This window comes from Carassius auratus, chromosome 9 (genome assembly GCF_003368295.1).
Source record: "Carassius auratus strain Wakin chromosome 9, ASM336829v1, whole genome shotgun sequence".
Lineage (NCBI taxonomy): Eukaryota > Metazoa > Chordata > Actinopteri > Cypriniformes > Cyprinidae > Carassius > Carassius auratus.
In genome coordinates this window covers 16,818,940-16,872,958 of record NC_039251.1, presented here as the reverse complement: position 1 = coordinate 16,872,958, position 54,019 = coordinate 16,818,940, and the positions used below count along the sequence as shown (strand labels likewise).

Here is a 54,019-nt window from a genome sequence, read left to right as displayed (position 1 = left end):
GAAACCCAGCCGACTGGAGCAGCCCGAGAACGATTGAAGATTAGAGGCTTTATTCATGATTCCTGGTAAGTACACTTAATTATACTTAAGAAATATAACCCTTTATATTTATTTAAGTTAATCTATAAGCGATTTCATGTCACAATAGCCTCCTATCCTGACATTTAGTGGCCTTGGTAACTTCTGTGCAGTAAACTGGGAATTGCTATCATAGCATAGTTGCGCCAAATGTTCGATTTTTGGAAGTACAATGTTCTTATTGAGAGCATTTAAAAGTAGTGTTTACCTAATGCGAACGATTGTCATAGTAACTAACGTTACTATCTATCTAAATAACTGACGAACAGCAACATTTGAAATTTCATTCGTTTATATGTGTTCAACTATCCCATATTGACTCAACGCCTTACTATAATAAATGAAAGACATCTTTATATGCCCGACTGGACAAGTTCGTCTGATTAAAAAAATAATAAAAAAAAATAAAAAGACTGAGGAAGCATCGAAACGCGAGACTGATTCTGATTATATTAACGTTTCATTCAACATCAAAAAAGCTTAACAGCACACATAAACTCACAGAAAACACATGAGGGAAGTTAAATGTTCAACTGTTGAGTTTATTTATAACATATAAGAAGCATCACAAGTGAGCTGTTTTGCTGAGTATCACGATTGCAAATACATAGTTCAATAAACAATTAGTTCACAACTTACTTACTTTTTTAGACACAATATTAACTGTTGTTGTATTTCACCGACGAATATAGTTCCAAACAAAGACCAAAGCAAAACTATTTTGCTCATTCTCAAATCAAAACTCTCCAAACTTGAGCTAAATGATTCATCTTTTTGAACGGATCAATGAATGACTCAGTTGATTCCCTCATTAAGTTATTTACTGCCACCTAATGGCGGATTAGTTTCAGGTTTAATAAGCAGCATTGCATTTTTCCAACATTTATTAATTGTATTTTCAAATTTCATATAATTTTGCACTGTTAATTATTTAATTTGATTGGTGGTACAGTCCTACAATGTAATATTACAATTTATAATTATAAATTATATAATTTATAATAGTTTGTTTATTCTAATATATATGCCTTTTGGGGTGTTAATTGTGCTCTCATTTACAATACATAATGCTTTAAAGAAATCACAAGATTATTTTCTTTATGTCTTTTAGGTGCAAAGAATATCAGATGATGTGGAGAAATGTTCGATGCTTCAAGACTCTGAAGCTGATTTTATTAGGTAATATATTAATTATTTAAATAATTTGATAAACTTGTAATTTAGATTACATACTGCATTGTAGGTTACATTATTGCTTATATTTATTAATTTAAGGTCCACCCAGTGGCTTTTGACTATTTGAGGGTCAGATGGTTGTGAATTCATACCTCAACATTGTGCGTCCCGGGAGCAGGCATCTTTTGCACACATTAATTTTTTCAAAGGTAAGAAGTTTTACTTAAGTAATTTCATTCGCGAAAAACGTTACTTATTCAAAATGAAATGTAGTCATTCATCACTGTTAACTGTTAATGTCGTTCCAAACCCGTAAAAGCTATGTTCATCTTCAGAACACAATTTTAGATATGTCAGATGAGAACCGGGAGGCTTGCGTCTGTCCCACTGACTGCCAAACAATTAACAATGTCTAAGCCCAGAAAAGTATGAAAAGGATTGTCAGAATAGTCCATCTGCCATCAGTGGTTCAACTGTAATTTCACGAAGCTACAAGAATAATTTTTTTATGCAAAGAAAACAAAAAGAACAACTTTATTCAACAGAGACGTTATTTTTGATTATGTCAGCCGCACCACACGGATACGCTGTTTTCGTTCAGATCAAAGCGTAAATAAACATAGAAAGCGTGTCCATGTGACCCAGCTGACACAGAACAGGCTATGTAGTGTGTGTCCAACAGATACTCTTCAAAAATGGCACTACACTGACGCAGAGAAGACTAATTGTTGAATAAATCCTTATTTTTGTTTTCTTTGCATACAAAAAGTATTGTCGTCGCTTCATAACGTTACTGTTGAACCACTGATGGACTATTCTGATAATGTCTTTCATACTTTTCTGGGCCTTGACAGTGGTATTTACTGGAGAGTCTATGGGACGGCCACAATCTTCCCAGTTGCATTCTGAAAATCTTAAATTGTGTTCCGAAGACGAACGATGCTTTTATGGGTTTGGAACGACATGGACGTAAGTGATTAATGGCAAGATTTTCATTTTGGGGTGGAGTAACCTTTTAAGTACTGGTAAATGCTGATTGTATTGTATAAGTGGCATTTTGACATTTATTTTATTGAGCTAGTTTCATTTGATACATAACTTTATCCTGATGCTTTTGCTTGTTTTTATGTGCAGATGTTTTCTTGGAATCACAACACTCACTGGATACAAGACGGACACATAGAGGCAAAACAAGTGGAAAAGTCTCAGAAGAGGGACAACCCTCATGCGTGTGCTCATCTCAGAAAGTTGATGGACTTTCAGTATGTATTTATTAAATTGTCTTTTGCAGGAATATTCTTAATTTAATAGAACATAAGCTCAAACAACAGAATTTGTGATTTAATGTTGATTCCAGCATTTTATTTGAATCCTTTTCTTTAAAACATTTTTATTTTTATTTTCAAATGTTTAAAAAAATTATACAAATTCTGTTGATTGACCTTCATTTTTATAGAAAGTTAAACAAAAAAAGAAAGTTTTTTTAAACAGTTATTTGTGATGCTATGCTATTTTTATGATTAGATTTAACTGTTGAAAGACTGAAAATTTTATTTTACCAGTAAAAGCCTTGCAATGTCTTTCTGCCAGTTTTAATAAATACTTATTTGCAACATCATTGACTTGGTTTTCATTCATTTGTAAATGTATTAAGATAGAGCTCATGATAATGCATTTATATCAGTATTTTATAGTTTACTGTTAAAATTATTCTTTAAAGCAGTTTCATTGTTAAATTATTACAACATCATATTGTATTTAGGGGTATTTACATGATTTTATTGGCAACTTTTGTTGCCAGCTAAATACTGTAATTTAATGAAATTACAAAAAAATGCTGTAAAATATATTTACAGGATTTTATTGGCAACTTTTTTGCCAGGTAAATACTGTACTTTAGTGAATTTACAAAATATTGCTGTAAAATAAACTACTTGTAAAATTCAATGTTACTGTAAAAAATACTACAAACTACTGTATTTCACATACAGCAATTAACTGTTATTTGCTTTGCAGTAATATCCTGTAATCCATTTTACAGCAATTAACATCATTTTTACAGGATTTTATTGGCAACTTTTTTGCCAGTAAAATCCTGTAAATTCTACAGTACATTTTTTACAGTGTAAATATGTTCGCGTGAATCATTCTTCATCCAGCTTCACCTATAGAAAAAGTGAGTATAAGGTTTTTTTAATAAATCTTTGCAAATCACCTTTTTTAATAATGTTTCACAAGTAAACTCTGAGAGCGGCTGGGAAGAGATGGGCGGGGTTAGCAGAACTCTTTAACATTTAAAGAAAAATGCTACAAAACGGCTTGCTCTGAAACAGTGTTTTTAACACTACCATTGAGACTTTTTTATCAAACTATGTTACAGACTTTTCATTAAGACCCTAAAGAATCACATCAACTTGTGGAAAATGAGCAACTGATGACCCCTTTAAGTGAAAGCAGCACAGTCATGGAAAACATCTCTTGCTCTGTTGACTGTCTAATTGCATATGTCACCTAATGTGTGAGTGAGTAAAACTCTGGTATATGTACAAACAAAATACTTTGATTGGTTTTAAATCTGACATTCTGAAATTAGATTTTAATTAAACATTGTACTGTGGTGGAGGGATTCATTGGAGATCCTGTACATGTCAAACAATACATTCTGATTAGATAAACCTTTCACCAATATTCATGTAAAAATGTACGGTTAGAAAACAATCAAAAATGTATATGCTAAAAAATAAATACAAATTTAATAAAATAGAGAAAGAAAGAAAGGGTCTAAGTACATACACTGGAAATGTAATCAGAGCATTACAATTGACTTGACTTGTACTGTTGCATTGAATAGGAATTCTGAGCTATTTACTCAAACAACAAGTTCGGTGCTAGTAGAATCATGTGGAAGAGAAACACAAGAGGGCAATAGTTTACCAGAAATCTTATCTTACATCGCCTTACTTTAAACCAGCTGTGTGGATTGTCAGAAGAAACACTTCTGATTTTCTCATTGTTTTTATTACTCTTTTTTTTTCATTCTTCTAGGACTGAAGTGTCTGCATGCGTTCTGGTTTTGCTCAGACTGATGGGATGGCATAGTATTTTGTTAAAGGTTAAAATCTGGATACCCAGACAAGATCAATCATTGTACATAGAGCTGACACTCTAAGCTGTCGAGGTCCTGTTTGGTGAGCAGAGCCTTGTCTAGTTATGTGGTTTGTAGTCACTATTTACTGTATACACCTCTATAGGCAATTTTTCAATTTAAATATTGTATTTTGAGAGATGCCTTGCTAAAATTAATAAGTAATAATTCAAAATATGTTTAAAAGAAATTGAATATAAAAGAGAATGAGTATTTCCTGAGAACAAGACAGCAGATCTTTGTTGTAGCACAACAATGTGGGTTTGGTAAATATGGAATCTATTCAGTATATTTTCCTGAATTTACCTGTCCATTCTGGTTGTGATAGGCAGTGGTTCATTTTACAGAGAACAAGTTGATTAAAAATTTTAGCAGAGCTTTGTTTCAAACTACCAGACAAATAAATGTACATAATTATTGGAAATATTATCCAGATAGATGGCGATGTGCCAAATTATGAAATCATGCACTCTTCGATTGCATATCCAGTCATTACTAGAGCTGCTCTTGAAAAACAGGTGTTTCTAATACAGAGAGATGTCTCCACGGTCTTCTACCCCGTTTACTTTCTGATGAGGAATCAGATATGATATTTCATAGTTGGAACCGAGCACATGATGGGAAGTGATCTGAGAAAAAAAGAAAAATAAAGAGGAACAGAGAGAAAGAGGGAAAAAAATTACTCACTTCTGAAGACATCCATGTAATAGATGCTGATTGTGCTTTTAAATCAATGACGTCTGTGCCGGGATAATGAGGACCAAAGCCCAGACATGAGAGAAGTGATCATAAATACATACTGTAAGCGTATTAAGAGCAGACATATTAAAACCAGAAATGTAAAAATGACCCACATCCAGTGTCTAACAGATTCCTCTCTTCACAATCCCTCTTGCCCTCATTCTCTCTTTAAACAGGTGGCATATTTATATGCATCACCACAGTGAAAAGGATGAATTTGATCCACATGGTCGTCTCTTTCTTCTTTATTTCAAAGAGAACAGCAGGATCAATCCTTTGTTTTTACACATTTATTTTTACACATATTGACTTTCAAATAACCATTTTTGCTTTCTTTTTATCTCAAGCCCATTATTATAACAGAGGGGAAAATAATAGGGCATGAGATAGATTGCATTTGATTAGTAAAACAGACTTGCTTAAGTTTTTGGACTTTAATTAAAAAATAATAATAATTGAACTATTCAAATACATACATAAATGTTTGTGAAGGTCAAATCTATGATCATTTCTTATTTGAGATCCATCATACTGTATACTGCATGATGTCATTTCAAAACAACAACCAAAAGCAACAAAACATGCTTGATTTTTTTTTTTTTTTTTTTTTTCAAGAAACATCCAGAGGGCTTATAATGTTTATTTAATGAGCTTTATGTGCTTGGCACTTGTATTTACAGTCTTAAAAGCCTAAAACATTATTGCTCATTACTCCCACACTATTCAAATTTAACATACACTGGCCATATAATTGCTTAGCATTTAAATATATTCATTTACAAACACTCCAAAGCAAATACCTTGTCTTCCTATGGTTTTTATCCACACAACAATTTAAAACCTATGTGCTTTGCGTGCATTCACTATTGCTCAAATGTTATGTTCCACTCAGGATATGGTTAAACCTTTTCCAAACCAATAGGCAAAGGTTTAGCACTTCAGTACAGATTGTCAGAACCATACAGAGACCCTGTTATTACAGGAGGATTTTACTTAGCCATCCTGAGACCCTTCACCTCTGAAAGAGTCAGTGAGCTGACAACATCCCATCACGACACCATGACAAGCATTATATATACTATCAACAATGAAAAAGTAATACTGTCAACACTTATTCGCTCACAGTTTTGAGGACAGTTTATTCATGTTCTGGCTGATGGCTCTTGTTCTTGTGGGATATTTAAGGGGCCATTATTGCTGTCATTATTGCACCAAATATGAATCCTCATCATAATCCATTTTCTAAAAATCAGAGCTCAGTTGATTTACTTCAGTTTTGCACATTGTTCACTTCAACTCCATTTTAGTCTGATGATTGATAAGGCATGTGTGTAATAAGTCCACACTGAACAGCTGGTGTCACCAACATCACAATGGCAAACTGCTCACGCCAATGTGTCAGACATTTTGAATAATAATACTCTGAAAACCCAGTAATGCTGAGCAAAAGACTGCAGCAGCTGTTCGTGCTTGGTGTTTTGATCTGTTTTTGGTTTATTTTCAATGGCTTCAAACCATGTGCATGGACATCTGTGAAGAGGAGCCATACTGGCGGCCATCACAGCTGCCAGCCCCCTGTTGGCTGCCGGCGGGGTTGCTGATCATGTGCATACTGTCCATGCCGCTGTTGGACAGGTACTGACGTTCGGCAAACGCTCCAGCGGAGGAAGAGGAGCACAGTAAGCCACCCTGAGGTTTCTCTGGGCTGGCCGCCAGGCGCGGTGAGGCCGGGAAGTTGTATCCATACAGGTTGTAGGGATTGTGAAGGGAAAAGGCATTATATGTGCTCTGCTGCACATGATGATGGCTCCCAGAGAACATGTGGGCGGAGGAGGGGGAGGACCCAGAGGAAGCCGATGACCCAGAGGCGGAGCTCGCCCCTGCCTGCATGACGTACTGCAGTTGGGACGCGGGAAAAGAGGCCAGCTGACTTCCATATGCATCCATCTTGCTTCCGCCGCTGCCGTTTCCAGCAGCCAATGAGGCGTGAGCCCCTCCCTGCATTCCTGCAGCAATGAGAGAGGAAGTCCTCTGAGGCAGGAAGGAATCGGAGGCCTGGGCAGAGGTTACAGCGCCTCCTGTGGTCTGGAGGCGACCGTAGGAGCCGTCGGCCAGTCCTCCGTAGCCCTGCAGGGCGGCCATGTTGCTCCTGGCACATGCAGGGTACTCAGACAAGCCCAGGTTACACAGCTGGCTCTCCCTGCAGCCCACATTGAAGGTGTTGGGCGCCAGATGGAAAGTAGGAGGGGAGCAGGAAGGGGAGAGGAGGTGCGTCGCACCGGAGGGAGATGGAGTGCCAGTGCTGGAAGTAGTGGGAGAGGTGCCAGTGCTCCCTCCTGAAAAACAGAGTCAGCAAACATTTAGAAACATCCAAACCCCAAAAGACACACTGTGGATACATGTTCCTACGCATGAAGAATAAGTGCACACACAAATGGAGAATGGTGAGACAGAGCCAGCTCTGAAAACATACACACTGTCCAACAATTACACCAAGAGCGTATCTCTTATTTCATCCTGTGGACCACGAGCAGTCACCATGGCTCCTTAGGGAGAGCACTTCATCTGGTTACAAGAGAGGCCTGTTCAAACTTGGCAAAAAGTGCCACCAATTAACCCATAATGGAGCGCTCATCTCCACAGTGCTATTCTACATTCTCCAAAAGTTGCTGAGCTTTCCTAAAGGGATTGACTAATGTCTTTCCAATCCTGTATGATTCTATTTCCTCTGTGAAACACAAAATAACATATTTTGAAATGTCAGTGGTTTTTGTACATACACAGAAAGTCAGTGGGGTCCAATTTTGGAACCCACTGTCTGTCACTGTATAGACAGAAACAGCTCTTCAAAATATATTTTTTGGAACAACATGAGGGTGAGTGAATGATGACAGAATTTTAAAGCGTTTTCTCTTAAGGTCTAAAACTATTGCTCTGTAATAAAAGGTTTAGAATTAAAATTATTAACAGTTGACCATTCTAAAAAACCACACTAACAGAACTGTAGTCCCCCCCCCCCCCCTATTTCTTAAACTTTTCAATCTGATATCCTGGGTAAGGAATTGAAATTTCAAGGATTCTCATTACATACTACCACTTTTTTTTTAGTAATTTAACAAAAATATTATATATATATATATATATATATATATATATATATATATATATATATATATATATATATATATATATATATATTATTTAGCAAGGATGCATTAAATTATTTTTAATCAAATTTATGTCTAATCAAAGAATTCTGAAAAAACTATAATGGTTTCCACAAAAATTATAATAAAAATATTTTTTTATTTTTATTTTGCTCAAATAAATGCTTCTTTAAAAAAATGGAGTATTGGAGTCCACATTTTTTAAAGTGTACATTTGTAAACCGCGGGTTAACGCTGTTCTTTGCAGATTTGCAGTGTCAGTATGATTTACTGGAACACATTATGCAGTCTGTTTAAAAATGTCTTGTCTCGCTCTTGCACAGTTTATATTCAAGTATGCTTTTCACAGTGTCAGTATATGAATAAAATGCTCTCTTCTTCACTCAAAAACATTTTCCGTCACTGACATTTTGACTTTTACTTCAACACAAAGTTCCTGTACCTATTTAAATAATGGCAATTACATTTTAAAACAGCTTTGTTTCACACTGTATGCATTTCCAAAATATGGGCTTACCTCTGTGTGAGACATTGGTTTGCATGGGTTTGAAAACACGTTTAAGGAGACAATAACCAGAGATAAAGCACAGTGTGAAAAGCCCATTACATGTCTTGTCAGCTACAACCATCTAAGGGATAATGTGACAAATGCTGAATGCAAATGTGGCTTGTGTTTCATAACAGGCAAGTCTGGTCAACAGAGCACTAGCCGTCTTCTCTCAGTATGACAGGCAGCATTTGGGCATATGTTCATAGAGGGAACAATTCACTGGCACATATGCACAGAAAATAAGTCAAACACTTGGAACTGAATGATAGCGGTGGGATATCTACCACATATTTCTTTATTAATGAGAAGTTGGCCAGCATTCAGTTTGTTGTTTTGAAAATCTAGTCTGCTCTGCGGCTCAGAATGGGAATTAAAGAAACTAAATAATTCAGAACTCTCTTGGCTGAGGCTTGGGCCAGCTCCATATGCATTCGATAATACAGCTGAGTTCTGGTTCGCTCAACGCGGTTCTGTTCTGTTGGCTGAGGGAAAGGAGACCTCACGGTGATGTCATGTTTTCCCCCTGTTGTCAGGCTGGGGTGAGAGCGGCTTCAGTGGTGCTTTGAGAACAACTAATTACTCCAATAGATCTGCATGTAGTTTTTGAGGGCAGTCAGTTTGGGCCTGCGAGGGCAGGGGCGGAGGGGGAGAACACAACGTTTTGTCAGCCGTGCGAGAACTTTAATTAACATTTAATCTGTTTCGTGAAGTTTTTGATGACAAACAGATGTCTACACAGACAAAATACCGTGCTCAGATTACTCTGACCTTATGACGGAGGGAAAAAGTAGTTACATCAACATTTGATAATCTGGGCCATAACATTAGCTATGAGTAAGAGACGGTTTTAGCAAAATTCACAAGAAGACTTTTCCTTTTGAATGACTCAATCTGTCATCATTTGTTCACCCTGATGCTGTTTCACAACAAATGCAAAGTACCATAAATGTACCATAAAAGTGGTCTATACATCTTGTGCGGTTCATGAAATCATATGATCACGTTGGTGGAAAAACAGACTGAAAAGTATTCATAATCTTTACCAGAAAATTGAATCAATGAGTTTAGTTTGAGAGCTAGATCTGTTTGATTAGTTAATGAATCAACGATTATTGAATAATTCATTGCATTTGCGAATAATTATTATATTTTGAATATTTGGATTTAAATGTATATTTCATTATTTAACTCATGATTTTTGGACTCTTTCTCACATAAAGCTATAATGTGGTTTAATTTTAGGGCTAACTGTTCCTTAAAGGGGTTGAAGAAGGGAAATAATATTTGATCTGTCTTACAGGCATACAGACAACCTCACTCTTGGACACAAAAACACAAGATTGTCCAACTTGTCCCACCCATTGCAGAGCTCCCTGCAGGCTTAGAGTCATTCATAAATCCACTGTGGTATGTGATTATTGTGGCCACACAGTAACTTTAAAAATGATTTATGAAGCAATATTTTGAAATCCAAAGCCTCCGTTCTCCAAGTTAAAAACATCTCTGCATACCTTGCTGTTTCTGCATGTTGGTGAAGTCTTCAAACGTCAGCGTCCTTACTGGAGGTCTCCAGAAAGCATACGTCTCCATTATTGCCTCCAACCCAGTCCTGCACGAGGGACAGTGACAGAGAAACCCGGGAAGAAGTGACGTGAGATGGCAGAGAAAACAGGTGAGCCAGTCAGATTATGCACATGAGGCAGCGGCAAAAAGGGAAAAAAAGAGGTGGGGAGTTTGAGGAAACTGGAGCCTGTAAAAAGGAGCAGGTTTTTACTGTGCACATAAATCTGGGTGATGTTTCATCTGTGCTCTGTACATGGCTCCCCTTCCTGTGTGATTTACTCCTCTTTGCATCGGCCCTCACCGCGCAGCTTAAGCGGCAGTAATTCTCAACTCCTTTCTGCTTGTTAGTGAGACGCTGTAATGACTCACTGATGCACTGGTCACCAAATGAAAGACTTGTATTTTCCTTTAATATAATACATCACTGATTGTGATTTACATTAAAATACTGATTTATAGCACAACTGATTCCACCGATCATCAAAAGCTAACATTACAACTTAATCTGCGGTGCGTAAACTGGGATGAGAAGGATCCAGTGCGTTAATGGAACTGTGGTTACTTTGTGACTGATCAACTGTTTTATAGTATGAAAAAGTCCTTTATTTGCATTAGTTTTATAAGGATATATGTGTGAGGCCAAGAGCATTTTCTATTTATATATCTTACTCCTGAATAATCTTTTCATCTCTATTTTTCTGCAATGAAAATCTAACACTAGTTCATAAATCAGGCGGTCTATTGTTTGTAAAATGAAAAAAGATGTCTCAAATATCTTTGGCGATAATACTCTCCATATGGAAGGCTGCTTTCATGTGCTGAGGGCCTGTCTCAGACTTTCTCGCAGTATATGGCCGTTCTGACTCGCATCTTATAGAGACGAATGAAGTGCACGGAAATACAGCGAGAGGGAAAGAAAGGTTTCCCTCAAGATTGAGGGAAAGGAGTTAGAAAAAGCGAGAAAAGGAAAGAGAGGCATTTTTCTTTCTGCTGCCCTCAATCAGGCTGCTTTATCGCAGATCGACTAGGCTTTCTTGGCAGCCGAACGAGGGGAGTGATTTTAATGTTGCGGGACGTGGGATTAGGAGGGATCTCCTGGGGTTCATATCCATTTGAAAGGCCACTGCCGAGATATGTGTGTATTTGTGCACACAGCATGGACAATACGGAGCAAGGGTAAGATTTCCTGAAAATCTACCTGTTTCTCCCTGAGTCCCGGAATCCTTTGGCAAATGGGTTGCGGTCGATCTTTAGACGGGTAATCTGTTACAAGAGAAGAAGTCCAAAACAGACTCATTTAATAATATTCTGACATATTCAGACACTTTCATCATATCACTTTAATATTAAACATAACAAAATGCCTTTTTGTGGGTATAATATATATATATATACACGTGTGTGTGTGTGTGTGTGCGTGTGTGTGTGTGTGTGTGTGTGTGCGTGTGTGTGTGTGTGTGTACATGATAATTTTGATCTATTTTTATATTTGGATTAGCTATTGCTCTTATAAAGTTCATCTTTAAAAATAACTAATGATGTATAATTTACACTGCAAAAGTGATTTTTGGCAAAAATCTAAATGACTTTCCATTTTTCATACTGAATGTTATACTTCTTTAATGTCTTAATTTGCTTGTATAATATAAAACAACTGATTTTAGTTTTTAGTGTTTGTCATTAAAATGTAGACAAAATGTAGTATAGAATTTTTATATCGACCATTTATCATTTATCAGCCATTACATTACAGAGAAGAAAAAAAAACGTCTGAAATTTTAGTGCATTCCTAGTTGTATATGAAAATATCATATTCAGACCCTTTCATGTATTCTGACTCATTAACACCTGAGCTATGTGCTGTACACTGACAGTCAGTAATGGACCTGTTGGTTCTGGTAGGCTGTGACCGTGGTGAAGACGGTCTCTGGGAAGCTGAACGTCTTTACTCCTTCCCCAGTAGGAACAGGTTTGGTTGGAGAGAGCTCGCTGCTGAAGTCTTTCCGGATCACATGGACACGGGGCTGATATTTGTGCATCGAGTGCAGGATGATCTAGAAATAAAGAAAGTCATATGATCAGCTACTCCACAGCAATCACAAGAGCACATTTCTGCAGCTGTATGGATGAAGTATCTGTGGAATAATGAGGCTGTGAATATCAAAGCCGCTAGGTCCAATACGAGAACATGCTGTATCACAGTGTGTACACATGTTGATGAGATATGAATCAGGCCGACTCGAGGGCGAGTATCTCACACCAATGTGTTGGCGTCAGAGCATAGAGGCTGTAGCCTTCCCTCCGGCCCTTGGTCTGTTTCTAATTACTCCCAGTGTCAGTGTGCGTCTCCTGGGTCCACCGCAACTGAGGAGGTCAGGCAAAAGAAGAGAGGCCTTTGCAAAACAGCTTGATGACAGTAAATTTAATATTCCAGCTCCTATCCAATCTAAATGCAGAGCCCAGGAGAGCCCAGTGCTGCCTAAGGCCACACAACACCAGCTCAATGCAGACCAACTGCAGAGAGGAAGTGTTCAAAGCCACACTGCTGTAATTCCACAGATCCGAGATACTAAGGATTCAGAACATTGTCTGGGGCCAAAAAGGAATTTGCAGGTGATATCTGAGCACAAAAAAGGAACGTTATGAGTGCAAAAGATACACTATAACACTGAAACACACAACTTACCAAAGCTGTTAATGTTAATATAAATTGAAGAAGTTACTTGATATATAATTTACATATATAATATATATTTAAAATGTGTTACTTCTGAAATGTATAGATGCATACATACAGTAGATATTATATATTTATGTATAAATAATTTGTGTGTGTTTGTATGTGTGTGTGTGTGTATGTATGTATGTATGTATGTATGTATGTATGTATGTATGTATGTATGTATGTATGTATGTATGTATGTATGTATGTATGTATGTATGTATATATATATATATATATATATATATATATATATATATATATATATAATATATATATATAACACATTTAAAATTCTAATATTGGAATAGAAGCATCCACATAATTATATACCAGTAATTTTTCAGTTGTCTTGATTCATTTGTCAATTGTTATGAAACTGCAATCGAAATGATTTCTTGTCAGAAGGAGGAACGAGAGGTTTGTATATTTCACGACGGCGAGGTCCCACACAGGACGTTCCAGGGTTAACTTCAATTCCGGCCCTCGCTCGCACTCCAGGCGAACAAAAAATAAAGTCTCTTTTTACGAGGCTGTGGTATAAGAAAAGTCCCCTCTCCTCTTCCTGAAAAAACACCAGCCTGCTGCAGTTGTAACACCCATATGTTATTACATTTGTCAGAATAGTCGAGTGATAGGATCAGTGACTCGAGTCAAAACAGCCCCATATGCAGAGGAGATGCCAGCAGAGCAGCAAAGTTCGCAGACGTGGCCTAAGGCAACTATTTTACCCACACCAACCTTGCATCTAAAATACTGATGCACTGTATCTTTCTGTAAAGAATACGCAGCCTGTCATGTGCAATTACTCTATACTCCCTGCCCTCAGTCCAACAGCACTATTCTTCTGGCCATAGACTATGTACAATTAAAAACGAATAGCCACATTAATCAAACAATATTATTGCTCTGTTTCTTACAAAAAAATACATTTAAAAACATTTGTTTAACTTAATTAAATTGAGTCAAACTTTTACATGCAGTAAACAATTAAGTTAGAATGTATTTGATTAGGTTTGTTATACATATGTAAAAATATTTAGTCAGAATTAAACATTATTCATGTTGCGTTAACTATTTTTAACCAGTTTACTTTTTTGTTGTTGAATATATACTATTAAATGTGAAGGAAGCTATGGGGACGGCATTCTTGCACACACAAAAAGTTTTCTCAAATCAGGATTTTTAACTCATACACTGTGACACTCAACAACCACATATTTAAAGCTAGCATTACATTATTTATAACTTAATAGGGCAACCAACACAACACCACCAATACTAATAACAGTTTAATCATGGAATTAATATTTGGTGAGAATTATTCATGCTACAGCGCTTGATGTGAATTCGAGATCACTTCTGGTTGTGGTCAATGAAAATTTATAATGTAGTCCTAACTGGGCTGAGTAATTTCCATTTTACATTTTAAAACTGATTACATTCAATTAAATGAAGAATTACGTTAGCTTAGAAACCCCAAGAAAAAAAAAACTACACTGCAAAACAATCACTTATCTGAATGCACATCTATCGTATGTTAACAGAAGGATTGAGTTTGAATAATATCTGCCAACTGGGTTTTGTGAGGTCTATATCAATACATGCATACTATCACTTATAATATATCAACTATATATCAACTTATTAATTTTATTTTTACATTTAAACACTGGTTTTTCATAAAGAACGAACAGTCAAGCTCAAAACATGAGAAAACATTGAAAGAAAACATGAGGGCTAAGCCTTTAAAACCATACTGAGCAAATTAAGCACATTTTTCTTGTGGGTCTCATTATTCTGGACAGAGCGGGATGTATCACCCCATTTCTCACTGTCACTGAACAATACATAACCATGACAACCTAACAAAGTGTGCTGGGGATGAGAGTGTCTTCTGATGGTCTGGTAATAAAATCATCCCTGTGCACTCACTCCTGTAGTACAATGCCTCAGACCAGAGCCAGGCACAAGAAAGTCGCACTCCAGCAGTGACACAAAAGCCAAAGTTTCGAAGAACATACTTGAAAACAATTCATATATGTCGGAGGGGGGAAATGCATGTATTTCCAAACAATAACATGTGCATACATTCCATATGTGTTCAGCTGTATTCAGCACAGACGCATTGGGAATATCAGTCAAGAACAATAAAATCAATCTTTTTCCAGTTTTGCCAGTTCTTCAGAGAATACACTGAATAATGATTTTCTTGCTTGAGAGAATATACAGATGTCTTTTGGGGAGATGGGGGGTTGTAATCAACTAGAGTTTTATGAATACAGTGATGTGGATAAGCAGGTCTATGCAACATCTCCTCACTCAAATGCATACATTTAATGAGCAAATATAGCAATATATATATATATATATATATATATATATATATATATATATATATATTTGTAGTATAATGTGTTGGTGGCTTTTACTTTATATTATTAATCAAAAATATAATCTGAGGTTGTATGATTTTAAAGTATCTTGAACTCATCAAACATTTTTTTTTTACTTTTATTAAACAAATGTGAAATATTGTTACAGTTTAAAATAATATATTTTAAAATGTAATTTATTCCTTTTATTAATTTTCAGCAGTCATTATTCATAGTCTTCAGTGTCACATTATATTTCAGAAATCATTCTAATATGCTGATTTGGTGCTCAAGAAACATTTCTTATTATCAATGTTGAAAACCATGATACATATTTTTCTCGATTGTCTGATGAATAGAAAGTTCAAAAGAATAACATTTATTTTAAATATAAATCCTAATAAATGTATTTATAGTCACATTTCATCAATTTAATCTGTAAGATATTAAGCGGTGAATAAAGTATTCAATTCTTTAAAAAATAATTAAATACAATTGAGCTTTTGAACGCTAGGGTATGTATATACAATGACATCAGCATTACGTTAACTGTAATTAAGTGTGCACTCACATGGCCTTGATCATCCAGCTCGTTATTGGTGAGTTTGAGTTTGTCAAAGCTGATCACTTGTCTCATCCAGGTGTCTCCTGAAGCCAGTGAATCCGGGTGGATGTAGGCCCTGGGCGGCACTGGCGAATCCGCGTTTCCTGCCACCATCCACTTAGAGCTGTGATACACATACCTGCAAAAATGAGCATATAATTGCCATGATGCTCTGTTCCGGTGGCCTATGAGTCAATGTTGTTAACAATACCAAAAATTACTCATGCACTCATACATCCAACTTCTGATTGTTCAAAACACTTCTAACAGACCATGCAAATTCAAGATAAACTAAATATCCTATTGAAGTTAATTTTTCAGACTATTGTAAAATACTAACCCATGCTAAAGTATGTTTACATGAACATAATTAATGGAAAGCATTGAAAAGGTTCTGATACATGTGGGCACTGCTAAAGAGCTGTTTGCAGGGCATTTCCAGCTGGATGCCTTTAGTTCTGGCCATGCGCACAGTTGAAAGTGCTTAACTGCGACGCCTCTGCCAAAGTCATCATCCAGCTCTCAAACATGAACTAAATTCTCATTTGGCCCCTTTTGTTATTGCTTGGCAGCATTAAACATCCTCCGTGTCTGTCTTATTCTCTCCCAGAGCACCCCACTACTGCGCACATGAATGTGCATGCCATGCATTTGTATTCATGCACTTTCATCTGTTGATCTAAAGTTAAATAGATAAAGGCCATTTTCATCCATACAAAATGTGTGCTTTAACAAAACACTCACACGTTGTTCGTCCTATGCACACATGCGCATATAGTGCCAGGCATTTTTGTAATTTCCTGTTTGGAGTCCTGTTTAGGGTTATGCTCTATGTAGCAGGGAAAGTGTTAAAGAAAAGGGAAACCTAAGACCAAAAAGGACTGGAAATTTGATTAGCCCTCTTTCATCTTTCATAAATCTGCCATCTGGCACTAGCACAATCAATAAAGATCCAACTTTATGTGACACCTTTTTGGACAGATGGTGGAGCGACTGCCCAATAGAGTCCAGCAATATTTAGCACATGTGGTACACTGTATGCAAAAGCATTTACATAAATTTAGATGAAGAAAAAAAGACATTAATGAGGTTATTATAATTGTAAGAACCCTTTAGACTAATGCAGAAACAAAAGAGGAAGATTTTTTTCTGCACAGTTCAGAAATGCTTGTGCGCTTTCTTATGCACATGACACAGCAGCAAATAGACCAAGTTATATATTTGGTTACTTTACTGACAGAGTAAGTGATACTCTGAAGTGTGGATCAGAGCATGTGCACTGCGTTTACATCAAGTTGAGTTAGCACCATGTGCGTTTATTGTTTGGAAAAAAAGACGGAAGAGGAAAAAGACGGGCATGCCTGAAGTTGACAGCTGGACAAAGAAAAAAAAAATAAGAGACAAACAGGGCAACACCTAGACGGAGAAAAGTAAAAGGAGGAAAAGCAGCTAGCGCACACAGGATATTTGTGAATGCATTAGCTAGAGAGCGCCTGCAAGAGAAATCTGAAAATCTGAGCCGCTCTGTATTTTCCTACTTCTTCTCTCAGATATAGGCCATACCAAATAGCCACATTAAAGAGCAAAGTAATTCAAGTAACACGTAAAGAAAGATTTAACAAGTCTAGTATAAACTCTATGTCCCTTGAAAAGGGCAGTGCGCCTAAGTAAAGTGAGTAAATTCCAATAAAGGCTGCGTTTCCAGACCCGAGCCCTCGAGACACATGAGGCATTCCAGTGACAGCTCTTTGCTCCGTTTGCAAAGCCTTGTGGTAAATTCCCCAGCCAGGAAGAAAATCCTATTTAATTTTACAAGATCTTTTGGCTTCTAAAATCCTCCATGATATTTGGGGGCTCTAAATGGTTGTCTTCAAGGCCAATCCTCGAATGGCTGTGGTTTTATTTTCAGTAAATGCATACATTAATCTAAATATAATTGAACAGGAGGATTATTGCGCTGTCCACTTAAGGGTCACAGTGTAATTAATACAGTAACATCCACAATGTTTCTTGTGTTTATTTAAAAAAACAAAATAAGGAAACTATGAGAACATTTTGGGGTTGCTGCGTAAACTGTAGCATACTTTTAAAGTTTTGAAAAACAGAAACACATTTTATTTAAATGTGTTTCACTGATGTATGACTAATGAAAAATATATCCTCCGTTTGCTTCTAATCCCCTGAAACAGAGTACAGATTTCAACCGTTTCCAGTTCTGTTCTCAGACATCAGCGTGTGGGACTAAAGCATAAACACAACTCAAATAGTTTCACTGAATACAAACAAAAATCAGATGCGTCTCTAGTTGAGTTAAACAATACTATGTTGGTCATTAGGTCTTTATTAATTACTTTTAAATACAAATCAACTTAATTTGGGAATACTTTACAAGTTTGTAACAAGGCACATGTAATTATGGATAGGACAAGTGCACTATTGCAATCCATACACGCAGGCTTTAACTGCATTCAAATAAAGCTTGTCTGTAAGCATGTGTGATGGAAAGTTGTCATGGTGAGAGCAAAATCACAGGGACACACTACACCACCTTCAATGCTGATACGGCAACTCTGTCAGGGTTGCCGTCAGTGTTGCTTATTCATGTAAATCTCCCACCCTATTTCAAGGGGGATCAGATTACTAGTTTATAGACAAATTTCCAGTTCATTTAGTTATTTTCTGCCTTTCTCACTGCATGCTAACCGCGCTACATACTCTCTGAAGCAGTGCTTACCTGTATCTCTTGTTGTCCACAGGTACAATGTCCATGGCGATGTAATACTGCTGATGTGGATCCAGTCCCACGATTTTAACTCTCATAGCAGGGAACATTCTCCTGCAACAGAACAGATTGTAATGGCATGTTTAACTAACAAGTCTAACAATGGAATTGACAAATATCGAAAGTGGATCTAAAAATGCTAAAAAAAGATAATAATAATACACAAAATGTAAATAAGGTGAATAAGAAGCCAATTAATTTAATTATTTAAATAAGAATAGTGTGTTACAGTGATGTCTGTAATATTAGATAAATACAACACTCGGACACCAAAATAAGCATACAAAATAAATTTAAAAATTATTTTCATCTATGAAAGTGTTAATATTGTCTTGTTGGCCATTAGAAAATAGTAGCAGGATATTTTGATCAACTACAATTAAAAGAAAAAGATATTTACAAAAAAAATATGAAAGCTAGAAAAGCAGAGTAGAATCAAAGAGCTAAAATAAAAATATCTATAAAATAGTTCAAACAAGCTAAAACTGAACAAAAGGGTCATATTTAAAAACGTGACTCGTGTCTAACGAGACATTTTTGGCTAATTCTTAATTTTACACTTCAAAAGCAACTTCTTTGTCTTTTCATTTAAACGTCATAAATCTCTTTGTTCATAATGAGAGGAAAGTGTCTGGTCTCTCACCGCACCCCCTACACCTCTAAATTTATAGGGTTATTATTAGCAGGGGCCTAAAATACACGCGGCTATTCATCCAGTCTCGCCTTAAAATCAGAGTAATTATTTCAGGACCTATTTTTTTTACAAAACATACAATTGAGGAGCCTATAGTATAAACTTGTTAAATAGTTTGGACACGAGTTACTTTGTTTGATGAATAGTTCTGGAGAAAACAAAACTGTTTATTGTTCCAACGAAAAATTGCTACATTGGGGATTTATTGCAGCAGCGCATAGAATCAGAAGAAAGAGTCTATTGATGATGAAAACATCATGTCGTGTAGGCCCAAGCAATAGCTAGGCTATTTATTGAGTGAACAATTTTAATAGTTTCAACAAACCTTTCTAATGCTAACTGTATCATTCAAAGTTAAATTTTTTAAGAAATAAAAATGGTTTCTTGTTGCTTTTTATTTTTGTGTTTATTCTAGCTATTCGTTACTGTTGTTTTTTCCTAAAACATTGTAAACGCTTTATTCTCCGTAATCTGAGGGGTAAATAACAAGGTGTGTCTATTTTTTCTTTCTAAGGTGACTTACCTAAGCCACAACATGGACTTCTAGCTATTAATAAACTCTACTGTTACAGCCATCCAGTGCAATCTGGGAGTATTATTAAGTAGAAGTTCACCCTGTGTTTTAAGACAAGGAATTACACCAATAAATGGAGACATGTTTTCATGTTGGTTTGATCATAAAGTGTAAAAACGGCACGGAAATACCTGGCAATCCCGCCGAGAAAAAAAGGGGCGAAAGGTCTTACTGTGAACTGTTTAGGTTAAGGTATATGCTCGGTTTGGGCTGTAATTGACGCCCAAAAGAGCAAGAAAACGAAAAGCATATTTCAAATGTATTAATTAGAAACAGTTGTTGTTGTCCTGTTATAAGGCTAAGTAGCAAAGTAGCCCTACCGTATTTCGCCATGTTGTGGTTTGTGATTAGGTACTTCTGCCCCCATGTGTAACACATTAGCGCCCACAAAACACAGTTTTCATGTTTTCAGTCCCCGTGCGCAGCCACATCCCTTTGCCAAACAATCGCCTGCCCTGAGATCATTTGCGCGTGTCAAAAAGAAAAAGAGAGTAGCCTATGCTACGTTATGATAAAAAGGAGGAACAAAAGATTTAAATAAATCAAATAACTAGAATTGAAATGTATTATTTGTTTAATCTTTAATGGTTTAATACATTTTCGAAAAAGCAACTGAACAATACGTCAATAGGTTTGCTTGTTTTTTTTAGACGTGGTGTAAACATCAAGCAAAAAAAAAAAAAGACCTAGGCTACTAAAAATACTTTCCTTACACCTTTATTTGAGTGAAAATAAAAATGTCTGTTCATATTTAAACAAACTAAAAGAGTCTTCAAATATGTTTTTAAGGTTAAAATTTGTAAATAGGCTATAGTTCATTTTGTGTCATGAATAGCCTTTCACAATCAAACTTATAAAAAGTAAATAAAAAATACGTGGTTTACAATAATAATAATAATAATAATAATAATAATACACTTAATTACCTTGACCCAAAGGTTCGTTTCACAGTTTTAATTTGACTGATAAGAAACAAAAAATGCCTTCAAGCATGTTGTTTATGCCACACTCATTTAAATCTAAATAGCCTATTCATCACATTTTTGTTTTATTAGTAATTTATTATTATTATTATTATTATTATCTATTATTAAAATAGATGTTGATAAAATATTATGCAAAATACTTTTACTTTAATACTTTTTAATACAAAATGCCACTGTCAATAATTCCAGCCGACTAATTAAACATTTATTGTATTTAAAACCATAAATTCAGAATCCAACAACATGTTCGTCAGGTAGAAGGTACATCCAAAGTAGTTCCGTTCATATTATTCAATATTTTTATAATAGTCGGACAAAAAAGGGAGCGCCATAGTGATCCAGCATTGTTTGTCATATCTTCAAGAGCTTTGGTTCCACGTTCCACAAGATCATGTTTGTTTAAATTTGGTTAAACATAGCTAAGACCTAGGCTATACCAGAAAATATTTTGAAATATGCTGCCACTGTCTGATCCAATATGTTGAACTTCTCCATACATTAGATTTTTTTGCATTTCATAAAAGGTTTACCTTCCTGCCTTTGTGATGATCATTTCTGTGCCGATGTCGTGGAAGCGTTTCCACAGGTCAGCGCACTGCAGCTCCACCTGGATCTCCTCCATGGAGGCTGAGGGCGAGGGGTCGCAGGCGGTGGGGGTCAGGTCCGCCGGGGAACCGAACGAGCACGATGTCCTCTCCGCCAGACCCTCGCCGTCGGAGCCCGGGCTGGCCTCTGAATCTACAACGAATAAGTAAAATCATTATTAACGCCGGCAGCACGAAGGAGGCCTCGGGAGGCCTGTTGACGATATTGAGCGGTAGAACCAGATCACCTGCAGCCGTAAAGAATAACGAATTGGATTCGCTCAGACTATCATGGATTGCAGCCTTTCAATGTTAAATGAAAAAATTCAGCAAAATAAATAAAGCGGAAAATCTGATTCACCTTGGCTCTAGAATATTTCTTAGTGTTTTCTGAAAATACATGGCGTGTGATGATTTTGGACACGGGTTAAAAGACTAATGAAATTATCCCCAACTGACTATAAATCGGCTGAAAAGTAGCCTAATCACCAAAAATAAAATTCACAAAACGAATAGAAGATAGTTGGTTATAAATTATATTTATAGCCTAAACGAAATTGCCAATAAAAACAGTTATTTCAAAGCTCTTTTTGATCTTTATGACCTCATTCTTGATTGATTTCATGTTTTGGGGAAACATAGCTGACAATCATGCAGAAAAAAAACATCCCTTTAAAATTAACTAATTTTTTGTGTAACGTTTTAAAACAAAATTATTATTAGAACTACCACATCAAACTCATTTGATTTACCATGTTAAGCCATGTTAGTATCCTAATAAGATTAAATACACAAGGAGAGATACGCTTTGTGAGGTCCTAGGCTAAATTAACTACACTGAAAACTCACAAGAAGTACATGTACTGTGGTTAAATTATCTACAGATTTTATTATTCAGGTGTCTACAAAACTTACAAAGGTTATTGAAATGAGCCGGATTGTTTTGTCGGTAGGCCTATGTCATTCAAATGATAAGCAGCAGAGACTGGCCAGCAGCCCTGGCCAAACCACCAGCACCCCGCGCACAGAACCCTCCGAGGCCCTAGAGCCCGAGACAGACTTTTCATCAACCTTATGAGAGATTCAATCAGCGTAATTACAGTAATGAAGCCCATCGTCTCTTTCACACGATCTCTCAGGCATGTCCTCAACTCCATCCAAACCCGTCTATGTGCTGTCGTTTCTGAACTGCTGTCACTGAGCCATTCCACAAGTCTATACCCTCTGCCAGAGTTACTACATAACACAACAGACTGCAGACTACCAGCGTCGGCTGAACACGTCAAACTATAACGGATCATTTCACAATAAGAGAGTGACAAATATAAAAACTTCACCTTTAACAAGGACAATGCTGACTAATCAGCCAACTGTCCTGGAGTTCATTTAGGTTACTTCGATCAAACGTGTTCTGTAATTTATGACTGCACAGTGAATGCGTAAAAATGGAGTCTGTGTCAATCTAATGTCTCGGAGTTCACACAATACAAAGCATTATGTGTAGGTTATTATATCCTAATAATACACTTCTTCAGCCCGTTGATACTGCAGCACACTACTTTCACATCAGCAAATTTATTTCTCCGTATAGAGCTTGAATTAGTTGTATATGACCTAATTTTTTCTTGGGACAGAGGCGAACTAAGCATGAAATTGCAGCGTAACTCAATCCACCAGGAACAGAACCACCTGTTTCCGCTGGACTTCCTTCAGTCTCATGTAAGAGGGAGGTAATAAAAATAAAGATTAAGACTCCTTTTAAAATGTACACATCTGTCGTCTTTCATTTTGACTCCGGCTCTCTGGGAATTATGCAAGCGAGGGGTAAAAATATGATGGTTTAAATGACACCGAAGGAACGCCATATACTAAACGCTTACTTAACATGAGAGCAGACTTTAGGAGTAGGCCTATTCACTAAATATTTATTGAAGAATTTGAAGGCGTCATTAATTATGTACAGAACTCAAATCATAGTTTTACTGATTTATTTTCATTAAACATCATAGACCAGACTCTTACTATTAATATTTGGTTTGTATCACACATAAAACCCTGTCCACGCTTTATCTAAAGTATGATTCAAGTAAATAGCGCATTACTGAATTTGATTATTTATTGCAAAACGTCTTACGAAAAGCACAATAAGCAAAGCTAAACTCATATGACATTGAACTGTCAGTGATGTGCTGAATAATACCTAGGCTAGCTAGGTCTATATAAAATATTATGTAAAAATGTATTATATTATATGGATATTACTTCTAATTTATAAAGTTTTACGATTTACAATAAAAAAATATAAAAGCCTGTTGTTGATTTGCGCCTTACCTGCTTTGCTAAAACGCCTACGTCTATGAGACCTTGAAATGCATTTAATAATAAAATAGGCTAAATAAAATAAAGTTTATAGGCTAGTTAAATATTTTTCTCTGTAATTGAATCAAGATGGGATCTACGTAGAACTCTAGATCCTGTTGTTCAAAGTTGTAGAAATGTTTCCATTTGTGTTCACCCAAAAGGAAGCAGAAAACTGACTCAAATCCAGAATCGAGTCATCCTTGTCTGAGTATATCAGCCTCTGAGAGATGAGAAGTCTATCTGTGGGCATGCACTTGGGACAAGATAACAAGATTAATTTAAATTATTTAGATTAATTTAAATTATTGCGCCGCTTAATTAAATGACACAATCCAGTGTTATCTTTTTTGGGGGTCGTGTAGCAAAAAATATGTTCTGGAATCTGTTTGGCCATGAGAACATGAACATTGCGCAGTTAAGTTAAAATGCTTTGTTAAATAATTCATATATTTTATTTAAAATGCATAGATGACCTGGACTTACCATCCAGCCTGTATAGGCTAAGTGTCATTATATTACAGAATAGCTACCTAAAGGAAGGCTTATTATAGACCTACTTGGGATTTCCGTTTAATTGCAACAGTGGTTTACAGTTCGACGTGAAAAAATGACGTTTCATTATTTCTGCTGTTATTGTTGGTTTAGTACGAATACAGTCTGTTATCTGTGCACATGGAGGCCTGCTGTGACCTGTTGGCCCAAAATGAGGAATCTCAAAGAAATCAAATCAAATATTGTTTATTATTTAAAAGTAACGTACTAAAAGCTGTCTGTCAGTTTTCCTTTTTAAAAATATAAAATTATAATTTTTGTTATAAGCATAGGCCTACTCACCTGTCGCAATTGTCGTCCGCGTCTGAAAAATGGTGCTCCTCGGTTTCAGAATTGCCGAACTAACTTTGGTCTATCTGTGCTCACTATTATTTTTTTAAAATGAGGCGAATAGTCAATCCAACGTCAATAGGGGGCTATATCAGAATATGTACAGAATGATCAGTCAGCAGCCTGTTGTGTGGGACTTAATGGTCTGTCTAATGGCAAATGCTTCTGAAGCGAGACTAATGAAGTGATGACTAACGTTGCAACAGTTGAACTACAGCGATGAAACCAAGAAACACACACACACACACACACATGTGCGCGAGCGCCTGCAAGCGTGAACTCACAAGAGCGCTTATCTTTTTAGGCGATCTGACGGGCATAACAGGCACAAACTGACACCTACATGGAATAATTTAAAAACTGATCGTTCATATGTCCAAATAATTTGTATAAAGGCATATTCTTCTTTTGCCCTAATAATACACAAGAGCAAGATTTGACCGTATGGATTAGGCTACCCTAAATTTAACCCACCACTACATTTGTATTAATTAACTTGCTTCTAGTCGGAATTAAAACACCGTTCCTTTTCTTGATGAATAAATCACGAGTTGAAGATGTTCTATTGTAGAAGGGAATTTTGTAGTTTAAAATGAAAGCTGTGGTTTTCCAACACTAGCCCATTTGTCTGTCATGAATTATTGTAGCCTACTTGAAGACTTTCTTTTGGATTTCTTTAAAAAAAACATGACATTGAATTTACATTTCACCAAAATAACATCATAGCTTTAACTAGTTTGTGCAAAGTAATTTAACAATAAAAATATAATTTATAATATTGCTTTAGTGAATTAAAGTGACATTTGGGCTCACTGCATAGGCCTATAGCTGAAACATTTTATTCCAGGGTTAAACTGTAATCTGCAAATGCGGTCAAATGTTATATGGGATGTTAACATGGCAGTTCAGTTTGCCATGTAACCACGCACTAACCCGGGTCGATGTCCAGACAATTAGCAGGATCCTCGCCGTCTCCCAATTGTCCGTTGCTCGCGAGGTTCTCCATAGACAGCTCCAGTTCCTTTTCTTCCCAGCCCCGGAGCTTCCGCTTCTTGTTTGTCCCGATCAGGGCTTCAACCGAAAAGGCGTGCGCTCGTGAACTCAGAGCAGCAGCGGATCGTCTCCTGTCACTCATCTCTCCCACTGCAAATCCAACGGAGAAGAAATAGAAACTCCGTCCAGGCGGCAGGCGCAGGAATGCCGCTCACGCAAAATGTTTATAACGGGTGGATTTAGGTCTCCGGTGACGACGGTAATCCAAACCCAAGTCTAATTTATGCCCTTTAAAGGCTTAAAAATAAAAGAACCCATTCCCAACGAAGATACTTTGGCTCAATACCTTGTCCGAGAAGATAGTTTGTTAATATATCTCGATGTTTTGAGTCTCCGTCCAACTTCTCCACGTCTCTTTTTCTGTCGTCGAGTCCTCTCTGATTGATATTCACTTCTGGAAAACTTTTTTCGAAGCGTTAGGGGCAACCCTCTCAGTGTTTGTCAAGTCCAGCACGACCAATGGGAAGCGCAGGAAGGGAAAGAGCCAAAATATGTCGTCCAATGGAAGAAGAGGGAAATCACAAGCATGGTGGAGAAACTAAGCTGGAATTTGGAGATGGCCATCTTACAGTGAATTAACCTCGTTTGATTTAACAAGCAGATAAAGTTGCTATCTGTTCGGAAAACATTTGGTTATGTTCCTTTGGCGAAAAAATCTATCCGCTGTTAGTTCGTATCATTAGCTAGGCTACGCTAAATATTTTTTAAACAATATTTTACTTACAATATTACGTTTTTGTCATACGTCCCGGTGGGTCATTTGAAAATTAAGCAACCTATTTGACCTTTAAAAGTGCTGCTTAACAATTAGCACGCGTAAAATTTCTATTTTCCTTTTTTTTTTCGTAAATGACATGTCTGGTTAAACTGCATTTTCCGTTTTGACTAAAGCCTATTTGGTTAATATCAAAGTTGATAAATAGGCTACCACAAGAAAGCTACACCTTCTGGTCTAAGACTTTATAGGTGCTTTTCATATAGCTTTCCCTTAAAGATTTATTGTACTTCACAAAACTGAATCCAACCGTTTTTATTATGCCTTTGCATAATAAAACATCATTACATTGTGTCGCCTTTATGATAAGCAACGAGACTACTTTGTTAAAAACAAATGTTACATTTCACTGTAATCAAAGTAAGTGAATGCATGTGTAGGCTTTCTATGAAATTTGCAGAGGAATACTGTTGTAAGCTTCATATAAAAGTGTCAAGAGCTTATTAACACGAGTTCTGTTGCCTCCCGGAATCTGTTGTTGGTTCAAATTGGAATAAAATTGGAAAACTGAAGTTTTATCTTCGCAGTGTAGACTGATAACGTAAAGCAATAGGATAAATGGCACGTTAAAATGAGAATCTTTATAAAAAATAAATAGGGTATTAAATCATACTAATTGTTTCACGCTTTTTAATCAAGATTATTACCAAACAATCATATTACTTTAGCCTAATGATATTAAATATTAGGCTACTAAAACGTAAGTGCTCAAACAATGACTATGCTAAATTGATTAATATTAAGCTTATTTATAATGTTTTGCTTATTGTGTGGAAACAAAAACAACGAACAATAATTAAAGTTTAATTAACGGTAAATAGCAAAATAATAAAAATAATGAAATAACAAACTCTAAAGCCGATTTAATAAAAGTACATTCAGCATTAAAAACAAGTTAATAGCCTAACTATTTAATATAACGTAAATAAATATTTAAAAATAAAATGTCAAATTAAGACACGTAAAACTACTAGTACAGATAAATTATAGAGCAATTTAGAAGAAATGTACTATAGCCTACATGTTCTGCAAAGAAACTTACAAAAAGGCTTTCGATGTCTAGGCTTTGATTCCTTACGAGTGGCTGATGTTGCCTAATAAAATGCAGAAATTCATATGTGGAGCCTCCATCTATTAAAGTATAAACCCTGTTTGAGGCTTTTCCTGTAAGTGATTTAGATATTTATCTTTTATTACTTTCATTATTTTAATTACACTTTATTATTTTATATAATTAATTTTTTTATCAAATATAGCCTACGTCGTTGAAGCGTAGACTACTGACATATAATTTACTAATTAGCTGATTTACTCTGCAGATTATTTAATTTAACCCGTTTTTATCTGTGAAATCCTGATTTCACTTCGAAACGGTAAATCCTTTTTAATTGTTTAGTTTTCAATGATAGCAATTATATTTCCTTGGAGAGTGATTTTAATCGGCAGACTAGCTGGTGAATAGTTCTTACCGTGCGTTCTTCTGAAAACGGATTATTTTCCTTTTCCATAATTTATTTAGGATATTGTATTGTCTACTGATTTATTATTGAAGATGCTATTAATTAACTGAAATAAAGTGTGGATAAAATAGTTTGGCTACACGCAGTCCTGTTTTGAATGCCTCACCAACAATAAATAGGCTAAATAAATAAACAAGCATTGTTTTAAGGCTAATTATAAAAGGACCGTCAAAAAGATCGTCTATTCTTGGAAAGTCATATTATACGGACTCTCTTTTATTCTCGCCGAATTAACGTTTCCCAAACACACGGGATCCTTTTCCCAAGGAAATGTTAATTAAGTCGGTTTGACAGCAGTTCCATTTCTTAGTCGCTGAATGTAATATATTTTGATGATTATTAACGCATAATTAGAGAAAAAAGGCTGACCCCTGCCCTAAAAAAAAAAACAGCTCAAGGGCTCACAACATTCACATCACATGAACCATTACCCAACTAACTCAACACACACTTGACCGCGCATCGCTTGTTATCACGAGCGCTGCATTCGATTAGCACACTGACCATGGATTGTTATGATAAAACACCTACTAAATGTCGGATACGTTTTGTTATTATTTTGCTCATTATATTTCTCCTGTAATCTAATATCGCCAAGCATGCTTGCACTTTTGCTATTATTTCTATTTTGCAGCACATATGGAGTCTATAGGCTACCAACGGTACAAACCTGGCACAAACATCATCTGCTAAAAATAGCGCATTTGAACAAGGCGAAAATGAATGACACATCAAAGCGAAGAGTAACATGAAATATTGTCAAATAACAAGTGACTGCTCCTCGCCATTCCGTCAGCATACATTACAGAGAGCGAAAAAAAAGCTGCTCTAAACAAACGATTCATTTTGCTAGACTGATCACTAATTGCCCCGTGGAACGAATAAACTTCCCACCTAATCCTCCCATATATCCTTAAATTCAGAACACAGTTTGGAGAATAATGCATGTTTGTGCAGCAAATGACGCTGGAAACCTTTTCAATTGCAGTTTAAAGAATCAGAGAAAATGCGGGTAGAGTTAATGATGTTTTCTCATTGCATGATTTATGATGACTGCTTTTAGAATTATTTCAGAGCAAATAAGTTTATAAAGCTAAAGTAATAAAGCAGGATTGAAAAAAAAATGAATATAGACGTCAGACGAAGGATTTGAAATTATTTCCAATTGAAAATTAGGAGCATAACTCATTTTAAATATATAACAACAAATCAATTCTGGCTTGTGTATTTTTTATATTTTAGTTATGCAGGTTTTTTTTTTTTTTTTTAGAATTCTCCGTAATACAGCTTTTCTTTAAAATGTAGACAGGGGCATATTAAGTGAATTTAGATGTTGCATTCCCTTTTTTGTTGTTTTCAGGAATAAATGGGTATAAAGTCTTGTGTAACATAATAATTAAGTGCATCAACTCTGAATTCTGGTAATGCATGGAATTTAGTTGCCCTGCCTGCCTTCTAATTTACCTTTGCCTAATAGACAGACAATCTTGCCACCTCCTCACAGATACTTTCTTACAAGGGAAAACACAGCACAATACAATTAAAACATTATCCAAATGCTCTCCCGCTCCATTAGTGCATAGTGCATGTGAGGTACCCATCATGTCAACTAGCGCCCTTGAACAGACTTGGAGTTGGCTAGGCTTGCAGTTTCTCCTGCACAGCATGTGTTTGTTGAGACATATGTGAGATTTAAAATGATTTTGAAATAATGTTATTCATATGACAATAAATAAAAATACAATTATTTATCTGCTTAAAAAATTGACAAAAATACAAGATGAAACCAAACAAAACTGAGTTTTTGAACAGATAGTAATCTGTGACAGGGGTGTAATTTACTTACCAAATGTTTTCACTAGTAAACTGAATCAGTCGAACACAGACAAAGAGTTCATTGCATTTTCCAGTTTCTAAAGTCTTAATAGAAGCCCACCAGTTTTCTGACTTCCGTCATCACAGGAGCTGCGAAGCTACGAGCTTTCGCTGTTCCTTTGGCTAAGAGACTCTCAAGGTGGCCTCTGTCGGCCTTCAGTCTTTGGATCTCCAGCCGAATGGGTTGCAGCTTCTGTACAATAGCCTCGGCCACCACATTCTTGTATTGTCCAGTGTCCATACCTTCAGCCAGCCTGACCACCTCCTCCACGCTCTGTCCAGACACAGCCGCGTGCATGGAGACTAGGTTTGATACACCGGGCCGACTCTCAGGCTCATAGGTCACTTCAGATGTGAAGTCGGTCACAGCTCTGCGAATCTTAAGGACAATGTCATCAGGCGTATCGGTCAGGAAGACTGTAGCTAACTTTTGGGGGTCCGACTTGGACATCTTAGAAGATGGATCCCTCAGAGATTTCACCTTTCGAGTGTCACCTGAGAGTTAAAAAGCAGGAAAAATTTAACATTTATTCTACGCTGAGTGAGTATTTCCTTAAGTTTCCTATTCATGTCCATTATAATACTTAATAGTTAACTATAATATATAATTACAATATTTCATTACATAAATTATATACAGGTAATAGTTGACTATGTTACCCTGGAGTTTAATAATCTGAAAGCTGTATAAATAAGCTTTCCATTGATGAATGGTTTGTTGGGATTTGACAATATTTGGCCGAGATACAACTATATGAAAAATAAAAAATAAAATAAAATAAAAATAAAACAAAATATTGAGAAATTGCATTAAAAGTTGTCGAAATTAAGTTCTTAGCCAAGAATATTACTAATCAAAAATTAAGTTTTGATATATTTAAAGTAGTAAATTTACCAAATATCTTCATGGAACATGATCTTTACTTAATATCCTAATGATTTTTGGCACGGAAGAAAAATCTATAATTTTGACCCATACAATGTATTTTTGGCTATTTCTACAAATACACCCGTGCTACTTATGACTGGTTTTGTGGTCCAGGGTCATATAGTTAACAAAGTGTTAAAATAATAGTTTTTCTCAACAAGGACATCAAAAGTGACAGTAAGGAGTTTTACAATGTTACAAAATATTTACATTTTAAATAAATGCTGTTCAGATAAATTAAATAGAAAAAGAAAAAAAATCACGGTTTCCACAAAAATATTAAGCAGCACATCTGTTTCAAGCAGATAGAAAGATAATTAAAGAGGAAAACGAAATTATAAAGAATAATATAATAATTTCTAAATGACCATGTGACACTAAAGACTAGAATAATGACTGTTGAAAATTCCGCTTTGCCAACACCGGAAAAAAATGACATTATAAAAGATATTAAAACAGAAAACAGTTATTTTTTAAGTAAAACGTTAATGTATTTTACTGTATTTTTGAATAAATAAATGCAGCCTTGGTGAGCATAAGACATCCCACAAAATCTATAACAATATAATATGGCATATTAATACTGTTAAGTTACTAACACAAAATAGGAGTCAAATGTTGAGTCAGTAACCACTCTGATAGATTTAGTTCAGTAAAGAATGTGACTTTCACACAGTTCACCAAATGAACCAGCTCACTCCCTCCACTGCCGAAAAACAGTGCAGGAAACATGCTATTTAATATCAATTTCTTTGAAAAGCTTCCTTTACAATACTGCCTAACCATTTCAATACAAAAGTAATCATAGGATGCAATTTTCCACTTTTTATAAGATACATTTCAGTAAATTAGCATTACATATAGCGACCACTGGTTGCACACTAATCAGATTGAAAATGAAGAATCTCTGGAAAGCAACTGGGTTGTGTAAATATTATTTCTTTGTGGAATCACAACACAGATGGGCTCTAATGGTCGGATCTTTGATTTGGTTTCAGGGCAACAGATATTGTTTGGCTTCTTTAGCTCTGGCTCTAGGATGCAGGCGCAGTCTTCCTTCACATATAAGAAGAGTGATGTGAACCGGTCCTTTGTGAAGTCACTATAGGGAAACCCCCCAAATCCATTATCACCCCATCACTCAGATAGAGAAGGAAGAGAACAATCCTTTAATCAAAGCGCCATCGCACACATGACTGGTTTCATATTGTGCTTTTATGATGGCGATAATTACAGTGAATGAAAGACTGAAGCTCAAACTGACGATTCAACATGCCAGCCATGTGTGCGCACAACTTTTTGTGCAAGGGGTGCGTTGTTGTGCGTGTGTGTAACATACAGCGAGGAAAGCAGGGAGCTGGGGAAGACACTTGAGAGCACTGACTCATTTGTGTGTACGCTGAATGACACCGAGTAATTTGTCTTACTTTTCCACCTTTCAGGGTTTGTGCTCAGGTGAATCTTTATGAGAAAAGCAGACTGATTAAAACGGGAAGTTAATGTCATGAGGTAAAAATGAAAACTCCCAAACATACTGAGCAGGGCACGAGGCTCTGGGAAGAACTCTCCATACTGGTTGTTAAAGATGCGGGCCAAGTCCTGGGCCAGCTCCAAATGCTGGATCTGGTCCTCCCCTACTGGCACATGTGTAGATCTGCACAACAATAACATCACTCTCGCTCAAACACAAGCTGGGAATATAACCACGCTAAGAATAAAACACATGAAGAGCACAGCCGGACGTACTTGTAGAGCAGAATGTCTGCTGCTTGTAACACTGGGTACGTAAAAAGCCCCACACTGCCTTCGTTCTTCTGCTTGCTCTTCATCTGTAAGGAAAAGAAACAGAGGATTTACCACTGGACGGGCAGACGGAGAGGAAAGTTTGAAACAAATCTGAAGCACCTTTCATTACATCTGGCTGCGACTGTCTATTTGTTTTCTTATTACAATGAGGTCTAACATCAAGCCCTTTCTCAGTTTCCCACATCGGGCTGAATGAAGGAGTTTTGCCACATTAACACACACAGACAGCATCCAAAGGCCACTTTCCGCCACGTTTCACATGCACTCAGCTGTTGAGTAAACAGCTAGGTGTTTTCTCTGCAGCGGTGGGAGGCTTCTGGCCGAGCTCTCCGACAGCAGCAATATAAAAGGGTTGTCCTCTCTGGGTGAATCACAGTCATTATCAAGCCCTGTCTCTCCCTGCCAGGTCCGCCCACCCTCATGACCGGCACAGGAAAAGCCTGTCGCCGTGCCACATGGACAGCAAACAGAGGAGGGAGGCCTGAGCATTTGGACTGGCATGTTACCATCTTCAAAATATCATGTGTCTTTTTATTTAAACTGCCCCTATTATGGATTTTTGAAAATTACCTTTCATGCAGTGTGTAACACAGCTCTAAGTGAATGGAAACTTCTTGCACTTGCAAAGTTTTAAATCTGAAAGTGCACGGTGTATAAAGTAATTGTCTCTTAAAAGAAAGAGTCGACTCTGAATCATTGAAACGAGTTGTTTTTCAAATGAATCCCAAGCCGATTCATGTTGACGCAACATGAAACATTAGCTTATTGCCCGTCCACTTATTGGTCTTTTTGCATTGGTCTGAATGAAAATAGCATTACATTACAGGCATGATCAAATGAAAATGAGACCAATGAAAATCTGACCAATCACTGTAGATTAGTGTCACACAAAGGTGGGGTTTGGAAAAATTAATCATTAAACAAATCGTTGAGCAAAAAAAAATAGGTAAAAATAAATGCATATTATAAGACAATGATAGTGTTTTTTGAACTTACATGCATGTCAACCTGTTGTTGGGGACTCCCAAAACTGAAATAAGAACGTTTCATTACCCATAATAGGAAAAAAAACAAAAACAAAAAAACCCAGTAAAAACAAATGTGCTGTAATTACCTTCCATTGAGGCAGGTGCCGTAAACGAGGCATGCTGGTGAGGCAGCCTAGGATCCACGAGAGCTCAGCATGTTCTGAGACCTGCAGAGTAACTGTATGATTACATTTCAGGAAAATAAATAAATAAATGTAATGGTGCTCATTTCTCAATTCATTTATCAGTCAATTTGTTCAGAAACATATTAAAGGTACAGTTAAAACATGCAATGCTTTGAACACACATCTTCTTTGATGAGTATGTTTTTCATTTCTGAATTAAAATTCATTTTGATGGTATCTTTTTGAGCAAATTAAAAAATAATTTGAAAATCCGTTGTCCGATAAATTTAGTGCGACAAACATACAGAAACGTGGGAACACGCAAACCCCTGGATACCTTCATAAATATGTCAAGATTAATAAGTCTCTTCAGATAGTTTGATGTTTTCATGACATGGAAAGTTTAGATTGTAAAATTCAGTGTAACACCCCCAAAACTGATATTTATCATAATTATATTTCTGAATTAATCATACATGATAATCACAAAAACAATATACTGTGTAGCCTGAGAACTCTATTAAACATCTTTTTAATTTTGAGAGTGATGAAAGATGTATATAAATATGCTATAAGTTTTTACATTACAGAAACACCACATTTTTAGAGGCATTAAATGTAAACTTTTAACACCATTAAAAAAAACCTAAAATATTGATTTTCTTTTTTTTTTTTATTGTGGACACACATATTACCATCATGCAATCAAATTATCAATACTCTTGATATGCAGAGTGACAGCACTTTACACTTAAACTAGGTATCTTCGTAGCGCCCCTGTGTGGCAGCGAAGAGAACAAGATATTCCTCACCTCCCAACAGGTGCACACTGGCACAGTATGAAGGCCTTTCTACATCCATACTTTATCACAAGTACTCGAACTAGTCCTTCCCTTGTTACAAAATCATGTGAAAGAGCTCATTTGACTGGCTTTGTGAAATCTGCACAATTCCCAAGAGTGTGTGCACGCACACAGACACACATTCAAAAGAAAAACACTGCTCAAAATCGTTCTGCTTCAGAGAATTAAACTTTATGAGTGCTGGCGACACGGCCGCCATCTCTCATACGCACAAAAGGATTCCGAGGCATCTGACGTAAACCCAGAGAGGAACGAACATAAAACGTGATTTTATGGCACGGCGCTGAAAGAGATATTTATTACAGCTAGCTAATCTACGTGTGAGGGTAAAACAGCGGATATGAAGATGACTCAGATAATCTGTATGATAATCAGAAAATCTGATATAGTGGTGGGGCATATCTTAGATGACTTCATATGTCAGATTTGTGCCATCAACTGAGACACAGAAATAGTAAGTGAAATAATAGAGCATAAAGTGATTATTCCACACATACACATACGTGGCACATACGTGAAAATGAATTTAAAGGAAGTCTGAAGTGTGAAAAGGGATCATATTTGTTAAGATTTACACACAACGTTCAATTACGCGAGTCTGCCAGAAACGTACATATAAATCTCTCTGTTGTGTAGATGTTATTGTGGTAAAATGGTTTCTAGTGCCATACATCCCAAACACTCATACACTCAAACACGAAGCACTATACTTAAGATCCGATTGATTTTAGCTTGTCACCATTTTTTCAATGAAGTCAAGTGTTTTCCTTGGGACAGGGAATTATTTTCACATGTGGAACAGTCTTGAGCTCGTATGTTCGATGGGAGGTCTTTAGTCCTGCCAAGATATGTGGCATGAAGTTAAAATGGAATAAAATCAGGGGAGTGTGTGTGTGTGTATGCATGCAGGTTTTCACATGCTCGCTGTAAAGTTTCAGTGAGAAAACACACAAAATCCCGACACACTAACACTCTGCTGCACAAAACACACAAACACACACTGTTGAAAGCATATCAGGTGGCTGAGAGGAAGAACATGTCCACACTTATTATAGTTACTCTTCAAAAGTTGCTAAATTTGAGGGAAAATGTGCTGGACAGCTAGCGAGTTGCTGCATACAGTAAAAACTATTATTATCCTCTTCTTTCTGCTTCATGTGGTCGCTTTGAAGTGAACCGTGAAAACGAATCTGTGTGTTTTCCCCTATCCTGAGAATTTGTAGAGATAGGAATCGGTTTGGTAAAATAAGCATTTAGAGCCATTAAATAAATATTTGGCAATGGAAAATATGTTTTAGCTTACTGCCAGTAGTTCAGCCCAATAAAACAACCGGACGGCTATTTAGAATGAGACTTTTGGAGTTATTTGAAAGGTACCTTCCACATTTGTTTTTAGATTGTTTAAGCAGAAAGGTTGAATAAAGACGTGCACACTTTAAAACTATAATACTAGAAGTATTTTGGGATAGTTCAACCCAAAATGAAAATTCACAGTGAAACCCAAAATGAAACTTCATCATTTACTCATCCTCATGTCATCCTAAACCTGCATTACTCTCTTTCTGATGTGGAAGACAAAAAGAAAAAGAAAAAAGATTTTATTAATATTTTTTTCCTCACAATGAAAGTGTTGCTTTGGACCCCAATGACTTTCATTGTATGACCAAAAACAGTTCATTAAAATGTTCTTATGAGTTCAGCAAAAGAAAGAAGGTCATACAGGTTTGGAACAACATGAGGGTGATTAAATGATGACCAAATATTCATTTTGGATTAATTAATTAAGGATTAATTAAGGTGATTATATATATATCTTGCATACTTGAAAGAAAGTTTTCAAAGCAGAACTAACTTGAGACTGCTGGAAAAGGATGGAGCGAGTCGGGTCTATGCCACAGGCCAACAGACTGGCAGCCATGTCCAGGATGTTTTCTCGGAGCATCTGAGGGTCCTGAGGCTGGGTGATGGAATGAAGGTCTACGATGCTATACATGACTGTGCTATACTTGTCCTGCAGGGCCACCCAGCTCTCTAGAGCTCCCAGATAGTTCCCCAAGTGAGGAACACCCGTGGGCTGGATCCCTGAGAAGACCTGCGCTTTAGGGAGGCCCTGCAAAGAAAAAGAGAGAGGCTTGAGACAAAATCTGTTAAAAAGAAAGACAAACATTCAAGCAAAGGAGGGCATAAAAGTGAAGGCAAAGAAAGTTGGGGGTGTGCATACAGCCAGAAAGGAGACACCCTACGCAGTTTTATGAATGTTATCGAAGCGATAAATCCAAGGCACGTTTCACACTAACAGAGCACCCTACCGGGTGAGAGAGTGCTAGAGCGGAACTTCACCATAGCCAATGAAAACACTCCACAGTTCACAGCCAGCCAATAGCAGCTTTTAAGAGTGATACAGTCGTGGAATAACAATCACAGTAGTGGTCCTGCTCTAAACAGCAACAGAAGAAAGCAGTGCAATGCTATAAACCTATGTAGTATATTAAAGATTGGGAAGAATAAAACAAAGCGGTCGTTTTTAAATGTTTGGACTGAGAAGGAAGCCCACTACTCCTTAGTCTTTATTAAAAACAAAGAGAGATTCATGCCCACTGATTCCTGGACAAATATTGTTTTACTAGCAGGCCAAGTCTTCAGATGCAAAGCTTCCAAACTTCAGATTCAAAACTTACAAATTTCCATTTCCATCAGTCAACCTCCAAACAACTTACTACAACTGCCAAATAATCTTTGAACGTCATAAAAAGGTTAACCTTGCAACATAAAAACATTTTAGACGAGGAAAACACACATGAAAAGAGTCATGAACACCTGCATGGCTGTGTAAGAGGTGACTTACTTTGGGGCACATATACAATCTGAGATCTATGGCTGATCTGAAATCAGTCTGTCTTCAAGAAAGCCTATAGCCAGGGGAATAGTATCACTGATCCAAAGTCATTAGCTAGTTTTAGGAAAGGAGCAGGCTATTTATGCCATTACTGGGTGAGTAATTGCAGTGCAGTGGCCCGAATGCACAGGGCCTCTCTGAGGTGTCAGAAGTGATTTGGGGCAGAACGGAGCCTGGTTCATGTGTGTTCTCACCTTGCGTTGTTCCCCTCTTCCCCTCCGGCCGATCATTAACCATCCAGACATGGTAATGGTGTCATTTGAGACAATCACACATAAGCTGAAACAACACTGCGCCCAACTACCGAAGGAATAATCAACCTATCGCACCTCCCATCTACCGACAAGAAGGAATGTCTGAAAAATCTGATTTTTTTTATATTAATTTTTTTGACGACTGCAGTGATGATAGGGGAATTTTATTCACAAGGTACATTACATAGTAACATTAGAAATGCCCTTTTCGGTGTCATTCCTCATTATTTATTAGGGTGTAGCTATGGTTTTAACATTGATAGGGACATTTTCTAAACAGTTACTTTATACAGGAAATTCTTTATTAACTCTTTATTTATGTTTAATTTATATGTTTATTTTGCTGTGTTGATTCCATAAAACAATTAAACAAAAACAAAACAAAAACAAGCACCTTTTTTAACTTCCTTATTTAGTCTAAAGTCAAATGAAAAGGCCTATATTTTCAAATGTAAATTTGATTTCATAAAATAATGTCGAATGTACAAGCCTTGAGGTCCTTAAATGTAAAAGCAAACGTGTCAAGAATAAGCAATGCTGATGTCACACACAGATGTTAGACAGCATCAAACTTAATGTATAAAGTGAAGTAAAATCCTTTATTTTACAAATGAAATAATGACACAGAACACTCCTCCATTCTTACCTGCAGCAATGGCTCAGTTTTCTTTTACTCAGATTCACTGGGACTTGCTCGCTCTCCTCAGCTGTCCCATGCACCAGCACAAACTACTTCTTGATGACACTTGGCAGGAGCAGCAAGTTCTCTCCTAATTTTTTTTACACTAACAACCGCAACACTGTTGTACCACAGTACAGCAAAGTAGCAAAAAAATCCTCCATGTCTACCATATGGAGTAGACATTAAACCGTATGTGTGTGTGTGTGCACAAGCTGATAGAGTTACACAGTACACCTACAATCCCTGTTCTTACACTCATTTAGGCACTTTGTAGGTGTATTTAATTGTAAAACACTCTGTGTGTGTTCCAGTTGGTGTATGATTGAATAACTAAGTCTAGAAACAACTAAATACATGGGAACCTCCATTTGACCATTTGAGATGGACTGACCCTTTTGTATTTACATAGTGAAAATACTGTGATACAGTTATGGAAAAACAGAAGCTAGGCTATGTAAAATTCAGCTCCAAGGACACCATGAGACAGAATAAGAACACTTAATCTTCATTGCAAACATATTAAACGTGAAAACAGCATCTTACATTTTGCAAAATACCATGCTCAGACAGTACATGTTTTTTTTAAGCCAGTGGTTTTCAGATGTGGTCACATAGAGCAGAGAAAAACAATGAAATATGCAAATGATAAAATGCAACTAATATAATTAGCTTATCAGCTTTTAAAACCCTTTTCATATTTTTTGTTGTTGTGTATCCAATCAAAAACGACATCTTTTTCACTTGGTTAGAGCCAGCCAAATTAGGCAGACACCTACCGACCATATCAAATAACAAATATATAACAATGGGTTAATAATTTCGAACTTTCATTTTAGGGACATTTGTATTTGCACTTGATGGCCAATGTAAATTTGGGTTAGGGACGGACACAACGAGCATGTAATAACAGCTGGCCATTCAGATTTAATAAAGTTCTCAAAATTTGAGCTCTTTAAACTAAAAATCAGTACTTTACATGGAGAAACGATAAGGACCCTATAGAGCCATCCATAGCTTAACTCCTGGAACATCCTGCAGAGAGATGCCCTCTTTGCATGCCACTTCAAACACTGCCTTTCACCACTCTTTATGGTTCTGCAGGAAAGCATCAGCAGCTCGGTAAATGTGGAGAAGCTCTCCACAGGAGCTGATATCAGAGAGGGAGCGTGAGGCCAGCTCTGAACGGCACCTCTGACCCTCCCGCCCCAGTCCATTTGTCCCCCACTAAGCTTCAGACACACAGAACCTACTGTTACGGTGTCTATCTGCATCGCCTCACTCGCCCTATTAAAACAGACATCACGCTGAACAGCAGAAACACATGCCTTAATCCTGCCAATCTCCTCTGGGCTCCCAACAAAGCCCTGCTTTGGTGAAGTGTAGGCACCTTCCCCTGCCCGAGACGGTGGGGAATGTGTGTTTATGCCGTACCGAAACACACTCAGCTTGAAGCGAAGTGCGAACGGCTGAAAATAAAACAGGAACGAGACCCCGATTCGAAGGGAAAACACATTAGAGAAAGCAAGAGTGACAAAGCCAAAAAAGCAGAGAAAGAATGAGCAGGAGACAGAGCAAAAGAAGAGGTATTTGTGGGGAGGAGGGCGGCGTACAGGAGGTGGCAGGGGGGCAGGAGACGGAGCGTTTGATTAAATCTGCGGTTGACGTTTCGGACAGGTGAGATTGATGAGGTTCCTCTACGCTTCACACTGTGCGGAGAGCGCAGGGAGAGGAACAGAAACACGCAGTGTGGAGAGCCAGGGCTGGGGGCCCTCTCACACCGTGGGGTCCCCGGCCTGATTAATGGGGCTGGAGTCCCTTCAAAAACAGCGCTCCCAGCAGAAAGGGCCGCACCGTGCTCCAAAAATAACCAGGACGGGACAGCCGCTCCACTACGGACTGCGGCTTGGAGGCCAAACCCTGAACCATTTAGGACCAATCGCTTTTGTTTCACTACAATCCTCCCTCTGCTGATCGCATTACATATTAAAAGATAGGTTACGCTCAGTCTGACATGAAATATAATTATTTGCAAGCTGCACAGAAAAGCCTGCCGAAATCTCAAACCAAAACCCAACGCCTGGCACGGAGAATGATAAATGGCTTGCATGGATTATATTGCGATATTTGGACACTATATAAACTACACTAAGCAAATAAAGGACAAAGCCACTTCTGCCTTTTTCCCTTTTGAACCTCGAAAGGAAAAAAACAGAGGTGCTAGCCTACTAATGACAAATTAAACACATAAAAGTCACAACGAAGCAGAAATAACCTGCACACACCTCATAAATTTATCAATGTGTAATTATGGTAACACTCAGGAACTCCTGAGCCAGAGTTTTTTCCTTGTTCCCTTTCATTTCCTCCAGCGCTGTGTGTTGGTTTGAGCAGAACCCAGAAGTTCGATACCAGATAGTGGGTGTTATTCAATTAACCACGTCAGATTTCAGGTAACTGTAAGTCTACAGGGTATGGGGCAAAACTCCACACTGAAAAAAAAATTGATAGGGTTTACTTTAAAACGATATTCACTCTATGGCTGCATGATTATGACAAAAATCATAATTGTCGATTATTCCCTAGAAATTGTAATTGCGATTATTAATTACGATTATCACAATATACATCGAATTATGTTTATACCATTGTTTGATGCAACTGCATATGAAAATAAGCTTAAACACGCTTTTCTATAGTATTAAGCCTCAAATGTCAACTATAGATCAGATTGCTTTCTTCTTTAAATGATAAAAAAGTAAAAATGTGAATGGTATTATAATGTTATACTAAAAACTAAAATTTAAATAATGGGAAAAACCCTTAAGATAACATGTAGAAATAAAATGTATCTTAAGCACATCGAATAAGTGGACTTTGAATGATTAAATACTTGTGGCATCCATAATTGTAATCACAATTAGAAATTCGATTAATTGTGCAGCTCTAATTCACTCAGAAACTGCTAGCAAATTTCAGAAACATACTGAATTAAATGCAAAATTTTGAAGTATGAAAAAAGTTGAAAATATTCAAAATAAAACACTTTTCTCCTAAACCTTATATTAACTTGAAAAACATTTTTTTTTTCACAGCGCAGCAGTACTCAACAGGAATTTAGACCCAAAATACACTAAATTATCCAAAATATTACAATGGCTTGAGGAGTCTGGAGGAGTTATTCAGCACATATTATGTTCATCCTTCAGAATGATGAACCGAATTACACAGCGGAGTGTGAAATAAAGTGCTTAGCTGACATGTAAAAACAAATCGTCTAATTAATAAATACAATCAGGCCCGGCTCATGCGCGCCTGCTTTCCTTGAGTTTCCTCTCCGGGCGGCTCTGGGAGTAGGTTTAATGGTTTTAGCTGACATGAGAGTTAGAGCATTTAGACCTGAAGGAGAATTAAGAGCTGTTTCCTTTTTGTGCAACACGAGGCTGAGATGACTGATATCAGCCATTAAGACCACAGGCGATTAAGGGCCGGATAGGGAGAGTCATGTTTTATAACGCAGCTTAGAGCAAGGGCCCACTGCATCCTGCTGCCTCATACAGCAGCGTATGGAAGGATAATCAGGGAAGTTTCAGGATGCGATTTGAACAAAAGCTTAAAACGCTCTAAACAACTGCGTAAAACACTTACACAACAGGGGTATTTCAACAGCTCCAGAAACAGAACAAGAGTTTTCAACACAGAGTGAAAGGTTAATGCTGAATTTATTTTGCATTTGCTCGATGAATCTTGCTGGGTTTTGTGGTGAGAAACTCTAACAGGCTCATTTTATCCGCTTGCCACTATTTGACACGTTTCATTAATAATATTTATTTATAGGTATGGATTCCTTAAGGTCAAATTTCCCGCTCACTTATACTTGGACAGAAAAATCTGTGCTCATCTTTTCAGACTGCAGCTAAATGACTTTTTATAACCCTTTCTTTGCCCCCAAAATATGCTCCATGTTTTGACGTAAATCACACCTAGCAGCATTGTGAACGTCCGGATTAGCACGCAGTGCCTGACATTTGGAGAAAATTAATAGAAATGAAAACCAACACCTCATTTCAAATGTTGCTGCTGGTAATAAAGGACTGCTGGGACGGTTTTGACGTCTTTCTGTAACCTCACTCCCACAGTCGCAGCTCTCTGCGCTTTAGCGTCCCAAACGACACACTGCCTGTAGTTAACAAAACAGAGACTGGCTGCCAGCGGTGGACGCACATTCCTACACGGCAAGTGTGCTGAAGCCATCAAATAAAACTGGGTTGTCAATCAAGTCAAGGCAGTGGAGGCTTCACGTGCTCTGTAAAAGACTCACTAGTTATAATTTACTGTGCTCAGGTCCAGTTAGCATTACATACACTCAGGGAATTGCACTGTTAATTAACAGTTTCTTTACATACTCTGGTTCACTCCAAAAGCCGGAATTTCAATATGTATTAAAGGCTGTGATGGCTATTATAAAAAGTGTTATTTTAGGATGGTTTATAACAGGGAGACATGGCTAATTGAGCAAGAAGGAGCAGGTGAGCTTTTCAATCAGGGCCAAGATAATCCAAATATAAAAGGTTGAATTTTTTACAAAAATGGAACAACAAGTAGTTCTGGAAACGTTCTATGTCACTTAACCATTTCCAGAAGTATTCAAATATTCCAAGAACATCTCTGTCTACTGGAAAATCACAAATCTTCACAGTGAAATTCAAATGCTAAAACATATTGTAATAAAAAAGTGAGGCAATCTTAGTTCCGTAGTAATCATATAAATATTGTTTAGCAAAGGTAAAGAAATCTGATTAAAAATCATATTCTCCAGAACTCGTATGCCAAACTTCAGAGACAAGGACAGCCCTGTAAGAAATGTCTGAAAAAAAATTCATCAAAATTTTTATTATTTTCTTTTACGGTTTTCATGATTTAACATGAAAACAGTAATGCTACTTTCATGATGAACATCCAGCACAAGGGAAGTCAAATTTATAGAATTGCGTTCTACTCCTCTCAGAACATATTTTATAAAAACAAGTCTACAGACTGCTGTAATCTAAAACTGAATTACATATCAATTTTCCTGCTGTATCCTGCTGTTCAAACACCGAACCTCATTATCTTAAATCTTTGGAATAATGGAATTAAATAACTTATAAACACATCTACATACAATGCCAAACATTTTTTAATTAAAACTTGTTGTTTTTACAGATTGAGAATAAATTTAGATAATCTTAATTTTGTTATTGTTACCACACATGAAGTGAAAGATTTATGGATATGACAAAAAAATGTTCCAGCTCTCTGAAAATAAATTACTCTGGAAATATGTATCTCATTTGCTCATCAAAACTGCATTTATTTGATGAATATATATATATATATAGTGAAATATTACTACAATTTAACACTGTTTTGCAACTGTTTTCTATTAGAACATGTTTTAAGATGCAATTAATTTGTGTGATGGCAATGTTGAATTTTCATTTTTCAATTTTAAAGCTACAAATCTGCAGGACAGCAGAACCCCATTTCCTCACAGATAACCATGTCAAGATACTTAACTGCATGATACAGCTACATAAATGTAACTACCACTAGCATTAAACTATTCTTGACATTAATAAGCTTTAACAACTATGCACTCACAACAAATGTCACAAGCAATTACAAAGGCTTTTAAAACAGCTCCGTTATTTACACTCTATTAGCCTATACTTGAAAATACTGTTAAGACTAATGTAATGTGTTTAGATTTAAAATTACAGCTGTCGGATATTTTCAATTGTATTACAGAAGGTTTCCAATGAAGGTGAACCATGTGACAGATCCTCCGTAAAGCTGCCAAAATGGCAAATTATAAAATGGTAAAAAGAGAAGATTTTCTCACCGTCATTCCCGTCGCTTTCCCAGCTGTACATAATCTTCTGTGGGAATTACTCTTATAAACAAAACGAAACACAGATTTCACGTTAAACCTCAAGGAGAGCGCCATCTTGGCTTATTCATAAACATAGGCGTACGGTGTCCAATAAGGGACATGCGGCCAAAATACACACTGAGGGCAGAAGCTCAAGTTTAACTTGGAAGGAACTGCCCATGAAATTGCCACCTCTGCAAAATATTTTGTACCGTAACAAAATATCATAAAAGACCATTTAAGGAATTTCAATCAAATAAATAAATAGTAGATTTTAAATATTTTTTTATTATAATCATTTAAAAATTAATTTGAAAATAATAGTATGATGTTGTGATCTATAATACTATAGACACAGCCAGTTCTACTCATTAAAATATTTATTCGTGATAAAATAATAACTTTATAATTGTATTAGAGTCTTGCACACTTGCAGTTAATATGAGTCGTGCATTAATCTGAGTGGTGAAAGTTATTATGGGAATGGATTGATTGGGCGCAGGAAACGCAGAAAACATTATCTTGCCCCTTTGTTTATCGCTGTCACATAACAAATCTGCTTCAAAGATAAAATTACATGAATTTCTAATTAAAAAATTGAAATAAAAATGTAAAGCCTGAACAAATACTAGAAATCGTGAATATAAAAATTGGGAATCATAAGTTTCATACAAAGTGAAAGAGAAATGTGTCAAGTTTCACCAGGTGTCTTTTTTAATTAAATGATGTCAAACCGCCAACCAATCGCTGCATTGCTGATTTTGGTTTCTTGTATCGATATATCTGCCCTTTACGAGGAACACGAGAACGCGCATTAATCGTATGCTGCGTCCCATTGTGCGTCCATTTTATAATGCGCCCGTAAAGTATGTACTTTTTTGTTGCAGGAAAAATACACACAATTTTGAGTGTTTTAGTAGAACAGTACGCAAATACTATCATGTCATACAATTGCGTCTTTAATGGACCAATCGGTCGCGTAATCCTGTCCCTGTAAGCTGACCTGTCAGTCATCTTGTCACAGTTAACATCCTCCACATTTAATTTCATTTCATTGAACTTATACCGTACAAGAGAGAAAAGAAGTAGCACACTGATCTTCAAGCCGCAGGTCTTTATGCAGAGAACTGTTCATATTTTCTGCATGATGCTTTTCATTGCTGTTGCAGATGGAATATAACATAGATAAATAAAAAATATTTTACCAGGTTAAATGTTGATTATTACATTTACAATACATTTACATTTACATTACTCAACCCCCTTATCTAAACCTCTCTACTTAACCGTAGGTCGCGCGCATCCGCCATGTCTGTAGTTTTTTTTTAACGCTTTTTATTCGTGATTGTAGTTCTCAACCGAATCATTCGTCAAAGCGCATTGGATTGTCGGTATTATTAGCTATTAGCTATTAGAGTGAACACGGTTCCACACTTCAAAAATCGACCTGAAATAGTAGGCCATCCGGGGACTTCTAGAATAGGCTACTATTTTCAACATATTATGCTTTTTGGCACATTAATTATAATCTCACATTTAGGATGGATAGTGAACATTGGGATGCAGGGTTAGACAACTTAATCCAAATATTTTAATCAAATCCGCAAATTCGTTTGAAGAACCAAATTAGTCAGAGATCAGTTATCATGATAAGAAAATCTGGCATCTTTCATATTATCTCATGTATTAAGCAAGGTGCGAAGAACGGCCCCCTATAAGTAAGCTATCCCATTAAAACAGCCTAACACTTAAACCTTCCTTTACACTGCAAAAGCATGAATGCTTAGTGATTGTGTCTGTGTCTCATAACCCAAGCAACCTACTAAAACAGACAGCATTTATGTTTATTACTAAAACAAATACCTTTGCTCAAATGTAGGCACATAAACTTAGTTTTGAGACAGAAAAAAAGTATCACAGTCCAAGTCCAGCATTTCATTTTATGTAATTATCGACCCCCTGGTTTTTCTAACAGATGTTTAAAAAAAGTACAAACAGTTCTCTGTTTTGCAGCGTTTCAGACTTCTTTAACCACATCTGCAGCTGATTAATCTCACCTTTGCATCTGGTTGTATTCACACACATATTCTATATTCAAGACTGTCTCCTGCGGCACTGTGCGCTGTAACACATAGACCGTGATCAAGCAGCATGTCTGTACCAAAACCTCACTTTGTGTTTGCATCATGCTGTATGATTCTCGTTCTCTCTGTTAGCTGTTAGTGCCTTTGGCATCTATTTCCTGACCACCCAGTTGCATTGCATTGTTTTGCACCCCTGTGAAGAGGAATTCTCATTATATTGTGATGATGATGATATTTCTCTCTCTTTTCCTAAAAATGTTAAAGGTGGTTTTACAACAACATCTTGTTAAAATGCCCACTTAATTTCTTCTTTTAATGTGCTGTAGCAAAATAAAAAGTTTGTGGTGTTTGGAAAAACCACTTATGCTTGCATTTGAGATTTTGTGTGTGTGATTGAGTATGTGTGACAGAAAGAGAAGGATGGAGAGACAATGAGAGAAAGAGAGCAAAGCAGGGTGGGTATGCAGAGACTGAACTGGCAGCACCCCACTGTGATAGACTTTAGGAAAATAATATGTGGCTAATCTCTGTGTTTGAGTGTGTGTGGTCCATGAATAACAACTCCAACTTTACTGAGGTTCCTTTGTTTTGCAAAAAGAATATCAGTTTATTTATATTTTTAAGCAATGGATAATCCAAATAAGTATATCTTCAATAGAGTGTAAGCAAAAAATCAAACGGAACGTGCTCCAAATTTAAGCATTTTTTATATATTCAAAGATACGTTTATAATGCACATATTTAAATAATGGTACAAAAACACTTGCTTTAGGAACTCGCTATAGAACAAGAAAATTGCCTCCTTTTTAATTTATAAATTGGAATTTGTATTCAAATTGTCTCACAAAAAAAAGTTGAATTGGGATGGCAAGACAAGAAATTTTCTGAATTATACATACATTTTTTGTTTTAATTGTACAATACATTCTGGGAAATAAGATCATTAATTACAGTTTAATGTAATGGAAGTAGCATCAAATCTTTTCTTCCACATTGTAATGAGCATTTGAGTGAAATGGAATCAAAATAAAAAAAAACATAGAACGTGGACTTGGCTCTATGTTTTTTGACAGAGGCAGATTTGAATGCAAGCTTTCAGTGATTGCAGTCTGTCATACATCACCAGAGAGAGACGTTTGTCATTTCACAAGAGGATTAAAAAAAATTACAAGTTTAAAAAATTGTTACATGGATGAATTGTTCATAATAAGATCACTAACATTAGTTAGAAAATAGACAGAGTGAATTTCTATTTCATGTTTATTCAAGGCCCATAAACCTTAAAAACAACAAAAGGCTTTTAAACCTTAAAGAAACAATTTTCTCTAAACTCTTTAAATCTGCCTCTTTATATTTAAATTAGATTCTGCATTCTGTTGGCCACCCCATTTAAATTCACTGTATTTCAGAAGGGGTGCATAGCTCTGCTATCAACTGTCAAAAAATTTTTGTTCCCATATTTATTGCATGCAAGGTCTGTCTGCTGTGTGAATGTCGACCTCTTTCATCGCCCTCCCTGATCACTAATTGTTCATCTCCTCACCACTGATTTATCTGCCCAACCACCCTCATATAGGTCTCTTCTGAAAAGCCTGACCAAGTTTCAAGTAATAGAACCAGGGCCTATTGACCGCCCCTGATGTGCTGTGGAGAGAATGGGCAGGGTGGCTGTAACCAACAGCCCACCTGTGATAATATATAGAGGCAGGGGGCCACGGCCCACCACGGGGCAAGGCTATGAGGGCACGGGCCTGGGGAATGCAGGGACTGGGCCTGGGCCTCAGCCTGCATCAACAGCTCCCTGACACGCCAGCATCCTGACACTGACAGACAGGCCTTCCCCTCTGACACTGAGCCCACGGGGCGCCTGCCACCCAAGTCGATGGATGGATGGATGGATGAAATGATGAGAAGATGGATAGGTAGATGGATGGCTTGGCTAAATAACAGTTCCATTTAATTTAAAAGTCCTAAAGAGCGCTTTTGGAAATTTCAATGTATTTTAATTATTTTTCCCCCTCCTACTTTGGTCCGTTAAGAAAAATAAACAGCTGGTGAGAAGTATTTTGTGTAAAGCAATGTTTGCTCCTGAAAGTAGGGTCTGGTTTCCATTACAACTATGCCATCATGTCTTGAATAGCCTGCAGGAGCGAGCAAGATAGAAGTCCAAGCAGACCGGGCCGGACTTTGGGTAGGCTGTGATGGAGTTATCTCTTTTACTGTTGTTCCTCCAGAATGCCACAGCTCCATTCACTGAGACCTGAGGCTTCACGTTAAGGGCAGGCCACCAGACGTCCCTCTCAGCTGTGGGGAACATGTGCTGTGGTCCTCCTGCCTGTCAGAGGCAACTGCGTGACTGTTTTCGAACAGCCAGGGAAGCAGCCAGCCGTGTGTGTCTGTGTGGTGCTGAGGTGGGAGGGGGTCGTCCCTCAGGATGGATGTGTTTCAACACCTTGTCTCCTTCTCTGTTATAGCGCTGACAGAACAGGAGGGAAAGAGTGACGGGGGTGGAGAAAGGGACTCTGCTCTCTCACTCCCATCTGCTGTCTTCACTCTCCCGCTATCATACAGTAAAGCACGAGTGTGGGGTCAAAGATCACGGTTAAGGTCATGAGCGTGGAGAAGATAAACTACATATAATACAGTGGCATTTTGATCTTGGCCAACAGAGACTCATGCACATAAATGAATATCTTAAACTACCGCTCATAAGCCTGTAGTTGATTAGATGATTTAATGTTTTTGAAAGAAGTCTCTTATGCTCAACAAGGCTGCATTTATTTGATCAAAAATACAGTAAAGCAATAATATTGTCAAAACTTATAAGAATAGTTTTCAATTTTAATAAATATTAAAATGTAGCCATTAAATGCAGCCTGCAGTCTTCAGTGTCACATGATCCTTCAGAAATCATTCTAATTTGCTGTTTTGGTCCTCAAGAAATGTTTCTTATTACTATTAATTTTGAAAACAGATGTGCTGCCTAATATTTTTCTCGAAACTGTAATCTTTTTTTCATGATCATTTGATGAAAAGTTCCCACACCATTTATTCAAAATAGAAATCTTTTATAAAATTCGACTTTGTCTTAACTCTTACTTTTGCTCAGTTAATTTTGCTATTTTGTGTGTTAGTATTGAAAAAAACTTTCAAACCTCGACCATCCACTTAAAGAAAGTTTTGCACATCAGAAGATATCGGGTGGCTGCCGTGACAGAGATTTCAAAAAAAGAAAATTACATGCTTCTGATTAGATGTCACAAACAGTAAATTGACAAGTTGCATTTAGAACCAACTTTTCATTATTTTTTAGGTTTGATGTAATTATTGAAATAATGATTTCCAGCTCTTCAAATCCATAATGATGTATATCAGAACGCTAATACTGGAAAAAGGAGACTTTTCCTAATTTGACCACAAAAAAAAAAAAAAGAAAAAACCCTGGTTATACGTGGATGGACATTATTATTGTGGTCTCCTTTTGATGGAAAAACAATAATTGCTCATTTTAATGGAAACTTTGCCCTAGTATATCCAAAAGCACCCTCTTGTTCTAAACCACTTTTTTAGGGCCCGAGCACCGATGGTGTGAGGACCCTCTTGTATCTGCTTTGTTTATTATTATTAGGGCCCGAGCACCGAAGGTGTGAGGACCCTATTGTATCTGCTTCGTTTATTATTATTATTATTATTATTATTATTATTATTATTATTACGGTGCCAAATGAATCGCCTTTTTGAAGGCCTAAACATACTCAAAAAGTCAGGAAAATTTGCACACACCTCCGAACTGGCGAAAATTTACGTCTGATATGGGTTTCAGAAGTGGGCGTGGCAAAATGGCTCGATAGCGCCACCTATACACGTTCAGCGTTGTGCGCCTCGAGCTACGTTTCACGCACATGTATGAAAATCGGTACACACATGTAACACACCAAGACCTACAAAAAAGACTCTTGGAGCAAAATTCTAAACCCAACAGGAAGTCAGTTATTTTTTATTTTATGAGCAAATTTTTTGTCATTTTTGCCATTTCCATGCGTTGTATTTTAACGAACTCCTCCTAGAGATTAATTCAGATCAACACCAAATTTGGTATGCCTAATCTAAAGGCCTCTGCGATGTTAAATTGCGAAGATCTTGAGTTTTCGTTCAAGTTCGTGTCCGTGGCGGCCTGGCGAATTTCGATGATTCGCCATGAAAAATGAAGTTGCTATAACTCAGACATACAATGTCCAATCTGCCCCAAACTTCACATGTTTGATGAGACTCCCAACCTGAACAGATTGACATGCCCATATTCAGTTATAGTCATAGCGCCACCTATTGGCAACAGGAAGTGTCATATTTTACACTGTGACGAACTACTCCTAGAAATTTTTTGACATCAATGTCTTTTTTGTGGTCAGTCTAATCTAAAGGCCTGTGCGATGTTCAGTTGTGAAGATCTTGAGTTTTCGTTAAAAGGCGTGTCCACGGCACCATGGTGAAGTTCGATGTCTCGCCATGTGAATAAAAGATGTTATAACTCAGGCATAAAATGTCCGATCTTCCCCAAACTTCACATGTGTGATAAGAGTCCTGACCTGAACAGATCTGCGGGCCAATATTCCACCGGGTGTGGCAGAATGGCTCGATAGCGCCACCTATACACTTTCAACGGAGTGTGCCTCGAGCTATGTTTCACGTACATGTACAAAAATTGGTACACACATGTAACTCACCAATATCTACAAAAAAGTCTCTTGGTACGAAATCCGAATCCCAACAGGAAGTCGGTTATTTTGAATTTTCCCTGCAAAATTGGTGTTGTTTTTGTCATTTTCAGGGGTTGTACTTTAACGAACTCCTCCTAGAGATTTATTCAGATCAACACCAAACTTGGTCAGTGTAATCTAAAGCCATTTGCGATGTTAAATTGCGAAGGACTTGAGGTTTCGTTAAAGGGCGTGTCCATGGCGGCCTGACAAATTTCGATGTTTCGCCATGAAAAAGGAAGTTGCTGTAACTCAGACATACAATGTCCAATCTGCCTCAAACTTCACATGTTAGATAAAACTTCTGCCCTTAACAGATCTACCTGCCCATATTCAGTCATAGTCATAGCACCACCTGCTGGCAACAGGAAGTGTCTTGTTTTACACTGCAAAGAACTACTCCAAGAAATTTTATGACATCAACATTTTATTTTGGTCAGTCTAATCTAAAGGTCTTTGCAATGTTCAATTGTGGAGATCTTTAGATTTTGTTAAAGGGCGTGTCCATGGCGCCATGACAAAATTTGATGTCTCGCCACAGCAAGAGAAGTTGTTGTAACTCAGGCTTGAAATGTTCGATATTCCCCAAACTTCACATGTTCGATAAGACTCCTAGCCTGAACACATATGAAGGCCAATATTCCATTATAATGATAGCGCCACCTATTGGCAACAGGAAAATTGGCACATATAAGTGACTTTGACATATTCCACTTATATTAACGATTTGAAATGCATATTTCTCACCTTCACCTTTTTACTAAAGCCACACGAGTGCGGTGAGCCCGGGTGCGAGGGCCCGTTCATCGCTGCTTGCAGCTTTAATTAGGGCCCGAGCACCGATGGTGTGAGGACCCTCTTGTATCTGCTTTGTTTATTATTAGGGCCCGAGCACCGAGGTGCGAGGACCCTCTTGTATCTGCTTTGTTTTTTAGGGCCCGAGCACCGAAGGTGTGAGGACCCTATTGTATCTGCTTCGTTTATTATTATTATTATTATTATTACGGTGCCAACTGAATCGCCTTTTTGAAGGCCTAAACATACTCAAAAAGTCAGGAAAATTTGCACACACCTCCGAACTGGCGAAAATTTACATCTGATATGGGTTTCAGAAGTGGGCGTGGCAAAATGGCTCGATAGCGCCACCTATACACGTTCAGCGGTGTGCGCCTCGAGCTACGTTTCACGCACATGTATGAAAATCGGTACACACATGTAACACACCAAGACCTACAAAAAAGACTCTTGGAGCAAAATTCTAAACCCAACAGGAAGTCAGTTATTTTTTATTTTATGAGCAAATTTTTTGCCATTTTTGCCATTTCCATGCGTTGTATTTTAACGAACTCCTCCTAGAGATTAATTCAGATCAACACCAAATTTGGTATGCCTAATCTAAAGGCCTTTGCGATGTTAAATTGCGAAGATCTTGAGTTTTCGTTCAAGTTCGTGTCCGTGGCGGCCTGGCGAATTTCGATGATTCGCCATGAAAAATGAAGTTGCTATAACTCAGACATACAATGTCAAATCTGCCTCAAACTTCACATGTTTGATGAGACTCCCAACCTGAACAGATTGACATGCCCATATTCAGTTATAGTCATAGCGCCACCTATTGGCAACAGGAAGTGACATATTTTACACTGCGACAAACTACTCATAGAAATTTTATGACATCAATGTCTTTTTTGTGGTCAGTCTAATCTAAAGGCCTGTGGGATGTTAAGTTATGAAGATCTTGAGTTTTCGTTAAAAGGCGTGTCCATGGCACCGTGACGAAGTTCGATGTCTCGCCATGGGAATAACAGATGTTATAACTCAGGCATAAAATGTCCGATCTTCCCCAAACTTCACATGTGTGATAAGAGTCCTGGCCTGAACACATCTGAAGGCAAATATTCCATCGGGTGTGGCAAAATGGCTCGATAGCGCCACCTATACACTTTCAACAAAGTGCGCTTCGGGCTATGTTTCACTTACATGTACAAAAATAGGTACGCACATGTAACACACCAATACCTACAAAAAAGTCTCTTGGTACGAAATCCGAATCCCAACAGGAAGTCGGTTATTTAGAATTTTCTCTGCAAAATTGGCGTTGTTTTTGCCATTTTCAGGGGTTGTACTTTAACGAACTCCTCTTAGAGATTTATTCAGATCAACACCAAACTCGGTAAGTGTAATCTAAAGGCCTTTGCAATGTTAAATTGCGAAGATCTTGAGGTTTCGTTAAAGGGCGTGTCCATGGCGGCCTGGCAAATTTCGATGTTTCGCCATGAAAAAGGAGGTTGCTGTAACTTAGAGATACAATGTCCAATCTGCCCCTAACTTCACATGTTAGATAAGACTTCTGCCCTTAACAGATCTACATGCCCATATTCAGTTATAGTCATAGCGCCACCTATTGGCAACAGGAAGTGACATGTTTTACGCTGTGACAAACTACGCCTAGAATTTTTTTGAGATGAACAAATATTT

General features: G+C 37.1%; 2 protein-coding genes across 2 annotated transcripts; both read right to left on the bottom strand.

The window, feature by feature from the left end:
• Positions 1 to 6,466: 6,466 nt before the first annotated feature.
• Positions 6,467 to 26,418, bottom strand: LOC113108532 (T-box transcription factor TBX15-like). Its single transcript, XM_026271711.1, has 8 exons — positions 25,918 to 26,418; positions 21,688 to 21,895; positions 18,856 to 18,957; positions 16,089 to 16,260; positions 12,307 to 12,474; positions 11,619 to 11,683; positions 10,369 to 10,466; positions 6,467 to 7,476 (listed from the first exon to the last, which is right to left on the bottom strand). The coding sequence occupies exons 1-8, from the start codon at positions 26,117 to 26,119 to the stop codon at positions 6,650 to 6,652; spliced, it is 1,842 nt and encodes a 613-aa protein (XP_026127496.1). The 5' UTR covers positions 26,120 to 26,418; the 3' UTR covers positions 6,467 to 6,649.
• Positions 26,419 to 30,253: 3,835 nt separating this feature from the next.
• LOC113109338 (tryptophan--tRNA ligase, mitochondrial-like) lies at positions 30,254 to 44,775 on the bottom strand. The gene is made up of 6 exons (XM_026272954.1): positions 44,671 to 44,775; positions 36,810 to 37,067; positions 34,056 to 34,136; positions 32,882 to 32,964; positions 32,671 to 32,789; positions 30,254 to 30,702 (listed from the first exon to the last, which is right to left on the bottom strand). The coding sequence occupies exons 1-6, from the start codon at positions 44,773 to 44,775 to the stop codon at positions 30,254 to 30,256; spliced, it is 1,095 nt and encodes a 364-aa protein (XP_026128739.1).
• Positions 44,776 to 54,019: the final 9,244 nt, after the last annotated feature.

Coding starts and splice junctions, on each gene's coding strand:
- LOC113109338 (XM_026272954.1), bottom strand. CDS start 44,775: ATGGCGCTCTCCTTGAGGTTTAACGTGAAATCTGTGTTTCGTTTTGTT. Junction 34,137..36,809: donor TCCTTTTCCAGCAGTCTCAA/GTTAGTTCTGCT, acceptor GTTACTCTGCAG/GTCTCAGAACATGCTGAGCT. Junction 30,703..32,670: donor AGAGCCTCGTGCCCTGCTCA/GTATGTTTGGGA, acceptor TTTAACTCTCAG/GTGACACTCGAAAGGTGAAA.
- LOC113108532 (XM_026271711.1), bottom strand. CDS start 26,119: ATGAGTGACAGGAGACGATCCGCTGCTGCTCTGAGTTCACGAGCGCAC. Junction 18,958..21,687: donor ATCATCACAAAGGCAGGAAG/GTAAACCTTTTA, acceptor GTTCTGTTGCAG/GAGAATGTTCCCTGCTATGA. Junction 11,684..12,306: donor CAGCCTACCAGAACCAACAG/GTCCATTACTGA, acceptor CTCTTGTAACAG/ATTACCCGTCTAAAGATCGA.